At 35.0% G+C, this 71139-nt stretch overlaps 3 protein-coding genes across 3 annotated transcripts; all 3 read right to left on the bottom strand.

The window, feature by feature from the left end:
* Nucleotides 1-17503: 17503 nt before the first annotated feature.
* Nucleotides 17504-20355, bottom strand: LOC131955202 (histamine H1 receptor). The gene is made up of 3 exons (XM_059319223.1): nt 20055-20355; nt 19341-19467; nt 17504-18815 (listed from the first exon to the last, which is right to left on the bottom strand). The coding sequence occupies exons 1-3, from the start codon at nt 20347-20349 to the stop codon at nt 17633-17635; spliced, it is 1605 nt and encodes a 534-aa protein (XP_059175206.1). The 5' UTR covers nt 20350-20355; the 3' UTR covers nt 17504-17632.
* Nucleotides 20356-32383: 12028 nt separating this feature from the next.
* LOC131955201 (uncharacterized) lies at nt 32384-43577 on the bottom strand. Its single transcript, XM_059319222.1, has 4 exons — nt 42888-43577; nt 41271-41397; nt 39959-40900; nt 32384-33329 (listed from the first exon to the last, which is right to left on the bottom strand). Exons 1-4 carry the CDS (start codon nt 43165-43167, stop codon nt 32384-32386), a joined length of 2295 nt encoding a protein of 764 aa, XP_059175205.1. The 5' UTR covers nt 43168-43577.
* Nucleotides 43578-48555: 4978 nt separating this feature from the next.
* Nucleotides 48556-55687, bottom strand: LOC131955200 (cholecystokinin receptor-like). The gene is made up of 3 exons (XM_059319221.1): nt 55441-55687; nt 53830-53956; nt 48556-49753 (listed from the first exon to the last, which is right to left on the bottom strand). Exons 1-3 carry the CDS (start codon nt 55685-55687, stop codon nt 48808-48810), a joined length of 1320 nt encoding a protein of 439 aa, XP_059175204.1. The 3' UTR covers nt 48556-48807.
* Between the last annotated feature and the right edge of the window lie 15452 nt (nt 55688-71139).

Here is a 71139-nt window from a genome sequence, read left to right as displayed (position 1 = left end):
GGTTGATTCATTGATATATTTATTGATTAAGTGATTGAATGATTGATTTATTTTTATTAAGTAAGTATACACATTATTTTGCTTTTAAAAGCTCTGGGTTTAAACATTTTTAAAGCTTATCATCCCTTAACTATATTAATAGTAAATTTATTAATCAATAATAGTCATTTGTTAAATCTTACAAAAACATAGATTCATGAAGATGGAATAGGCGTTTAATATATATTCCTCATAGCTAAATGCTGTCTATTTTCATATGTATAAGAATAACTTTCGAATAACTGTCAATCCTTTCTCAACTCAAACACTTAGATGGGCTTTGCAAGCGCAAAAATGTAGGCCCCAGTGGTTTTAAAAATATCAACTAAAGGTAAAAAGATCTGAACCATGACCACTTAACAGCACAGTGACGCATGAACGGGCCTGGGGAATGTGTACCATATTAAATCGCATGGTGTTTTTTAGTGGACTGAACCAGTTGTATACCGCGGTGGGAACGTTCAAGTTCAGTGAACGTGAAAATTAACTTGTGCTAAGCACGCAATTACACCTTTGCAGGAACAATTAATCCATGTTGAAAACTAATATACAGTAAGATATTGTGCCTACATTAACATGCAATTGTACCGCACAACAGTCTTATTTCGGTCAAGGTTAAAAAAAAAACTTATTTTAAAACTATTCGCTCAGGAGTACTCTTGGATATGCATCGACGTAATAATTCGCTTGGTCATGGGCATCTGCATGGGCATGTTCGCACGCATCGACAAGGACACAAACACGTGCACGGCATGCGAATAGGCATAGGCATAGACATAGACATAGACATAGACATAGACATAGACATAGACATAGACATAGACATAGACATAGACATAGGCATAGACATAGGCGTAGGCGTAGGCGTAGCTGTAGGCGTAGGCGTAGACAGAGGCGTAGGCGTAGGCGTAGGCGTAGGCGTAGGCATAGGCATAGGCATAGGCATAGGCATAGGCATAGGCATAGGCATAGGCATAGGCATAGGCATAGGCATAGGCATAGGCATAGGCATAGGCATAGGCATAGGCATAGGCATAGGCATAGGCATAGGCATAGGCATAGGCATAGGCATAGGCATAGGCATAGGCATAGGCATAGGCATAGGCATAGGCATAGGCATAGGCATAGGCATAGGCATAGGCATAGGCATAGGCATAGGCATAGGCATAGGCATAGGCATAAGCATAGGCATAGGCATAGGCATAGGCATAATAATAAACCCATCTCTTTAATATTTCAGCCCTAAAAATAGCATGTAAAAGCAAAAGGATTTACTTTGACCTAGATATAGCCGGGTACTTTCCAATGTTCTAATTATAGTAACGTGGTTACAATGTTACGTTACAGTGTGTTGCTCCTAGGAGCCATAACGTAAAAGCAGTATTCAAGTTTACTTAATTTTGCTATCATTACGTATGAAGCGAGGCAAGTTTATTTTCGAACCGGAAGGGTTCATGGGATAGTTGAAGTAGAGTTCGCCTGTATAGGTGACCCTTAAATAAAATATTATTCTCATTTACTTGTATTTTTTACACCTACGGTAAGCGTTATGTATAGTACAATAGCTTGACAAATAAATAAATGTGGATGTGATTTTTTTCCAACTTAATTTTGTTTATTAAATTTGAAAATAACCAGGTTATATTCAATGTCACTCTCTAGCATGTACAACTGTAGTATGTTATTGTAGTAAACTAACTTAAGAAATGTGATATACAATATCGATGGTCTCGGTCGCAAACCGTCTCCGAAAATGTAAATTTTACAGGAGAGACAAAAACTGATTCTTTCATTGTTGATCGCTCTAATACAATTTTTTAAATGAAAATTGCGAAGAAACTCTCTACCGAGTATACTGTAGCGTTTTAAAATGAGTTTTGTTAAAATTTACAACATTATAGCAGGTTTTAAAGATAATCGGTTTAGCTCAGTCTAAAACTCTCGCTTCAAACCGTTCATCTGTGTGTGCGCAGACTTAGCTGTTTTGAACCGAGAATTTCGGTCTCAGCCGCGTTCGTTCGTTTTGTCCAATGAACGTGAGTTAGTTATGCTTATGTTTATAAGTTCTAATTAACGCTTCATAATATTTAGATTATAGTTTTGGGCTCATATTTTAAATATTTAAGTTTATTCTACCTTATGGGGGTAGTTTAATTTTAGTAGAGATGTTTTAGTATGGCTTTATCGCTTTCGACTGTTTATTCATTATGGCTGTATTTAGCACTAGACTTGTTAACTGTTGATGGACGCTGATGGACTGGCGTTTCCCCTGCTGCTGACCCCGTTGCCTAGCTGCTTTCTTCGGACCGTCGCGGACGAAGTGTTCTCTGGACCCACACCCGTAACAAGCTCCTCTGGAAGGCCGTTGTTTCCGGGCTAGGATAGCTGCTGCCACCTTCTCCGCAAGACGGTCGAGTTGCTCCTCAGTGAGCATCAGCGCTGTCTCCTGGCGAACAGCTGCCGTTAGTGAGTCTACCTGGATAGTCCTGGTAGCTGCTCCCGTGGCTACGACTGGGGACTCAGTTGTCCCGTCCAGCCTTTTAACAGATTCCAGGACGGACTCCATCTTTGGACTGGCTTCCCCTGCAAACCCGCCCGTGGGTAGAAAGCCGGTGAACTCGTCCAGATCGCTTTGTGCTGGAGCACACACCTTCACCGTCACTGGCCGCTGCGCACTTGCGTGTTCTAGCTCCGCCATCGTAGCCCTCAACTTGGCCAGCACCTGCGACAACTTCTCGAACGTCGGATCGCTGCTCTCCATTCCTACCTTTCAAAGTCAAGCCCCACGTTGGGCGCCAAATGTAACCCTCACTCAGTGGGGATGCTTTTACCCACTGAGGTGTTTTGGTTAAGACGGGCTGACCCTGAGATTTAGAACACGCTGACACCGACAGTTGCTGTCAAGTACTGGCTTTATTCACGGCATCGAGCCATGACGACGATGCAGAACACAGTAGTACGACGATTTCAAAACAGAGAGAAAAAAAATGAAGAAAGACACACAAAAAACTGTAGCCCTAAAACAAAATGTAAAGAAAAACAAATGTAAAGAAAAAGTTACATTCATGACAACACCACGTGTAGGGTACAATATACACTGGTACAATAAAATATGTTTCGGCCTGTACACAGTACTGCCAACAAGTACCAATAAGTAGTACAACAAATAAATACTTAAATTAACTAGTGTGCACATGCAGCACTAGCAGGAATACACAATTAAGTATTCTAACAATAAACATAATTTACATAACTACACTACCTTCATTAGGTCTACATCTTGGTACCGTCACCGTGTCCACAGACAGCAGCCTTGCGTGTGACTGACACGGCTAGGCACGAAACTACCCATGACATGGGACACAGGTAACATCGCTCACAAGAGCATAAAAACCAATGATTTTAAACTTCATTCTCCCCCCCCCCCTCTTTGGCTGGTAACCATATGTGTTACACTAGACCTAGAGTCTCGTAGCAAAGACTGAGTAGAGTCAGAGTAATGTCCCCTAGGCTTGGACAAACTATCAACAAAAGAAATAAAATCAATATATTTACCGCTACAAAACTTTTACATTCAGAAATGCATACAAATATATTTGTTCCCATCCGTATGACCAAAACAGCGTTGAAAGTTTTTACAATTGTTGCATTTCTGGAACGTTTGATAATTTTTAAATCTTGAAGCGGGGCCTACTAACAAATAGCCGCCATGTTTTTTGTTATCAATGGGAATCCCGTTCACAATAATTAATTGATTTAGAATCTAGTTCGAAAACGTGTATCTATCCCTGGCTAACCAGACATGAATTAACGCGAGAAAGAACGATAAACTTACAAGCCCAATACTCAGTGTAGAAAAAGTAAAAATACTGGAAGACAACATTGTGGCATTCTAAATCTGATAATATTCATTTTTTCAATAAAATATTAATCTTTTTTCAGACATTCCACTGTCCACGCTTTCCTGTGTATTCGAGCGTGAAGCCACCCCCCCACCCCTTCCATTTCCACCCATATCTACCCCCGCCACCCACCCACCATACACTTCACATACTTTTCCAAAAACGCAAATCAGTTTTTTCGGATACCACTGACTCTAATGAATTATTAATTAGAAGTACATTATTTTGTTTTCTTCGTTATGTTTTGAAATTTTATCTTGGTGCCACCCTCTTAAATGCTGTCAACTGGTGCATTTCTCCGTCTTACAAGTTAATTGAATATATTGATTTAACTGGATTGGTCGATTCCTTTGAATAGGATGAAGTTTTGCTTGAATTTGTTAAATTTTTGCTTTGAATTGGATGAATATATCGATTTTACTCTATTTCATCGTTTACTTGAACGAATTTATGTTTTAACTTTCATGAATTTCATGATTTGACTTGATTATTTTATCGTTTAAATTGGTTACATTTAAATGGGATGGATTTACTGTTTAAATTTAATTCGTGTAGAAAAATGTTTCGTTGAAACTATTATTGACGCAGTTCCATCCAACGCTTTTTTGCTAGGTTGTATCATATTTCCTTTTCTTGCGTTTATACCACGCTAAATATAAACTTGTTTACAATGTTAATAACAAGCACATCTATTCTAGTGTAGAGATTGTCTAAACTCCCACGGTTTAAGTGCTTGTGCTAGGAATTGCACGAATGAACGAATGAATGTATGAACGATTGAACGAATGAACGAGGTGAACGAATAAACAAATGAACGAATGAACAAATGAACGAATTAACGAATTCACGAATTGACGAATGGACGAATGAACGCATGCATGAATGAATAAATGAATGAATGAAGGAAGGAAGAAATAATTTAAATGACTGATTGATTGATTAATCGCTTAATTGAGTGATTGCTTTATTGATTGATTGGTTGGTTGATCAATCCAATGATTGATTGAATAATCAATTATTTGATTGATTGATTGAATGATTGATTGAATAATCAATGATTTGATTGATTGATTGATTGATTGATTGATTGATTGATTGATTGATTGATTGATTGATTGATTGATTGATTGATTGATTGATTGATTGATTGATTGATTGATTGATTGATTGATTGATTGATTGATTGATTGATTGATTGATTGATTGAGCATGTGATAAAGATTTGTCCCTAGTTCCTTTAGAAATTTTCCATTGGAAATTGTTTACTATTTAGTTTCATCACTAAGCTAACGTGGCTTAAAGTAAACTTTAAGGATAAGGACATTGGTGAATTTTTAATTAGTAGATGGTCGTATTTTAATACAAACGGACGTTAACAGTGCTAGGTAGCTTACTGGTAACTAGAGGGGCTGACGACAATTCTGATGCAGTAAACATTGTTGTGATATATGTTTAAACTAACGTAATCAGTAGATTGAAACCTCGAGGTATTTTTTAAACGCATGATATGTGTGTGTATTTGCAATTAGTATCTACTGGTAATACCGATAGTGTACACGATCTTACAGTTGCTTTAGGTAAAAATAAAACGAACCATAATCCACATGTTATTTTTAACTAAATTATATATTCTGTGCATTATAAAAGTTGCAAATGTCTTCACAGGTTCTCAATAAGTTTTGTGTATATTTTATCATCTGAATACTAAACGAAGATTCATATTGAAATGTAGGAATTGGACTCTATATGTGGTGATAGAAGATTCAAACCAACACTGGTTAAACACGCACTGACCTCACTGAAATGAATAATGTCAATATGTGGACTGGAAGAGGTTTATGTGTTTCTTCATACAAAGTTAGTTGCATTTTATTTTTGAATACACACACACACACACACACACACATATATATATATATATATATATATATATATATATATATATATATATATATATATATATATATATATATATATATACATTGCTTTATATATATATATATATATATATATATATATATATATATATATATATATATATGTGTGTGTGTGTGTGTGTGTGTGTGTGTGTGTGTGCGATTGCCTCTCTGTGTGTCTTTACCACACCTCTCATCACATCGACGTGAAACTTTAGGAAGTTGTTGAGAATATTCCTGGGGAGGTTTCTGCGAAAAAAAATATTTCAAATTCGCAGGAGTAAATCATTTACACTAACAACGGATGCATCTTCTTATGGTATAGGAGCCTGTTTAATGCAGGAAGAAGACGGACACTTACATCCTGTACTGTACATCAGTCGGAAACTCTTCGGCAGAAAAGAACTATGCCATAATAGAAAGGGAATGCTTGGCAATAGTTTGGGAAATAACCAAGTTATCAAAGTACCTATTAGGGGCACCGTTTACGTTAATGACTGACCATTCACCCCTGGTTGCTATGGAAAGGAAAAAATTAAGCAATGCTAAATTAACAAGATGCGCATTATTATTACAGGATTACAAGTTTAACATAGTCTATATCCCAGGTACGCAGAATCAGATAGCCGATATGTTATCTAGGTCATAATAAAGCACATATAGGTTCTGTTGATACACGAAGATACTGATACAGGTTATGCAAATGACTGGAGATACATATGGGTTCCGGTGAACTTAGTGGGTTGGATAAGAACTGTTCGGTATGGGATAATGAAGTACTAGATTACACTGTGAAACACGCTAATTCTATGGATTATAAGAAACATATTTGGAATGACTTGTTTGGAATGACTTTTAGATATATGATTATTATTTGATTAATACTAATGACTGGGTGTTGAGTGATATTGACCCATTAAGGGAATCTCGCTGATTAAATATGAAACAGTTTGGTTTGAAATAATATGCATAATTCCTAATTGGTTAATAATAATACGAATACGATAGACCACATATTCTATCTATGATTATAATTACAGTCATAATGTTGAAGTTAGTGTTTACATATTGTAATATACGTTGAGTTTATAATATAGTATCATACCAAAGATATTTTCATTGTGCGTTTGGTTTTTGGTTGCTGATAAATCTGATATACTTGTACGGTCATATTGTGAAGATTATGAGATTCTCTGTGTGCGGGAAAGCATTGAGTAATGTGATATTAGGACATGATGCTTAATTTTTAAAATTCCTCTTTCAGAACATTGTAACTTATGATGATATAAATATATATTATATTATTTGTATGTTATGATGGGAACAACCACAAATGTGCCAAATGGTGGTACTGTGGCTCAGTTCGGCATCACAAATAGTGTTAGTTTATAATAATGTGGTGTTTGGTTTTATATTTATTTTAGCAACTGTTGGGAGGAGATGGACAATGCCGATGTGATACCCAATACTTTGTCTTGATGGACAGGAATTCTAAGACCTACTATTAATTTAATAGGAATGTCAGTATGATTGGAATATTATAATCTGGCGTGAAAGTAAAGCTAAAAGCTTGAATGTATGAATTAATTAGGAGCATGCCTATATTGACGTACATAACACTTAGTTGATATTGTTAGATTAAACAATGTATTCGACTTTGCTACGTGAGTAGAAGCTAATACTATTAGCTTCAATGGGAGAGGGGGGTAATGTTATGATGCATGTTCTGAGTGTAGATCGGTGCGAGTGAATGTTGGTGAGAAAGGTATGTTGAAAGTAGTATATTAGGTCCCTTTTGGAGCGAATTTGGGATGCGCAAAGGTTATATAGCAAAATACTCCCCCAGCCTGGGACAATGACATATAGTAAAATACTCGGATCGGGATGCGCAAAGACATATAGTAAAATACTCCCACCACCTGGTGGTGGCGCAGGGTAGGGGGTGGGGGTGGTGTCGCAGCATGGGGTTTGTTTATTTGATTTCTTTGTATGTGTGTTTAATAGTAAACGGAGAGGGGTGGTTGAGGGGAGGGGTGAGTAATGATGGGTTTGAGGGTAGGGGTGTGCTAGTTGTACTTTGTGAATAACATCCATTAAAGATAACGATCAGCCACACCTGTTACGTATCGACCCGCCCGCGAAGTTTTCAGGGCTGCCCGTTTTAATGGGAATGTATTGATGAGCAGGTGGGTGAGGGTGGGTGAGCAGGATGGACAATGAGATATAGTAAAATACTCACCCACCCTAGGGTGGGTGAGCAGGATGGGGAGTAGGTCAGTAGGTCACCACCGGTGACCTTGTGACGTAATTAGTGACCTTGTGACGTAATCATTGACCTAGTTACGTAATAAGTGACCTAGTTACGTAATTTTAATGCGTTTTTTAATTAGTTTGAATTTAATTTTTAATTTTTAATTAATTTTTATTAACTAGTTACGTAATTTGATTTTAATTATTTTTATTTTGTTTATTTTTAATTTTATTTTATAATTAGTTTGAATTCAATTTAATTACTTTGTTTATATTGTGTAATTTTTTATTGACTAGTTACGTAATTGGATTTTAATTTTTTAAATTTTTAAATTTAAATTTTAAATTTTAATTGATTTTTTACCTAGTTACGTAATTTTAATGTGTTTTTTAATTAGTTTTAATGAGTTTTTAAAATTTTAATTAATTTTTATTAACGAGTTACGTAATTTAATTATTTGTTTACTTTTTTAATTGTTTAATTTGTTGTTTACTTGTTGTTTAATTTAATTACTTTGTTTATATTGTGTAATTTTTATTAACGAGTTACGTAATTTGATTATTTGTTTACTTTTTAATTATTTTTATTGACGAGTTACGTAATTTGATTATTTGTTTACTTTTTAATTAATTTTAGTTTGATTTAATTAGTTTGAATTTTATTTAAATTTTTAATTTTTTTTTTAAATTTTATTTTATAATTAGTAATTATTTTAATTTGATTATTAGTTTGAATTTAATTTTATTTCTTTGATTTTACATTTTTTAAATTTGTTTATTTCTTTTCTTTGTTGTTTAATTTGTTGGTTTGTTTATTTACTTGTATGTATGTTTAATAGTAAACGGATAGGGGTGTTGGTGGATGAGAGGGGGAGTAATGATGGGGTTTGAGGGTAGGGGTGCGTTAGCGTGTACTTTGTGAATAACATACATTAACAACACCTGTTACTCGCTAATGGCACCCGGCACGTATCGATTCACCAGCAAAGTTTTTCTTTTTGTGAGGGACCGTACACTGTCCGAGTTAATTTTGGTCACACCCACTGGACCATCATCAACTTGATAGCCCACCTAATTAAATTTTTTGACACCCGTCATTGATTTATGTGGGTTCGCGAAGCGATCCCACCGGGAGGTATGGTAATTAACGCGAAGCCAGCGTTAAGTGTGGGAACATCTGTTACCACGTTAATCGATTTTACCGAACGCTTTGTTAGCTCCGGGAAGTACATAGGTCATTATGCAACAGCTGTTGTGCGACAGCTGGTGGTGTAATTAGGTTGAGCAACCGGACATTACCTTGTTGGTTTTCTAGTACGCGTATGCTACACACACACACACACACACACACACACACACACACACACACACACACACACTAAATTAGAACAAAAGTCTTCTTATATTTTATTTGTTTATTAACGTTTTTCCAATTCATCAAAGGCTTTTAAAATTTCATCCTGTAAACTCAACAGGCGCTCAAAGCAGACGCGACTCATACTAACACCAGAATTTGTAGGAAAATTAAGATCGGTCCCATCTATAAGCTCTCTAAGATTTAAAGTGTTTTTGTTCATGAATTGACTAACAATCGCCCCGTGTGTTCACCCGCAAAGACGGTTTGACAAGACATCACGACTCTGTTCACCGCCGACAAGGACATCTCTGTACAACATGCGGGAATCTATTTACACGACTTGACAATTTAACAAGACATTGTAAAACAACACACACCAACCAAACATCACCGACCGACACCCCATCAGCAACCGATAGACAAACTCCACAACCACTATACGTGACCGACAGACAAACCATGCAACCCCTAGCAGCGATCCAAACAACTCGTACCATGACCAACACTATTCCATTAAAGCGACATACGATGTATGACGACATAGCAAACAACAAACGCGTAAAGACTAACAATGACAGTAACCTTAATTCACACACCGCTATTTTTCCTGTAGACGACCTACCCATGATACGTTATACATGTGACATATGTGAGCATGCATTCACCTGCAAACATGGTTTGAAACGACATCACGATACGGCACACAGACGACGAAGACATACATGTAGAGAATGTTTGCAAGAATTTACAAGAAAATATAATTTAACGAACCACTATAAAATACCACACAACATCAAAACATTACCAGACGACACATCAGCGACCGACACGAATATCCCATAGGATGACTTCTCACACACATCTCCTTACACCCAACACAGAAACTCACTTTCTTACTTTTATATTAAAAGACAAGTAGACACAATGTGACATCTCCCCTAGACTGTAGACCGATGGGGTTGTTTTTATTCAATAAAAATTTATTATATATGGCCTTTTGTGATTTTTTAATGTGTTATTGTTTTGTTACTTGTCCCTGAAAGTTATGTAACTCGGTATCCTGTATAAGAGGTATGACTGGAATCAAAATCACGGGAGAGAACGTGACGTACATCGCGATATTTGAAAACAGGGCGATGTTTAACCTCAACCAAAAAAGACAATGAACCTAGAAGGAAGACGAATATATATCTTAGTCTTGCAGCAGATTACCTTCCCATGTTCACTTTAGTATTACAGTTTTCATCAAACTTCTTTTTGACTTGAACTTCGTTAATTTTTAAGAAAGTTTACTTATACATAATACATTACGTCTAATGACAATTTTTTTTTTTTATTTTTACCACTCAATGTATTTTCTTTTTCTATATCTTACATTGTCATCTTAATTTTTGATCACCTTAGGTGGTGGTAAGGTGGTAAGGTGGTGGTAAGGTGGTGGTAAGGTGGTGGTAAATTTGCTTAAGATTATAAACTTCAAGTTTTAAAAAACAACAACGTTATAGTACGTCGTGTCAAATGACACACCGTTTAAAATGTCTACATTTAAAGTTCACCAAAATAATGACGTAAAATCTAAATATGATATGACGTTAGCATACATATCATTCAACCTAATCACTCTAAAGTACAAATCAATAATTTTTATTGATTAAGGGGCTGGGTGAGTTATTTTTATCACTATTCGCCCTTCCCCTTCCCTTTGTCCGCAACCCCGTTCCCCTTCTCCCATCCAACCTTGCGTCATCACACTAACCTCAATACCAACCGTTAGATAAACAGACCGTACTACTACTACTACCCGCACTATACCTATTCCATTTAAGAGACAAAGGCTGTATGACAATCCTACAGACAAATATTTATTCAACTAATATCACAACCCCCTAGAAACCACTCCAACAGACTGGGATACATAACTTGTAGACACCACTCCTCGTTGAATATCTCTTGCAACCTACCTACATCGACAACTTTGTCCGCCGCCCTCGCCCCCGTCCCTAGTATGAACTCGGTTACCAACAATTTCAAAACATGCATGTTCCGAGTTCAAAACCAACCTTCACCGACACTACTATGAACTCGGCCCCTAACACTTCCAAAACATACCTGTACTAACTTTGAAACCACCATCGGTGAAAACTTCACCGACCTTAGTATGGACTCTACACCTACCGATTCCAAAACATGCATGTTCCGAGTTCAAAACCAACCTTCACCGACACTAGTATGAACTCGGCTACCAACAATTCCAAAACATGCATGTTCCGAGTTCAAAACCAACCTTCACCGACACTAGTATGAACTCGGCTACCAACAATTCCCAAACATGCATGTAACAACTTTCCAACCTGCCTCAGTGCTAACAAAATTCCCCGACCCTAGTATGAACTCGACTGCCATCAATTCCTAAACATCCCTGTACCAACTTTGTAACCTACCTCGGTGAAAACTTCACCGACCTTAGTTTAACTCTACCTAACAATTCCAATGATGCATATAAGAACTTTGTAACCTGCCTCGGTGAAAACACCCCCGTCCCTAGTCTGAACTCGGTTACCAACAATTTCAAAACATGCATGTTCCGAGTTCAAAACCAACCTTCACCGACACTAGTATGAACTCGGCTACCAACAATTCCTAAACATGCATGTACCAACTTTGCAACCTGCCTCGGTGTTAACAAAAACTCCCCTGACCCTAGTATGAACTCGGTTACCAACAATTTCAAAACATACATGTTCCGAGATCAAAACCAACCTTCACCGACACTAGTATGAACTCGGCTACCATCAATTCCTAAACATGCATGTGCCAACTTTGCAACCTGCCTCAGTGTTAGCAAAACTCCCCGACCCTAGTATGGACTCTACACCTACCGATTCCAAAACATGCATGTTCCGAGTTCAAAACCAACCTCGGTGAAAACTTCACCGACCTTAGTTTAACTCTCCCTAACAATTCCAAAACATGTATGGTCTAGATTCGAACCCTGCCTCGGTGAAAACGTCACCGACTCGTGTATAAAATCTGTCCCAACCAACTCCAAACCTTCCCTGGGCACCCGAATAAAAATAACTCACCCAGCCCCTTAATCAATAAAAATTATTGATTTGTACTTTAGAGTGATTAGGTTGAATGATATGTATGCTAACGTCATATCATATTTAGATTTTACGTCATTATTTTGGTGAACTTTAAATGTAGACATTTTAAACGGTGTGTCATTTGACACGACGTACTATAACGTTGTTGTTTTTTAAAACTTGAAGTTTATAATCTTAAGCAAATTTACCACCACCTTACCACCACCTTACCACCACCTTACCACCTTACCACCACCTAAGGTGATCAAAAATTAAGATGACAATGTAAGATATAGAAAAAGAAAATACATTGAGTGGTAAAAATAAAAAAAAAAAAATTGTCATTAGACGTAATGTATTATGTATAAGTAAACTTTCTTAAAAATTAACGAAGTTCAAGTCAAAAAGAAGTTTGATGAAAACTGTAATACTAAAGTGAACATGGGAAGGTAATCTGCTGCAAGACTAAGATATATATTCGTCTTCCTTCTAGGTTCATTGTCTTTTTTGGTTGAGGTTAAACATCGCCCTGTTTTCAAATATCGCGATGTACGTCACGTTCTCTCCCGTGATTTTGATTCCAGTCATACCTCTTATACAGGATACCGAGTTACATAACTTTCAGGGACAAGTAACAAAACAATAACACATTAAAAAATCACAAAAGGCCATATATAATAAATTTTTATTGAATAAAAACAACCCCATCGGTCTACAGTCTAGGGGAGATGTCACATTGTGTCTACTTGTCTTTTAATATAAAAGTAAGAAAGTGAGTTTCTGTGTTGGGTGTAAGGAGATGTGTGTGAGAAGTCATCCTATGGGATATTCGTGTCGGTCGCTGATGTGTCGTCTGGTAATGTTTTGATGTTGTGTGGTATTTTATAGTGGTTCGTTAAATTATATTTTCTTGTAAATTCTTGCAAACATTCTCTACATGTATGTCTTCGTCGTCTGTGTGCCGTATCGTGATGTCGTTTCAAACCATGTTTGCAGGTGAATGCATGCTCACATATGTCACATGTATAACGTATCATGGGTAGGTCGTCTACAGGAAAAATAGCGGTGTGTGAATTAAGGTTACTGTCATTGTTAGTCTTTACGCGTTTGTTGTTTGCTATGTCGTCATACATCGTATGTCGCTTTAATGGAATAGTGTTGGTCATGGTACGAGTTGTTTGGATCGCTGCTAGGGGTTGCATGGTTTGTCTGTCGGTCACGTATAGTGGTTGTGGAGTTTGTCTATCGGTTGCTGATGGGGTGTCGGTCGGTGATGTTTGGTTGGTGTGTGTTGTTTTACAATGTCTTGTTAAATTGTCAAGTCGTGTAAATAGATTCCCGCATGTTGTACAGAGATGTCCTTGTCGGCGGTGAACAGAGTCGTGATGTCTTGTCAAACCGTCTTTGCGGGTGAACACACGGGGCGATTGTTAGTCAATTCATGAACAAAAACACTTTAAATCTTAGAGAGCTTATAGATGGGACCGATCTTAATTTTCCTACAAATTCTGGTGTTAGTATGAGTCGCGTCTGCTTTGAGCGCCTGTTGAGTTTACAGGATGAAATTTTAAAAGCCTTTGATGAATTGGAAAAACGTTAATAAACAAATAAAATATAAGAAGACTTTTGTTCTAATTTAGTGTGTGTGTGTGTGTGTGTGTGTGTGTGTGTGTGTGTGTGTGTGTGTGTGTGTGTGTGTGTAGCATACGCGTACTAGAAAACCAACAAGGTAATGTCCGGTTGCTCAACCTAATTACACCACCAGCTGTCGCACAACAGCTGTTGCATAATGACCTATGTACTTCCCGGAGCTAACAAAGCGTTCGGTAAAATCGATTAACGTGGTAACAGATGTTCCCACACTTAACGCTGGCTTCGCGTTAATTACCATACCTCCCGGTGGGATCGCTTCGCGAACCCACATAAATCAATGACGGGTGTCAAAAAATTTAATTAGGTGGGCTATCAAGTTGATGATGGTCCAGTGGGTGTGACCAAAATTAACTCGGACAGTGTACGGTCCCTCACAAAAAGAAAAACTTTGCTGGTGAATCGATACGTGCCGGGTGCCATTAGCGAGTAACAGGTGTTGTTAATGTATGTTATTCACAAAGTACACGCTAACGCACCCCTACCCTCAAACCCCATCATTACTCCCCCTCTCATCCACCAACACCCCTATCCGTTTACTATTAAACATACATACAAGTAAATAAACAAACCAACAAATTAAACAACAAAGAAAAGAAATAAACAAATTTAAAAAATGTAAAATCAAAGAAATAAAATTAAATTCAAACTAATAATCAAATTAAAATAATTACTAATTATAAAATAAAATTTTAAAAAAAATTAAAAATTTAAATAAAATTCAAACTAATTAAATCAAACTAAAATTAATTAAAAAGTAAACAAATAATCAAATTACGTAACTCGTCAATAAAAATAATTAAAAAGTAAACAAATAATCAAATTACGTAACTCGTTAATAAAAATTACACAATATAAACAAAGTAATTAAATTAAACAACAAGTAAACAACAAATTAAACAATTAAAAAAGTAAACAAATAATTAAATTACGTAACTCGTTAATAAAAATTAATTAAAATTTTAAAAACTCATTAAAACTAATTAAAAAACACATTAAAATTACGTAACTAGGTAAAAAATCAATTAAAATTTAAAATTTAAATTTAAAAATTTAAAAAATTAAAATCCAATTACGTAACTAGTCAATAAAAAATTACACAATATAAACAAAGTAATTAAATTGAATTCAAACTAATTATAAAATAAAATTAAAAATAAACAAAATAAAAATAATTAAAATCAAATTACGTAACTAGTTAATAAAAATTAATTAAAAATTAAAAATTAAATTCAAACTAATTAAAAAACGCATTAAAATTACGTAACTAGGTCACTGATTACGTAACTAGGTCAATGATTACGTCACAAGGTCACTAATTACGTCACAAGGTCACCGGTGGTGACCTACTGACCTACTCCCCATCCTGCTCACCCACCCTAGGGTGGGTGAGTATTTTACTATATCTCATTGTCCATCCTGCTCACCCACCCCACCCACCTGCTCATCAATACATTCCCATTAAAACGGGCAGCCCTGAAAACTTCGCGGGCGGGTCGATACGTAACAGGTGTGGCTGATCGTTATCTTTAATGGATGTTATTCACAAAGTACAACTAGCACACCCCTACCCTCAAACCCATCATTACTCACCCCTCCCCTCAACCACCCCTCTCCGTTTACTATTAAACACACATACAAAGAAATCAAATAAACAAACCCCATGCTGCGACACCACCCCCACCCCCTACCCTGCGCCACCACCAGGTGGTGGGAGTATTTTACTATATGTCTTTGCGCATCCCGATCCGAGTATTTTACTATATGTCATTGTCCCAGGCTGGGGGAGTATTTTGCTATATAACCTTTGCGCATCCCAAATTCGCTCCAAAAGGGACCTAATATACTACTGTTGAACGCATGGAATGATGACGAATATAGTGCGAAAGTGACAAATTTGGGTAGAGACTGGTTTCTAGGAGTTTGAGTGTGAGTTAGTCGAATCTCGATCGTCGGTGTGAAAGGACGTGTGCTGGTAGGCATGACTCAAGTTGAGAGATAGGTTCTAGGAAGATAGATATGTGGATACAATAATAAAAATTCGAACAAGAAGTATTTAGTTCATCTTATTTCTAAACGTCGTTGATTTGTCTGAACGTAAGACAACCTTAGTGGTTCTCAAGGTTTAGAACTCTCTCCCTGGTATTGGAGATGAGCTAAATGGTAGTTGGCTGAGTCAAGTGACTCAAACCCTCTCACTGCACGCCATAAGCGTAACAATATATATATATATATATATATATATATATATATATATATATATATATATATATATATATATATATATATATATTATAATTAAGTCCTGAAATAGTTTAGTATAGAAACTCTTTATTTGCATAGATTCTAGATCTAGATAGTGCTAGATCTAGATGTAGAGTATACATCTGGCTTATTAAGTCGTCTAAGTTTTTGTAGTTCTAGATCTGAAACCTAGATAGATAAATCCCATTTATTCTCGAATTAGATGATCATTGAAGCTATAAAACAAAGATTTATATCAAATAATTAAGGACTTACATAATTTAATAAAGAAACTCAACAATTTATTAGGTTTTTATAATTGATTTTATTTTTAAATAATTAATTTTGTTTTGATCTAGATTCTAGATTTTAGATCTAAGATTGACTCTCTTACCGTCCGACAGCTTATCTGAAGATCTAGAGAAAATTTATTGTATACTCAACTTAAAAGAATTTTTGTAAATTGATAATACTGTTGGAACCTAACAAAACTAGCAAACGGACCTAGCGTTAAAGATAAAGCCAATAGAAAATTAGCTTTATAATGCATTAACCTAACTTTTGAATAACTATTAAAATCTTTAACGGAGGCCGCCATTATTATTATAAAAAGTAAATAAATCATGTGACGTCACTATAAGTAAAATCATTATTCTGAACATTTATAATTAAAGTGATGAATCTAACTATGAATATAACAATAAATTAATTAACGTCTTTAAATTAATTTGTGATTAACAGTTTGGTCAAAAAGAACATTGTTCTCTACTTAAATACGTATTTTACAGCTCTACACATACTGCAGATTGTCTCCTGTAACCAAGCAGACAACCAAACAAAACAAAATAAAATACAAAAAAAAAAATACAAATATGTAAACGAACTTGATTTTTAGTCGTATTTAGATATATATACGACACATTTGAAAGAGATGAAGGCTAGAAACTATGAGAATAAAACTTTGCATGTTGTAAAAGTAATTTCAGAAACTTACAATTAACCGTTGTTTCGCTTTTTTTTTTTCAAAAGAACATGTATGTGTGATAAGATTGTGTTAATATTTAAACATTGACAGACCTCAGTACATATTTTTTTTAAAAAGTCCAGTTATTGATGGATGAACCCTAAATGTATTAACGTCAACCTATCGAAAAGCATAACGTGGTCATACTTGATATACGCTATGAGCTACCAGAACCTGAGCAGTTTGAAACATTCCCTCCGGAAATTGACGTCACAGAGGCTGTAGACGACCGGGTTTACTGCTGTGTTGAGAAGGTATGACCTCAACATGAACTCATACACAGACTTCAGCCGTGGACTCATGTTAAAAAATAACTTGGGCGCCGCTAACTTACAGTACATGACGGACAGGAAGGGGAGGAAACTCGTGATAAACGCTATGGTTATGATGGCTAGCATGACGGTAGTGCGGTTTGAACCTTTGATGGTGTTCGTGGACATTCGAGTTATCCGGTCTCTTCGGAATTTACTTTGAATTGTACTGAATAAATTGCTATTGTTTCGTTTTTTTGATTGCGTGTCTTTTTTTAAAAAATCTTCTCTGTTTTTGGATTCGGTACAATTATTTTTATTCTTTGTCGCAGAGGTTTCTAGATCTACTCCTGATTCTGTTAATGTTATTAGGTCTGTTTTGTCTGATCTAATAGATAGGCTCTCGGGAATTTCCCTGATACTGTTATCTATATTTAGACTACCAGATGATGATAGAGTCTTGATTATATCTTCATCAACATCTTTAAGTTCACTCGCTACATCAGATTCTGATAATAAACAATGTAATTCTTCCTTGTTTTGACGTGACTCGTTTTCATCAATTGATAAATTATGAACACCGTCCGTCAATTTCGAAGATGTGTTTTTATCGTGGTTTATTTCTAATTGAATGTCAGTATTTTGTCTTGAGATATCATTACTGTCAGCAGTGGCACCAGAACATTTGCTGTCTGAATCTGTACAAACTCTACACTCCGAACTCTCCTTCGTGGAATCGGATCCTTTCTCATGGGCTTTAGTCGCAGTCTTCATAGTAGAGCCTCTAAAAAACTTTCTCCTGTGTGCTTTACACCCGATCATTATGTACAAAACAACTAGCGGCGTACAGATTAGAACAAACAATGCAATGAACAAGTAGGCGTTCAGGCTAGGCAAGATGGTGCGGGCAAAAGCGTCATCTGTCCAGCACTGCTTTCCAAAGATTCCCGGAGTAGGCGTTTTGACGGTTTGTACACCGTTGATGACAGCGGTAGGCGTGGCCAAGAAGAGAGACACAAGGGCAATAACCACACAGGTAACTTTAGCTGAGGTTACTGTTACTTGTTTGGCATATGGTTTGCAAATTTTTCTGTACCTAAAACATAAATTCTCCAAGTTTAACGAAAACGCAAAAATATTTAAATAATTGTGTGCATTGATAAATGTGTATGTATGTGTTTATATATATATATATATATATATATATATATATATATATATATATATATATATATATATATATATATATATATATATGTATATATATATATATATATATATATATATATATATGTATATATATATATATATATATATATATATATATATATATATATATATATATATATATATATATATATATATATATATATATATATATATATATATATATGTGTGTGTGTGTGTATATATATATAAATATATATATATATATATGTGTGTGTGTGTATATATATATATATATAGTTATTATTTATTTATTTTCAAGTGTGTATATAATTCAAATACATATGTATGTATATTTATTGCAAAGTAATATATTTGTTTTGCTATATGTGTAAATATAGGCCTATATATTGGTATATGCATATATATTAAAACTGTATACAATTGTATATACCTTGTAACACAAATAGCCAACAGTGCTAGAGATGATCCTAGAGTGTTAAACGTGTACAGAAAACTTTTAGTCCTGCAGATTGAAGGTATGTCAATAATCCAGCACTTAAACAAGTTATGTATGTCCACTGGAATAAAATAAGGTGTATGACCATTAGTATGTCAATAATCGTATACTGACCTTATATATATATATTAGTAGAAACGTGGAAACTCACACAATTATTATATTATTACAGAAAATGTATCTGTGATATTAAACATTTTTGCTATTTATACGGTGTTAAAGTAGTGTTTCTTAACTCACATCAAATACCAGGGTTTTTTATGTTCTTGAGAAAATAAACATGTTAGTGTATCTTGAATAACTAAAGGTTTGTTAACTAACGTGAAAATCAAAAATAGTTATAAATAGCGTGCAATAATCTACATTTGATAACGTACCATGTATATATGAAAAAAAATTTAATATTTTACTCTTGTATACAAATTTACATATATACATTGTTGAAAAAATATCCTTGCTAACTTAATCGACTTAACAGGTTTGTTAATTAAAGTAGATCAACTAGATTTGATATTAAATCAGGAAAACACATGGCCAAAAAATACATTCTCGTCATATAGTTTACATTTCTTAACGCATTTGATATAACAAATTTATTTGTTTTTAAGTGAAGTAAAGACAGCGTGAGTTTAAACATTCTTAACTCACGTGGTATAACAAAGAGATTTGTTATCAAGTCAAAAATAGATAGCGTCAATATAAAAATTCTCGTGGGTTTTGACGTGAAACTCCTGGTGTAGACCAGCAGAACTAGGGAGTTCCCCACAGCTCCAACCACGGCTACAGCTGTGAGGAACACGATGGTGGGGGTCATGATGCGGAGGGAATGTTGCCGCAGCTGTTCCAGGTACCATCTCTTGTACTCCTCCGTGTAATTTGTCGTCGTGTTCAGCATAGAGATTGTGTCGTTAAACATGGGGGTTGTTGTCATTGTTCCCATCATGTTACGTATATGCTTAAAACGATAGAGGAAATGATTAGAACTAATACAATGATTAAAGGAACTGGAAAAATATTCGTGGTTTATGTTCATACGTTCACAGTTATTTTAACTTATGGAAATTACGTAAATAAAGAGTGAAGTGACTACTCGAATGCGAATAACATGTGACTATGATTACAATTGATGTAAGCCTAAGCGTGTCGCTAATACTATTGTACTATGTGATTGTCTATACCATTTAATATCCCTTATTTTAAAAATATTATCCTTAATACTGGCCCATAAAGAAAATCTAAGAAATCATATGAAAAAATATTGTCACATAGTATTACTTTTTAAAGAGACTTAAAATATTTACGTACCTTAGACAATTTAAAAAAAAATGTTTTCTTATAATAAAATCAATTTTTTTACCTTTATAAAAATTAATTTTGTAAAGCTTTTTGTCCAAATATTTGTATACAGTAAATCCTTTGTCAATTCGACAGCTGAATTAAAAAACGAACATCAGAGAATGTGAAATGAGTTTTTATGTAAAGTAGTTTCTAAATCCGGTAAGAAGAACCAACACATCTTTTTTTTGTTAAGTACCGGGTTGTAAGTGTCTAGTAGTAATCCTGTCACTGGTGGTTACTGTACTTATATTTTTAGTGCAGGAAGTTCACTGATAAATTTGTATAACTATCGTATGCGTCGAATACAACAGGAAAGTAGGTAAGCATACGTCGAAAACGCCAGCTGTCAATGACGCAGAAGCAGCGTGAATGTCTTAGACCCAACTTGTAGGAACCGAGTACGATGAATATGTGTGGTTGCGTTCATATGCTCAACAAGGGGTCCACATGAACGATGGTGATAGTGATTTTGGGCACAGTTTTAATAAGACAGAGTAGGTTAAATAAGATGTTAATTTTCTAATGAGGAGAAAAATTTAGCTCGCTTAACCGCTGATCCGGTAATTATTCAGTGGACGACCGGGATGTCCTTTCATCTGCCGCACCTTCCACTCTTCGCCAGCCCCCCCCCCCCCCCCCCCCCTCCCTCCCAGTATACCAACAAGTGTAAAATATAAGTCCGGTCGAGTGAAGTGTCAGAACTTCAACAACTAGGTCATGCGTCACCATCTGTTTTTCTCAAACATAAACAAACACCATATCTCTCTCTCTCTCTCTCTCTCTCTCTCTCCATATATATATATATATATATATATATATATATATATATATATATATATATATATATACTAGCTGCATCCCGTGCTCCGCCACGGTAAATCTTTTTTAAATGTACCAACAGAACAAAACTAAACACAACACAAACGAACGCAAAAAAAAACAAAAAAAAAAAAAAAAAAAAAAAAAACGAACAAACAAACACAACACTCATAACATAAACACAATTTAAATGCAATCATAAAGGCATATTGCTCACAGTCTAGCCCGTAGCGCCAAATCGCGCCCTTTCCGGTGATTTGCACCCCCCTCAAACTTTCGATTTGCACCCCTCCCCCCCCCCCCCCGCCGTAAAACTTTCGATTTCCACCACCACCCCCCTCGCAAATTTTTTCCAACCCACTTTGGCGCCCCCTAAGGTCGGCACCCGGGGACATATGCCCCCCCCCCCCCTTCGCTACGCCTCTCCTATAAAACCCGAAAGATAGAATAATAATTAGAAAACAGTATAAATAATAGGCAGTATCTATAATATATACAATATTTCACTTTATCCATTCACGCAATTTATTTCCAGCACTTTAAATTTTAAAAATTTACAATAGAGTTTCATAACTAAATCCATTGCGCACCTAATGAACGTGATGACGCGTCTATAATAGTGCTGAATAGTTGATTAAAAATTATAAGCAATAAAAAGTAGGGCCTACATTCAGTGAATAAAATAAATAAAAGATTGCCTTTTATCAATCCATGCTAATTATAATTTTCTAACAATAATTTCCTCTTACACATCCGAATAATTTGCATTCACATTTTGCTAATTATATTATTGCAACACTAATTCCTTCTATGACGAACGTATATTTGCATTTACATTTTTTATTAGCGTGAGTTTAATGTATTTTTAAATTACCTCCTTTGTCAAAATTAGAAAAGAGTTAAATTAATTTGATTTTTCTACCGTACTGTTATTATCTTATTAAAATGTATCCACTTTTTCTGGGAACCTAAACGAAAATGATATTTGACATTAATCTTTTTAATACGTTTTAGCAGTTTGCGTGTATTTAATATTTTCTTGACGTTATGCGAAAGAGTAAAAACCGTGGCAATTATAAAATAGCTCTATGCCGCTATATAAACAAACCCTACTCTAATACTTATAATAAGACACTGCGGTGCACTGAAAAGCACAGCATGGTGCGAATGTTTACTTTTATGGTTCCAAAATCTATAGCGATGACGGAAGGAAGGAAGGAAGGAAGGAAGGAAAGAAGGAAGGAAGGAAGGACTGACACACTACCAGCAGCGTTATATTATAGATATAATGCAAACATTGGTTACTCATTTCTGGCCTGATCGGGTTTTGAAAAAAAAAATGATTTTTTTTCAATTTAATAAATTACAACATGTCATGTGTGCGAATGCATTAGTCTGTTTTTACAAGCTTTTATTACAAGCTTTTATTTAACTCACTTCCTCTGTCTGTCGACAGTCTGTCGTCAGTCTAGATAGAAACGTAGGAGTGAAAATTCGGACAGTTCTACTTGACCGATACGATTCACAGTTGGCACGTGCGTCAAGACATGAAGACAATGCAATCTGAAACTAAATTTGACTTAATTGGATGCCTAATTAATTTTTTATGAATTAATAAAAATTTGGACCGAATTAGTAGGCATGTCTAGCCAACCACACCACACGCGTCATCACCTTCAATAGCTGCGCCATCACGTAATGGCTGCGTTCAAAAACCATTGCGCGCCTACTGAACGTGATGTTCAGTAGGCGCGCAATGGTTTTTAGTCATGTAACTCTATTGTAAATAAAACATGTAAAGTACTGAAAAAAAAATTCATAAAAAACGTTTTAATAACAAGCTTTTATGAAATGATGCACTAAAAAGTAGAAAATAAATTATAGACTACTATTTAATTAACTATAAAGAAGAACAGGACTTATTTTAATCGGGCAAAAATTATCAATACAGATTTATCAAAATTAAGAGGTTTTATGCGTAATCCAGTCTGAAAAACTGGGCTTTGCAATTCTGTCCGTATGTCTGTGTGTCTGTCTCTGTGTGTGTGTGTCCGTGTGTAAACACGATAACTTGAGTACCGTTACAGCTAGGTTGATGAAATTTCATATATAAGTATTTTATCAAAATCGTAGATCCGTATCAACTTTTGAGCGATTTCCAATAACCGGAAGTTGTACTTTTCCTACTTTGAATTTTTCAAAAGCATATAACTTGAGTACTATTTCAGATAGATAAATGACGTTTCACATGTAAGTAAAAGATTTAATTCTCTACCTTCTGTTAAATTTTGAGTAATTTCCGTTGACCGGAAGTAGTAATTTACGCTACTTCCGATTTCTCAAAAAACTAATGTAAATTTTTAAAGTACTAATAATATTGCGCACTATTATGCACTTTTTTATTTAGCGTTCACTCGGTGTGCGATTCTTTTGTCTACGAGATTTTATTCTATTTGTAATACTTTAAGTATTTAAAATGGATTAAAAATCATGTCTATAGCCCGAGTTCCCATCCCCAGTTATTTTATATAAAAATATTCGAGAAAGTTTAGGGGAGATCACTCCCGGTTTATTTAGATTTAGAACTAGTTTATTTATTATGTTTGCCTACCCTCTAGTGTTTAACCGGTCAAAAGAATATAAAACGTGAAAGCTTTGTAAGTTTAATTGTTTCTCGTGTTATGTTTATTTTGATGTTTTTTTGTATTTATATTATTTGTTGTTAATATATTTAGTTTGTATGCGATATCATTCTTTAGTATGTATTTTTAAAAAATGATAATTAAGAGAAGTAATTGCTTTTTAATTCTTTATTACAAATATATTAGAAGGAGCTTATGAGCACACCACTTTAGCTATTTAAAAAAGGGAAATAAGTCTTGGAAGTTTTTTTAACGTTTGCCTATCTTTCACACTACAGCTCAGGCATATATATTTTTTACGCAACATCATGTGTTAGGTACTGTGTAACATCACTAATGTTAATGTAGTAGATCTGTTTGTTATTTAGAAAAGATTTTGTCGTCAAGTATAGAATGCAAAAAAAAATAAAGAAAATTTAACAATAAAAAATTTAATATGGTCGGCTCTGGCATGCCCCCCCCCCCCCCCCGCATTGCGGGGTCTAGCGGCACTGTAGTTCCGCCCCTGATCTAAATGTTAACAATTCTTGCCCTTGGATCATAAATATCGGAACACTGGCTTACCTACACTACCGCATTAAAACCTTGAGTGTATGCTAATCAATCAACGAAATAACGAGGTAGAATGTGTTAGTGACGTAGAGGGGCGCTATTGGGAGCCCCCGATTACACTACCACAGAGGCCTCGCGTACGGCCTCTGGCTCCTTAAAAATAACATTGGCGTCATAATGCTCACATGATATCCCAGAGCGCCAAATAGCAGTCTGAATTGCGTCATTCGCTAAAGTGACACAAATCAACAGGATTTTTTCTTTAACACGTAGAAAAAATAAATATTTGACGTGTAATAAATATCAGTGTGACTAATGCAATCAGGATCTCAATTCCTGATTGTATCGTCAAAAATAGATGCTAATTGCATCATTCGCAAAGTGATGACACTGTACCAGAAGGATTTTCTTTCTTTACAAAGTTTTTTTAGAAGTGTGACTTTGATTTTTAGATTTCAATTGCCCTCCGAAACTTAATATTTTACAGAAATATTTTAATTATTTTGTGAACTGTATGCTTTGAAATTGTTTGGATTTTTTTATGGAGAAAAGGAAACATCCTAGTTAATAACCTAACCTTGGATAATTATCTGATTATTCAAATTTTTTTTTCTTTTTTTGGGGGCGTTAACTGAATGTTTGGTTCGCAGCCGAATCGCACTCTATCAGGGCGCCAGTGGACACGCCTGATTCAATTTAGTAAGCCAATGTAACGCCCCATCTTATCTATTGTCTACCGCACTGGTTAGAACGTACGTTTGCGCTATTGCACTCACGGGAAAGCCCAGAGCGCCAAATCGAACCCTGCGGTTGTGCCCATGTCAAATTGTTATCTTTTTTTTCAAAGAAACCTCCCCTGGAGTGTTCTAATCAGCTTCCCAAAGTTTCATAGCATTCGGATTAACGATGTCAGACCGGATTTGACTTTTATTTTTTATAAACCATACAAAAAACGTGGGTACGTTCACCATCAAATTTCCCGACCCATCTGCCCGACCCACGTTTTTTGTCATCAAATGTATGTAAATAGTTATTTTCTACTTTTTAGTCCACAAGAAAAACGTGGTTTTTTAAAAAGTTTTTTTTAAGTATTTTATTTTCTCCTTTTTAGTCCGTTGCTACACATGAAAAACGTGGTTTTTAAAAAAAGTTTTTTATATAGTTCATTTTCTACTTTATCTAATGACTTGATTAAGTATGAATTGACTAAGTGTTTATAAATACACGGACTAAAAATATTGAGCGACCAGGATTCGAACCTGGGTTGTCGCGGCCACAACGCGAAGTACTAACCACTATACGATCACGGCCAGCGCGCTCACAGCGATTGGGGCCGAAGTAACTGTTTCAATAGGCCTCCAGTCTTGTCGGTATCTTTAGAAATCATGTCCTCAAATTTATGGTCCTTGGGGCGTAATTAAATTAAGCTAATTACGGTCTCTAATTGCTAGTTTTTATGATTGCATCTGAAATTGTTAGGCGAAAGTAGCGTGTATGCCAAATTTCAGATCTCTAGAGCAATCAGAAGTGGGCTAATTTTCGATGTCAATTTTAACAACAAACAAACAAATCCACAAACGCGAAGCTGAGTTAAGAAAAACGTGTTAAAAACAAATCGCGCCCTGCCACTGCGAATTTGATTTTTTTTTCGCAGAAACCTCCCAAGAAAAATTCTCAACAACTTCTCAAAGTTTCACGGCGATGTGATGAGAGATGTAGTATTTCACAAAATACAGACTGACAAACAAACAAACAGACACACACATATAAAGTGCTATATATATATATATATATATATATATATATATATATATATATATAGAGAGAGAGAGAGAGAGAGAGAGAGAGAGAGAGAGAGAGAGAGAGAGAGAGATGAATCTAAAATGGTTGAAAAGGGTGAGGGATGGGGGGTCGACGAAAAAAGCTCTTAATGCTATCTCAGTGTAGCACACTATTTTGTTTACCCAATATGTTATCTGTTAGACAAATCAGATACTTTATTCTCTAAACTTTTAGCGCTGTCCCTAGATGTCAGATTAGAATTTTGACATCGTCAACATAGACTGTACATGGAACTTTCGTAGAAAAAGTACTTGTTACATAAAAAACAGTCGTCTTCTTCGTATACTTTATTCAGAATTGTACTACTGAAAGGGGATTTCTTCCCATATTTAGCACTCAGCGTCAACATGTTCTTTCTAAATTTTATTATTTAGCGTATTCCCACCTAAGAGTAATCTTCAAGGTAGCAGTTGTTTAATTTTTAATTCAAGATGGGCTACTGTCCGCAGCTAACGAGCTTTACCTGCCCCTATATTAACGCAGAACTCTTCGAGTTAGCGTTCCCGTAACCAGGAAGTTTAAAGAATAAAACCTATGCGTCATGCCTGTGGCGTTTGGGAAGATTATAGTTCTCGCTACTGGCAGTTTCCAAACTTTTTCTTAGCATTTTCGCGACACATTTTCTCGCTATCTCTCGCCATTACGCACTTTTCTGTGGACTTCAAATTTTGAGATGCGATATTTTCTGGAAACCGTAACATTTAATATGGGGCATTGCAAACCATGTTTAAAAACTTTTGACCAGATTTTCCTATAATCATTATTACGGGGGAGGGAGTGGAGAGGGGGGGGGGGTGGGACGAAAACTTGGGGGTGAACTTGTAAACTTAAAATGGGACCGACAATGGTTGTAATATTCATTTGCTTTTTAAATAATAAATGAACCAACATTCCAATAAAAAACCAAAGACAAATATTATAGATCAAGGTTTAATAACAATAAATTAAAATGAATATATACAATTAAATTATTTAAAATCATTTTTTACTTAAAGCCGCATCTGAAGCGGTTTAGTAATTTAGAAAAAAATGAAGGTTTACACTGTTTAGGTGCATTGAATACTAGAAAAAAAGATTTATTGTGTCTCGAACAAATGTGTTTTATTACTACAGCGTTTTAATGTCAAACGCGTTAGTGTAATTTTTTATTAGAGGTAAGATCTAACTACTTTAAAAAACTTGAAATGGTCTGGAATTTTAAGAGAATTTCCTGTGCTTTTAAGTCGTTGTTTTTTTTTTTTATAAACATTGACTAAAAGAATACTTCTATTAAAAAAAGAATAATTAAAACTATGTTTTGTAAGTTAATTTGAATATATTCAAAATATCAAACGAAGTAACTTCTAAACTAGGTTTACTATTATCAACTTTATTTCTAATTTAAGTCTAGCTTAATCACATTATGCTTTTGAGCATGATATATTAAAAGTAAACAAGTAATATAAAGTATTTTATAATTAATGTTGCCATAGAGAAAAGGTATTTATAAAGCAGTTTGGTAAAAACAACATAAATATTTAGACTATTTTACACCATCGTGTTTGAAAGTAGCTCAGGGTAAAAGAAATATCAAAAATTTTCATAGTTCATTTGAAACACAGGTTATAAAACTTTTCGTACTAGGTTATTAACAGACAACACTATGTTTCTAGCCATAGGCTTCAAAGTGTTATTTTTTCAATTTTGTTTCCAACCAGACATCTATAAACGAAGTTAGACGCCTATAGAGTCCTTTCATATAACGTCACGTCCTTTCGTGAATGTAAACATCCACAATCTCGGTGCACAGGTCTACATTCAAAATGGTGATCTGTACGGTGAAATGTTGTGATACTCGAAGTGGCAGATCTAAAGGGATTCCTTTATTTCGACTGCCAAGGTTTATATAAAACCAAGATGATAGAGATCGACAGTGAATTAACAAAACGTAGACGCCGTCAATTTTTAGCCAATAGTTATCGCAGCGGTGTGAGTGAAGCAGCGGGCAAATAAGATGCGAATCTGTTCTCGGCACTTTGTTTCAGGTAAGGACAGTAAAATAATAAACTTCATTTTAATTACCTATAAAAGATAACTATAATAAAACAAATATGCTCGACCTTCACAAATACTAATAGTAAAAGACAAAGTCAAAAGTAATAATAAGAATAATAAGATATAATAGTAGGCCTAATAATAGTGTTTTAATATCTAGATCTAGAATCTAGCTCTAAACATGGCGTTAACAAAATTCGGACCACAGATCTAGATTCTGGATTTAGGGTGTATGGCTCCGCTGGGTAGACAGAATCTAGAATCTACTTATTTACTTAAATTTAATTACAAAATTTAGATCTACATTCGATTCTAAATACACCCATAAAAAATCAATAGTAGTCATAATAGGCCTATTAAAGCATTTAATCGTCTCTAAGATCTAAAATCTCGCTCTATAATCTGATAATTTTTTTTAGCAAACGAAATTTTCTGAAAATGAAATAGATTGTATGACTAGACTTTGATCTAAAATCTACTACTTAAATAAATTGTAAAAAGTTTATACAAACATGTAGTTGATATTATTGTAGTAGAAGGCTTTAATAAATTACTAAGGCTTACCTACTGTGTGTCTTTTTATAGCAATATGTATCTGATACTGGACTGAGTTTAATTAAATTTAAATGCATACCTAGTAATTGGTCTACTAAGTTTATGTAGCCATGTAGTAGAATCTAGTTCAAAGCAGCCAACAACAAATAACCACATTATTAGTATTTGGTTAATGATTAGGCTAATTTATTTTTTAAAATCCACTGTTTATAAAAGAAACAAATCAAGCTAGAAACATTATAAGTGAGATGGTATAGAGTAATAACAATGGACCCAGGCTTCAATTGATACAATTGCAGGTCTACATAGGGCCTACATTCTAGTAGTTTACAGTAGGCACTTAGTGTGTAGCTAGTATACTAGTGTGTAGCTTTCCCCTGATAAGCCATGTGTGCTATAAATTACATAACATGACATCGAGGTGAGAAATGTTGTGGGGAGAGCAGTGGGACTTTCCCCTTTGTTCTTCCTGCTGGGCCCTGAGGGTCAAAATTATATAAGAGATCTCTGTGAGGCTGGGTATCACGGAGGTGAGAAATGTTTAGGGAAGGGCAGTGGTACTGGCTCCTCTTTGGTTTTACTGTGGGTTAGAAAAAGGAGGGGGCTGGCCATAATGAGGCCATCATGTTTCCCTAAGAACAATTTTCAACGCAGCAGTTGTTTGAATTTCAATCCATTTTGAGTTCATCCGCAGCTAACGAGCTATTTTTGTCCCTTGTTCTACGTGGGACTTTTCGAGTTATCAACCCCTGACCAGGAAGGTTGAAAAATAAAACCTACGTGTCAAGCCTGCGTCGTTTGGGAAGATTATAGTTCTCACTACTGGCAGCTTCCAACTTTTTTTCTTATCATTTCCCAAACAGATGTTCTCGCCATCTCTCACCATTACACACTTTCCTGTGATCTTAAACGTTTTGGTGTACTATATTTTCTGGAAATCGTAAAATTAAATAAAGGGCATTGCAAACCATTTTTTTTTTACTTTTGTCCAGGTTTTCCAATAGACATTATTACGTAAGGGGGGGGGGGGGGGGAGGGAGAGTGGGAGGGGGCATAAAACGAAAGGAGCACTTAACAACTTTGAAGTTTTCGAAAACCGGTTTTATTATTTATTTATTTTTTAAATAATAAACAAAAAAAAAACATTAAAAAATTAAAATTAATATATATAATTAAATATACTTAAAACCCTTTTTTTTTACTTAAAGCCGCATTTAAAGTGGTTTAGTAATTTAGCAAAAATGAAAGTTTACACTGTTTAGGTGCATTGAATACTAGAAAAAATATTTCTGTGTCTCGAACAAATGTGTTTTATCACTACAGTGTTTTAATGTCAAGCGCGTGAGTGTAATTTTTAATTAGAGGTAAGATGTAACTACTTAAGAAACTTGAAATGGTCTGGAATTTTAAGAAAATTTTCCATGCTTTGAGGTCGTTGCTTTTTTAATAAACATTGACTAATCCTTTTACTACAACAATACTGCTATAAGAAGAAAGAATAATAAAAACAATGTTTTGTAAGTTAATTTAATTATATTCAAAATATCAAACGTGTTAACTTCTAAACTAGGTTTACTATTATCAACTTTATTTCTAACTTAAGTCTAGCTTAATCACATTATGCTTTTGAGCATGATATAATAAACGTAAAAGAGTAATATAAAGTTTGTTTTATAATTCACGTTGCCATAGAGAAAAGTTATTTATAAAGCAGTTTAAAAAAAACCGTAAATATTCAGACTATTTTAAAGGGGAACCACCTAACCATCGTGTTTGAAAGTAGCTCAGGGTAAAAAAAAATATCAGAATATTTTCATAGTTGATTTGAAACACAGGTTATAAAACTTTTCGTACTAAGTTATCAACAAATAACAATATGTTTCTAGCTATAGGCTTTAAAGTGGTTTTCTTTTTCATTTTTTTTTCTAACCAGACATCCATAAACGAAGTTAGACGGCTATGGGAGGTTGTTGCAGACTTTTATTAGCATATACCATAATTTGTAAAGAGGAGGTTAAAAAATGTAACTATAAACAAAGTTGATGTGAATGATAATAATTTGTTAATATACGTAAATGTTGACACAGGTTAGTAAATATATTTTTAAAACAGAAAACAAGACGTTGTTATGAATGATCCCTAAACAATAGGTTATTAAATTGTATTAACAACCAGCTATCGACAAACACGATATGGTTATCCTTGCTTCAAGCAACGAGTTACCAGAATGGTTTTATTATTCATTTTCTATTTAAATAATAAATGAACCAACATTCCATTATTATAGATCAAGAAGGTTTAATAACAATAAATTAAAATTACAATATACAATATACAATTAAAATATATTTAAAACCCTTCTTCACTTAAAGTCGCATCAAAAGCGGTTTAGTAATTTAGCAAAAAATGCTTTGAGGTCGTTGTTATGAAAATAAGAATAAATAAAAATATGTTTTTATAAGTTAATTTGAATATATTCAAAATATGAAACAAAGTAACTCCTAAACTAGGTTTACTATTTTCAAATTTATTTCTAAATTAAGTCTAGCTTAATCACATTATGCTTTTGAGCATGATATAATAAAGTAAAAAAGTAATATAAAGTACTTTATAATTCATGTTGCCATAGAAAAAAGGTATTTATAACAGTTTAAAAAAAAAACAACATAAATATTTAGACTATTTCACACCATCGTGCTTGAAAGTAGCTAAGGGTAAAAAAAAATATCAGAATTAACACAGGTTATAAAACTTTTCGTACTAAGTTATCAACAAACAACACTATGTTTCTAGCCATAGGTTTTAAAAGATGTTTTTTTTGTTTCTTTTTTTTCCAACCAGACTTCCATAAACGAAGTTAAACGCCTACGGGAGGTTGTCGCAAAATGTTTATATCATATACGATAATTTAAAGGGGTTAAAAATGTAACTATAAAACAGTGCATTTCATAAAGTAATTCTAGAAACTAAATTTGAACCGTGTTTTGTCGTTTATTCTAAACAAAGTTTATGTCAATAAAAATGATAATTTGTTAATATACGTAACTGTAGACACAGGTTAGTAAATATATTTTTAAAACAGAAAAAGCTACGTTGTTATGGATGATCCCTAAACCACAGATTATTCAAATGTTTTAACACCCAGATGTCGACCAAACACTATATGGACTGGTTATCCTTGCTTCAAGCAATGAGCTACCAGAACTTGAGCAGTTTAAAACACTCCCTCCGGAAGTTGACGTCACACAGGTTGTAGATGACCGGATTGGCTGCCGTGTTGAGCAAGTATGACCTCAGCAACAAGTGACACAGTGACTCGGCCACAGGACTGAGACGATTGAAACTGTCAGGGGCGGCAAACTTGTAGAACAGCACCGCCAGAAAGGGGAGGAAACTCAGAATAAAGACCATGGTTATCGAAGCTAGCATCACCGTAGTGCGGTTGCTTTTTCTCACACTAATGGTAGAGTCTTGGGATTCACTGCGACCTCTCTTTAAAATTGAACTTTTCTTTCGCATTCTATATGAATTTTGTCTTTTATTAATTTGTTTATTCGGTGCCGAATGGATTCTGTAAGAAGAATTTGATGCGTACTTATCACATGAATTGGTAGTCTCGTCTAGTTTAGGTCGTGTATTAGTAAATACTTCGTCTTTTAGGTCCGTACACTTGCACGTATCCAAGCTGCTCGTTGCATTAGAGGTTTCGGTCTTAGCGTCCTGTGCGCACACACTTTCTTTGGTTACCTCCTCCGTTAATTTCGATACGTTTTCCCTGACTTCACTTGAACTGGTCATTGAGTAGCTCTTAGACGCTACGGAACTAATCCTGAGACTCTTATGGTGCCTGGCTTTGACACCTATAAGGATGTACAGGACAACTAAAGGGAAGCAGACTAAAATAAACAGCAGAATGAAAAACGCAGCGTTGACCATTGGCCATTTTGTTTTTAAGTAAGCGTCTTGGTAGCCGCACTGGAAACCATAGATACCGTCTTTGGACGTCTTCACTGTTTTGACGCCGTTCATGATAGCTGTGGGGACGGAGAATAAAAGGGACAGAACTGCGAGAACGATACACGCCACTTTGGCATTAGTTACTGTTACTTGTCTTCCAAAAGGTTGGCATATTTTTCTATACCTGAAAGACAATTATTTAAAAACTGTTTTTAAAATTCAGAAGATAAGGTACAGGGTCTAATTAATAAAAACAAATGATCGGGAAAATAATTTAGTATCTGAAGAAAAAATCTATTTCGAATTTTTAGAAATAACGTTTATATTTACATTGTTCATTCTGACAAAGACTACTGTTCTATAATTTCAAACTATATTTTATTTCATGGTAAATTTATAAGCTTGTTTTTAATACGTATGTATAAAATATGAACCTTCATAATTTAACCGGTATTTATTTCTGCACAAAAATATTTCATATGTAGGTGTATGTACTATGATCGTGTACATGTATGTAAGGTTGACGTGGGTCCAATGTGAGTTACCTGGTCACACATATGGCCAGTAGTGCCAGGGCCGAGGCTATGGTATTGCAGGTGTACAGGTAATGTCTTGCCCTACAGAGAGCGGGTCTGTTGAATGTCCAGTAGTCAAACATGTCGTAGATGTCCTCTGTGCAGACGATACAAAAGACATACACACGTTTCTTAATTCAACGAATGACACAACAATCTATTATGTATATATTTAACTAATTGTAAAAGTTGCTCATTTTATCATGGTGTTGCTTGAATAGCTGCTCTTGGTCAATACTATTGTGATGACGTCGTTTAAAAATTTTCGTTTTGCTATCTAGACTATCCGGACAGAGTGGTCTAGTGTAGAGAGAGAGAGAGAGAGACTGCTAACACGTAAGTCTAGAGTTCAAATCTGGGTTCAAGTCAGAAGGCGGTCCTTAAGTCTACCCAACTCTGATGTTAGGGAAAGTAAAGGCCGATGGGGCAAAGTGCTGACGACACTATCTCTTTATATGCCTTGTTTCACAGAAACAAGTGAACTCTACTTTACTTGCCCTATAGACCGTCAGGTTTGAAAATAGAACTTTACTTTTACTAAGAGTAGTATGTCTCATTACCTAATATGCACATGTAACTATTAACGTAAATCGACTGAAGTAAAAACTCTGGTTGTTAAATAAAACATGCACTGACCCTCCCATCATTACCTCAACTGCAGAAAATCCTACATGGAAAACAGAGGTCTCCAAATATACTAGAAACATGTATTACATTATTATTGCAACCAGCAAACACAGCATTAAATTATCAAAAGAATATTTGTCAATAAATCAAAATTAGAGCTACACCGTCGCATAGAACAATGTTACCCTCAGGCACCCCCCACTCCTACATCACACCCTTATTATACCTCCCACCTATCTATCAGTAACATCTAAAACGACGTATAAAACACTAGTCAGTTAATCAAACTTGAAACAAATCTTCCAAATATAAAATTGCCCCCCCCCCCCATACCTACCTGTCAGTAACATCTAAAACGACGTATAAACCACTAGTCAGTTAATCAAACTTGAACTAAAACTTCCAAATATAAAATTGCCCCCACCCCCCACCTTCTCCCAGTGACATAACTTGCACAACAAAAACGGTAGTCAGAAAATCGAAACTGGATAAATGCCCCCACCTTGATCCCTACCCCCGGGATATTATACCCAACGCAACACACTCCTAATTAACTAACCTGGCACGACAAAAACGTTGGTCAGCAAATCGAAACTGGACAATGTCAGGATAAAAATCCTATTCGGACTCGACGTTCGCTTCCTCCAGTACAAGATCAGCACCAGAGAATTCCCCACAGCGCCAAGAACGGCAATCCCTACCATAAACACAATGGCTGGTATCATGATGCTTATCGTTCCTAGATCTAGTTTCTTGAGGTAACTATTTATAAACTCTTCGGAGTAGTTAGAGCTAAGCAGAGACATATTACCGCTGTCTTTGATGGATGATGTTGTCATTTTGCTACAAGTCCTGCAATGTTACTGTACAAAGGTATTAATCTAAGAAATAGCACATACACACATCCAATCAAAGAAAATTTAAAATAGTTATATGTCAAATAGTTTATAACGGTCAGTCTCTTTCTGTGCTGAAATCAAAGTAGGCATACACTATCAAAACAGTCTACGATAATCAACCACTAATCATTATAACACGGATTAAAAAAAATGTAATGTAAACTAAACTAAGTTATCAAACAAAACAATTAATTTCGCGTGCACAAATCCAAGCAAAGGAAAACTACTATTAACTAAACCACTAGCTACTTAATTGTTCAGCAAGCTTCAAGTTTCTAATAAAATGACAAACGCAAAACCTCATCGGAAGGATTTCCGGTAAGAGAGACAGCAAGTGTGTGTGACATCCGTGAGGTCTTCATTTCACCGTCTAATCCATCCAGTCATGTTTGCTCTGAAACTATCACAGTAAGATACGAACGTATGATGTATAGACTAAAACAACATCCGTTTTACCCAATGTCGAAGTGCGCGAATATTAATGTTTAAAAAGATGTAATAACAAGTTTTATGATAATAATGCACTAAAAAGTGGAAAATCAGTTATTGTTATAATTATATGATAATGCACGTTTATTTAAACAATTATAAATAAAAACGTGGGTTACTTCATACATTTTAGTAAAAGTGTACATTAAAAAATAAAGTGAAAAAAAAATCGCGATTTGCCGGGAAGCCACCCCTGTGAAACCTCCCTAGAAATATTCTCAACAACTTCCCAAAGTTTCATGGCGATGTGATGAGAGGTATAGTAATGCATAAAAGACAGACAGACAAACAAACAAACTGACACACACACATACATAGCTTTATATAAATAAATAATATATATATATATATATATATATATATATATATATATATATATATATATATATATATATATATATATATATATATATATATATATATATTTATATATATATATATATATATATATATATATATATATATATATATATATATATATATATATATATATATATATATATATATATATATATATATATATAATCTGGCTAATGGCGTTTTGTAGGCAGGAGTTGGCAGTGTTGGTAGGTGCTGGTTGAGGTTTGTCGAGAGCTGCTGTAGGTTGGATTTCATTTTGTTGAAATAACTGCCGGGAGACTCGTGGTGCTCAACCGTACGCTACTGCCAGTTCACCGTAGACTATCCTTATAGTGTTTTAGTCATTGTTTGTTATAAATCAACTATCTCTAGTGCAGTGTATAGTTAAAAAAGAATGTAGACGCTACATGTGTGAACATTGAGCCTACCGGTTGATATGAAAGTTGTGGATCTCCTGGTGCAGTTTGGAGAATAGAATGTAGTAGTACTCGCGTGAAAGACAGCGAACAGAGCGATGCTGTTATAGCCGCCACAAGCTCCACTACAAACATCGTACACTACTTCCTGGTCACAGTCTTTCGGATATTTAATTCTTTGTATGACTTCCCTCGAGATTGTTCAACAACTTACCTAAGTTGATTGGCGATTGTAAAAAAGGTGTAGTAATGTATTGTAGACAAAATAGTACACAGCCATAACCTTAGTTACATATATATAGATATATCTATATATCTATATATATATATATATATATATATATATATATATATATATATATATATATATATATATATATATATATATATATATATATAGATATATATATATATATATATATATATTTATATATATATATATATATATATATATATATAATAACAATACCATCATATATATATATATATATATATATATATATATATATATATATATATATATATATATATATATATATATATATAGAGAGAGAGAGAGAGAGAGAGAGAGAGAGAGAGAGAGATGATTCTAAAAGGGTTGAAAAGGGCGGGGGGTTGACGGATATATCTTTCATGCTATCTCAGTGTAGCACATTATTTTGTTTACCCGATATGTTATCTGTAAGACGAATCAGATACTTTTTCTCTACATTTTTAGCGCTGTCCCTAGATGTCAGATTAGAATTGTGACATCGTCAACATAGACTGTACATGGAACTTTCGTAGAATAAGTACTTGTTACATAAACAACATTAGTCTTCTTCGTCTTCTGTATTCAGAATTAAAACTTATCGTAATACTGAAATGGGATTTATTCCAATTGTATAGGCCAGGGGTCTCCAAACTTTTTAGTCCGAGGGCAGCATTAACTATCAAATTTTAGTTCGGGGGCCAGTTTCTTACATGCATGTCTTTGATTTTTATGGGCAAAGTTCCTAAGCCATCACCAACTAACGATTTTTCTTGGACAAAAGGATCTACGCGGGCCGGATGAGAGGACTTCGCGGGCCGCATCCGGCCCGCGGGCCGTAGTTTGGAGACCCCTGGTATAGGTAGTAAACTACAACATGTTATACGATATTCAGTACGTTTATGTTCTTTCTAAATTTTATTATTTAGCGTATGTCCACCTAAGAACAATCTTCAACACATCAGTTGTTTGATTTTCAATCCACGATGGGTTATTATCCGCAGCTAACGAGCTTTGTCTGCCCCTATTTTAATATTTTTAACGCGAAATTCTTCGAGTTACCGTCCCGTAACCAGGAAGTTTAAAGAATAAAACCTACGTGTCACTGGGAAGATTAAAGCTCTCACTATTGGTAGCTTCCAAACTTTTTTCTTATCATTTTATTAACACATTTTCTCGCTATCTCTCGCCATTACGCACTTTTCTGTGCACTTACATTTTTGCAAATCTCGACGTCTTAGGACTCCCTGAGTCGGAAAAACATAGTTTTGCAATCTTGTCCGTATGTCTATGTGTGTCTGTCTGTGTGTGTGTGTGTGTGTAATCATGATAACTTGAGTACCGTTAAAGCTAGGTTGATGAAATTTCAAATATAAGTATTTTATCAAAATCGTAGATCCATATCAACTTTTGAGCGATTTCCGATAGACGGAAGTGGTACTTTTTCTACTTTGAATTTTTCAAAAGCCAATAACTCGAGTACTATTTCAGATAGATAAATGAAATTTCAAATGTAAGTAAAAGTTCTAATTCTCTGACTTCTTTTAAATTTTGAGTAACTTTCGTCTACCGGAAGTAGTGATTTACGCTTTTTCCGATTTCTCAAAAAAAATTCATGTGAATTTATAAAGTACTAATAATATCCCGCACTATTATGCAAATTTTTATTTTGCATTCATTTTTTGTGCAATACTTATTTTACGAGATCCTATTCTATTATAAAAAGTTTAAGTAATTAAAAATGGATTTAAAATAGTGTCTATGTCTCGAGTTGCCATCCCCCGAAGTGTTATATTAGAATATTCGAGAAAGTTTAGGGGAGATCACTCCAGGTTTATTTAGGGTGCGATATTTTCTGGAAACTGTAAAATTTAATATGGGGTATTGCAAACCTTTTTTTTTAACTTTTGACAAGGTTTTCCTATAATCATTATTACGGGGAAGAAGCGGATAGGGGGGGGGGGGGGGAACTTCAGGGTGAACCTGTAAACTTAAAATGGGACCGACAATGGTTTTATTTTTCATTTTCAATTTAAATAATAAATGACCCAACATTCCATGAAAAAACAAAAGACAAATATTATAGATCAAGAAGGTTTAATAGCAATAAATTAAAATTACAATTATAATGTACAATAAAAAAATATTTAAAACACTTTTTCAATTAAAGCCGCATCTAAAGTGGTTTAGTAATTTAGCAAAAATAAAACTTTACACTGTTTAGGTGCATTGAATACTAGAAAAATATTTCTGTGTCTCGAACAAATGTGTTGTATTACTATGCGTTTTAATGTCAAACGCGTGAGGGTATTTTTAATTATAGGTAAGAAGTAACTACATCTACTTAAGAAACTTGAAATGGTCTGGAATTTTAAGAAAATTTTTCATGCTTTGAGGTTGGTTTTTTTTTTATGAACGTTGACTAATTCTTTTTACTATAACAATACTGCTAACAGAAGAAAGAATAATAAAAAAAATATGTTTTATAAGTTAATTTTAATATATTTAAAATATCAAAAGAAGTAACTTCAAATTCTAGGTTTACTATTAATAAATTTATTTCTAACTTTAGTCTAGCTTAATCCCTTTGTGCTTTATTTTATAATGCATATTGCAAAAGGGAAAATGTATTTATAAAGCAGTTTGAAAAAAAAACATAAATATTTAGACTATTTAACAGGGTAACCACCTAATCATCGTGTTTGAAACTAGCTCAGGGTAAAAAAAAATATTAGAATATTTTCATAGTTCATTTGAAACACAGGTTATAAAACTTTTCGTACTAAGTTATCAACAAACAACAGTATGTTTATAACCATAGGCTTCAAAGTGTTTTTTTTTTCAATTTTTTTCTAACCAGACATTCATAAACGAAGTTAGACGCCGATGGGAGGTTGTCACAAACTTTTTTATATCACATACGATAATTTGGAAAAAAAGGGGTTAAAAATGTGACTATAAAACTATGCATTTCATTAAGTAATTCTAGAAACTAAATTTCAACCGTTCTTTGTCGTTTCTTCTAAACAAAGTTTATGTGAATGATAACTGTCGACACAGGTTAGTAAATATATTTTTAAAACAGAAAAGACTACGTTGTTTATGGATGATCCCTAAACCATAGGTTATTAAATTGTATTAACACCCAGCTGTCGACAAACACGACGTGGTTAACTTTGCTGCAAGCAATGAGTTACCAAAACTTGAGCAGTTTAAAACATTCCCTCCGGAAGTTGACGTCACACAGGTTGTAGATAACCGGATTTGCTGCCGTGTTGAGCAGGTATGACCTCAGCAACAAGTGACACAGTGACTCGACCTCAGGACTGAGACGATTGAAACTCTCAGGGGCGGCAAACTTGTAGAACAACACGGCCAGAAAGGGGAGAAAACTCAAGATAAAGACCATGGTTATTGAAGCTAGCATCACCGTTGTGCGGTTGCTCTTTCTCACACTAATGGTAGAGTCTTGGGATTGACTGCGACCTCTCTTGAAAATTGAACTTTTCTTTCGCATTCTATATGAATTTTGTCCTTTATTAATTTTTTTATTCGGTGCCGACTGGATTCTGTAAGAAGAATTTGGTGCGTACTTATCATTGGAATTGGTAGTCTCGTCTTGTTTAGGTCGTGTATAAGTAAATACTTCATCGTCTACGTCCGTACACTTGCACGTATCCAAGCTGCTCGTTGCAACAGAGGTATCGGTCTTAGCGTCCTCTGCGCACACACTTTCATTGGTTACTTCCTCCGTTAATTTTGATACGTTTTCCATGACTTCACTAGAACTGGTCCTTGAGTAGCTTCTGGACGCTACGGAACTAATCCTGAGACTCTTATGGTGCCTGGCTTTGACACCTATAAGGATGTACAGGACAACTAGAGGGATGCAGACTAAAATAAACAGTAGAATAAAAAACGCAGCGTTGACCATCGGCCATTTTGTTTTTAAGTAAGCGTCTTGGTAGCCGCACTGGTAACCATAGATACCGTCTTTGTACGTCTTCACTGTTTTGACGCCGTTCATGATAGCTGAGGGGACGGAGAATAAAAGAGACAGAACTGTCAGAACTAAACATGCAATTTTGGCATGAGTTACCGTTACTTGTATCCCAAAAGGTCTGCATATTTTTCTATACCTGAAAGACAATGATTAAAAACTGTTTTTAAAACACAGAAGGTAAGATAGTTGGTCTAATTAATAAAAAAATGATCGGGACAATAATTTAGTATTGAAAGAAAAATCTATTTCGAATTTAAAAAAAAAATTATAATTGTTTATATTTAAATAGTTCATTCTGACAAAGACTACTGTTCTATAAATTATATGTAAGTTATATTTTATTTCGTGGTAAATTTATAAGCTAGTTTTTTAATACTTGTGTACAAAATACGAACGCACATAATTCAACCGGTATTATTTCTGCAGAAAATTAATTAATATATACGTGGTATGTAAAATAATTGCGTAAACGTATGCCAGTAGGACTTTGGTCAAATTCGACTTACCTAGTAACACATATGGCCAGCAGTGCCAGGGCCGAGGCGATGGTATTGCAGGTGTACAGGTAATGTCTGACCTTACAGAGAGCGGGTCTGTTGAATGTCCAGTAGTCAAACATATCGTAGATGTCCTCTGTGCAGACGATACAAAAGACATAAACCGGTTTCTTAAACTTACGACACAACAAATTATTATTTATATATTTGGCTAATTGTAATAGTTGCTAATTTAATCATGTTGATGCTTGAATAGCCGCCCTTGGTCAATACTATTGTTATGACGGCATTCTAAAATTTTCGTTTTGCTACCAAGAGTATCGGGACAGTGGTCTAGTGTAGAGAGAGAGAGACTGCTAACACGTAAGTCTAGAGTTCAAATCCGGGTTCAAGTCAGAAGGCGGTCCTTAAGTCTACCCAACTCTGATGATAGGGAAAGTAAAGACCACTGGGGCATAGTGCTGATCACACTTTCTTTTTATATGCCGAGGTCACAGAATCAAGTGATCTCTAATTTACTTGCCTTATAGACCGTCAGGGTTGAAAATGGAACTTTATTTTTACCAAGAGTATCATGTTTCATTACCTAATACGAACATGTAAATATTAACGTACATCGACTGAATTAAAAAAACACGGGTTGTTAAACAAAATATGCAAACTGATTCTCCTTTCATTCCCGCTACTGCATAAAATCCTACATGGAAAACAACGGTCTCCAATAATCCTAGAGACATGTATCGCATTATAATTGCACCCGTCAAACACCGCATAAAACTATCAACAGAATATTGGTCACTAAATCAAAACTAGAGCTAAACCGTCACATAGAACTATGTTCATCTCACGCCCCCCCCCCCTCCCACCCCTACAAAACCCCCTATTGTATCCCTCACCTCCATGTCAGTAACATGTAAAACGACGTAGCCAATAGTCAGTTAATCAAACTTTGACTCAAACTTCCAAATATAAACATGCCGCACATCTTACCCCCACCCCCACCTTCTCTCAGTGACTTAATTTGCACAACGAAAACGTTGGTCAGCAAATCGAAATTAAATGACCCCCCCCCCCCCCCACACACACACCTTCTGCCCTACCCCCGAGATATTATCTCCCACCCAACGCACCTCTAATTAACTAACATGGCACAACAAAACAATATTTTGTCAGCATATCAAAACTGAATGTATACCACCACCTAGAGCCCTACCCCCGGGATATAATCCCCCACCCAATACACCCCTAATTAACTAATACGGCAGTACAAAAACGTTGGTCAGCAAATCGAAACTTTATAAATACCACCACCTTCCTCCCCACACCTAGTGCCCTACCCCGAGATGTTATCCACCACCCATCACACCCCTGACTAACTAACCTCGCACAACAAAATCGTTGGTCAGGAAATCGAAACTTGATAAAATACCCCTCCCCCACCAGAGCCCTACCCCCGGGATGTTACCCCTCCCCACCCATCACACGCCTAATTAACTAACATGACACAACAAAAACGTTGGTCAGCAAATCGAAACTTGATAAATTACCCATTCCCAAACTTAAAGGCCTACCCCCGGGATGTTACCCCCCCCTCCCCCACACCAAACACACCCCTAATTAACTAACCTGGCACAACAAAAACGTTGGTCAGCAAATCAAAACTGGACAATGTCAGGATAAAAATCCTATTCGGACTCGACGTCCGTTTCCTCCAGTACAAGAACAGCACCAGAGAATTCCCCACAGCGCCAAGAACGGCAATCCCTATCAGAAACACAATGGCTGGTATCATGATGTTTATCGTTCTTAGATCTAGTTCCTTGAGGTAACTATTTATAAACTCTTCGGAGTAGTTTGAGCTCAGCAGAGACATATTACCGCTGTCTTGGATGGATGATGTTGTCATTTTGCTACAATTCCTGCAATGTTATAGGACAAAGTTATTAAACAAAGAAATTGAACATACACACATCCAATCAAAGAAAAAACGTAAATCCTGCAATTTCACATAGTAATTTGTTTATAACAGCCAATATATTATTTTTCTGAATTCAAAGTTTACTTTTCATGAATAAAGTAACAGTTACTCTATCAAAACAGTCTATGTAAATCTAACGCTAATCAATATAACACGGTTTAAAGCAACTTAATGTAAACTAAACTAAGTCACGAAACAAAGATATTAATTTCGCATACACAAATCCCGCTAAATAGAAAACTGCTATTAGCTTAAACACTAGCTACTTAGTTGTTCATCCGGCTTCAAGTTTCAAATAGGATAACATAAATGCGAAACCTCATTAGAAGGATTTCCGGTGAGAGTAACAGCAAGTGCGTGCGACATCCGTATGCTAGCTTATTCTGCTTTAAGTGACGTCTTGGTTTCACTGTCTAATCTATCCAGCCATATTTTTTCTGAAATTATCACAGTAGGATACGAACTTGGGATGTATAAATAGACTAAAACGACATGCGTTTGTCAAATGGTGCGAGAATTCTTTTTTTTAAAGTTGTAATTACAAGTTTTAATATAATAATGCACTAAAATGTAGAAAATCTTTATGTTAATGCACGTTTATCTAAATAACTATAAATAAAAGCTTTTTACTAAAACGTTTTTTAATACTTTTAAAATTTTTATATAATAGAACATCACGAATAAATCAATTGCTCCTAAAAGCAGGGGTCTCAAAACTTTTCAGCCCGAGGGCCGCATTTACTGTAAAATAGCAGTTCAGGGGCGGCAACACACTCGAGGTCCAAGTTTGTTGTCAAATTGTTCTTCAAATTTTTCATTCTTGAAAATGTTTGTTCACACAGGTATGTTGTTCCGAAAATTGAAAGTTACCTTGATGCAAAATTGTTGACATTAGGAAAGTCTTTCATGGGTAAAACATTGTAAAAATCAACCGGTCATTCTTTTAACTTGTCCCTTAGGTGGTCATTTTCTTGCAACTCAATGACCCCCAGCTGGACTTCATCTAAAAACCTTTATCTGAAAACAATTTATTCAGAAAACCGCTGCTGAAACTGCGGCTGGAGGTATTTGATTCTCTCGCATGCAAATGACGTGGGAAACCCAGCTGTTGTTTCAGCCATGTAGATGTTGCAATGCATGAAAGTTCGTCGAGACAAGTTTGGATCTGAAGCCCTTTAGATAGGTGTACAGCCTATATTTCTTTCCTTATATTGTAATATGGTAAATCGTGCGATTCTATGTCTGTATCTCTCCTCTATTAACAGTCAGGTAACTGACGTTAGTCTAGGCCAATTAATAATCAGCAAATGTTTTTTTTAACTAATTGAATATATCATCTCCGGTAACAGTGCCTTATATACTATGTAAGGAAGCCAGCTCTTGTGTAATGTTCATGTCTTCATACCCACCTCAAATGAACATAAGCAGTTGAGAGGTGGAACAGCTGTCCAGCGATTCATCCATTGCAATTGAAAAATGGCGAAACTTGCTTGCATCTGTCGCTATTTAAGTCACAATGTTTTCACCAATGTCAGCAGCACGGCGGGCAATGGTATCTGCACCTAAAGCTACATTTTCATATTGTTTTGACTTTTCTGGACAAATCTCCTCAACCACCTCCAGCAAAAAATTTTGTTTTCGTGGACAAAAAAAAAAACTCCACGGTTTGGATGAAAAGGCCCTGCGGGCCGTAGCTTGGAGACCCCTGCCTTAAAGGAACACAAACAATGTGTTTAGAATAGCGAGGAAAATATACTTAATTAAGCGCCCAATTAAGTCAATTGCAGTGTCATCAGATCTTGACCCACGTACCAAGTTTGAAAAAAAATTGTCCGTTTGAAGTGGTCGAAATTTTGCTCGCTAAATTCGACCCATTACGTATAAAACACGACAAACATAGCATTAAACACGCGGAAGCAGTTTAAAAATAGCCTTTAAAAATGATATGTAGTATCAAAGATAACGAGTATAGTATATGCAGGGAATTTTAAAGAATATGATAAAAAAAAAACTTGCTTGCTGAGAGAAAGAATGTCAAAATATTTTGCAAATATTTTTAAAGTGAATGTCAAACGATGATGTAATATAGGCGTGTCTTGAAATGGAATGTCAAAATATGCTAAAATATATACGTGTCTTTTAAAGAAGTGTTAAAATATGCTGAAATAAACACCTGGCTTTAAAAGGGAATGCCAGATATGTTGAAATAAACATATGTCTTTAAAAAGAAAATGTGAAAATATGCTGTAAAAGTTGTGTGCAATGAGAAATAAACCGGGAGTGATCTCCCCTAAACTTTCTCGAATATTCCTGTATAAAAAACAACGGGATGGGAACTCGAGATATAGACATGGATTTTAATCCATTTTAAATACTTAAACTTTTTAAAATAGAATAAAATCTCGTAGAAAAAATAATTAAACACCAGTGAACGCCAAATAAAATGTGCATAATAGTGTGGAATATTACTAGTACTTTATAAATTTACATTACTTCTTTTGAGAAATCGGAAATAGCGTAAATTAGTACTTCCGGTCAACGGAAATTACACAAAATTTAAAAGATGGTAGAGAATTAGATCTTTTACTTAAGAGTGAAATTTTATTTATCTATCTGAAATATTACTCAAGTTATAGGATTTTGAAAAATTCAAAGTAAAAATGTACCACTTCCGGTTGTTAGAAAACGCTCAAAACTTGATACGGATCTACGATTTTGATAAAATACTCAAGTTATCGTGTTTACAGACAAACAGACATACACACAGACATACGGACAAAATTGCAAAATTATGTTTTTCGTATCAGTGAGGTGTAAAACGTCGAGATTTGCAAAAATCTCGATTTTTTTTTGCACGAAAACAAGACTTTCTCTATACTTCATATATACGAGAAAGTAAAAAGAACATAATGTGCTAAAATATGGAAAGGCTAAAGACCGAATGTAATAATTTTCTGACATATATGTTAAAAAAATACATTTTAGTGTTTTATAGTATTACGTTATTCTTCTTTTTTCCAAAACAATAAAGTATTAAGTGTCAACATGTTATAGGCCATATACAATCTTGGCTCTGATTTCAGCTTGTTGTGTTTTTCTTTCTGAATTCGCTTCTATAGCCTTTGTCTATTCAAGAAAAAACACACTCCAAGACAAGAAATGCTGGATTTGGAAGTTGTGTCTGTTAAACGAGTCCCTGTCCGTTGGTTTGAACTTAGGACTGTATGGTTTATTAGCAATGAGCTCAACCGACCCGACCATGTCGACCCCAATATCACCACGTCTTTAAAGTATATAGGATGGCGTGGCCAAGCGGTATAGAGCTAGACTACAACGGGAAAGCCTAAGGCGTCAAATCAAACCCTGCAGGTGCACCGGGTGACGAGCCTGGTTGGATAAAGTCAGCGATTATTGTTGCCCATCATGTCTTTAGTGTATAGCCTTTTTTTTTAAATGAACGTAGGTGCCATAGTGCTCGCAGGGGAGCCCGGGGCGCTTCGTGTCGTGCAATCGCGGAATTAATGTAACATGGCCGCTCTGGTGTCAGACCGCGTTCGACCTTTATTTTTTATATACCATACATAGAGAAAAATCGTACCCTACCGTGGCGCCGCCCTTGCGAAATTGAAAAAGATTTTTTTTTTCAGAACCCTTCCCTGCAGTGTTCTAATCAACTCCCCAAAGTTTCATGGCAATCGGATGAACAGTGTCAAACCGCAATCAAATTTTATTTTCATATACAGTATATAGATAAAAAGCAAATCGCGACTAACCGGGGCGCCAACCCTGCGAAACCTCCCCAGAAATATTCTAAACAACTTCCCAACGTTTCACCGCGATGTGATGAGAGGTGTAGTAATTCTTAAAAGACAGACAGACAAACAAACAAACAAACAAACAGACACACATACATAGCTATATATATATATATATATATATATATATATATATATATATATATATATATATATATATATATATATATATATATATATATATACAGAGAGAGAGAGAGAGAGAGAGAGAGACGGCGAGAGATGATTTTAAAATGGTTGAAAAGGGCGGGGGGTTGACGGAAATAGCTCTTATGCTATCTCTGTGTAGCACACTATTTTGTTTACCCTATATGTTATCTGTACGACGAATCAGATACTTTTTTCTCTAAATTTTTTAGCGCTGTCCCTAGATGTCAGATTAGAATTGTGACATCGTCAAAATAGACTGTACTTGAAACTTTCGTAGAAAAAGTACTTGTAACATAATCAACGTTCGTCTTCTTCGTATACTTTATTCAGAATTGTACAACTGAATGGGATTTCTTCCAATTGTATAAGCTGTAAGCTACAACATGATATACGATATTAAGCACGTTTGTGTTCTCTCTAAATTTGATTTCTTAGCGTATGTCCACCTAAGAACAATCTTCATGACATGTGTTGTTTGATTTTCAATCCAAGATGGGCTACTGTCCGCAGCTAACAAGATTTGTCTGCCCCTAGTTCAACGCGGGACTTTTCAAGTTTTTAGCGTCCTCTCACCAGGAAGTTTAAAGAATAAAACCTACGTGTCACGCCTGTGGCGTTTGGGAAGTTTAAAGATCTCACTTATGGTAACTTCAAAATTTCAGAGGCTCTTGAAAACTTAGAAGGGGGCGGACACTGGTTGATTTATTCATTTTCTATTTAAGTAATAAACAAACAAACAAAAACCAAACCAAATGTTATAGATCAGGAAGATTTATTAAAATAAATTATAATTAAAAAATATACAATTTGAATATATTAAAAACTTGTTTTTACTTAAAGCCGTATCAAAGGCGCTTTAGTAATTTAGCATAAATGAAAGTTTACATGGTTTAGGTTGATCAAACTATATTTTGTATTAAGTTTATTTCTAACTTAAGTCTAGCTTAATCCCTTTATGCTTTTTAGAATGATATAAAAAGGTGAAAGAGTAATAAAAAAAGTATTTTATAATTCATGCTGACATATAGAAAAGCTATTTATAAAGAAGTTTAAAAAAATAGACTTTTTACAGGGTAACCACCTAACCATCGTGCTTGAAAATAGCTCACGGTAAAAACATATATCAGAACGTATTTATAGTTGATTTGAGACACAAGTTATAAAACTCTTTCGTACTAAGTTATCAACAAACAACAATGTTTCTAGCCACATGCTTCAAATCGTTTTCAATTTTTGTCTTACTGGTCATCCATAAACGAAGTTAGACGCCAATGGGAGGTTGTCGCATACTTTTATTATAATTTTCGACTATTTGGAAAGAGGATGGAGGGGGGTGTTAGAAACTGTGACTATAAAGATTTGCATTTTATAAAAGTAATGCTAGAGACTGAATTTTAACCGTTCTTGCGTGTGTCTTCTAAACAAAGTAGATCTGCATAATTGGTTAATACACTTAAATGTTGAGACAGCTTAGTAAATATATTTTTTAAAACAGAAAAAGCTACGTTGTTTATGGATGATCCCTAAACCACAGGTTATTAAATTGTATTAACACCCAGCTGTCGACAAACACGATATGGTTATCCTTGCTGCTAGCAATGAGCTACCAGAACTTGAGCAGTTTGAAACATTCCCTCCGGAAGTTGACGTCACACAGGTTGTAGATGACCGGATTGGCCGCCGTGTTGAGCAGGTATGACCTCAGCAACAAGTGACACAGTGACTCGACCTCAGGACTGAGACGATTGAAACTTTCAGGGGCGGCAAACTTGTAGAACAATACGGCCAGAAAGGGGAGGAAACTCAAGATAAAGACTATGGTTATCGAAGCTAGCATCACCGTTGTGCGGTTGCTCTTTCTCACACTTATGGTAGAGACTTGCGATTCACTGCGACCTCTGTTTAAAATTGAACTTTTCTTTCGCATTCTATATGAATTTTGTTCTTTATTATTTTTTTTATTCGGAGCCGACTGGATTCTGAAAGACGAATTTTCTGCGTACTTATCACTTGACATGGTAGTCTCGTCTTGTTTAGGTCGTGTATAAGTAAATACTTCATCGTGTACGTCCGTAGTCTTGTACGTATCCAAGCTGCTCGTTGCAACGGAGATTTCGGCCTTAGCGTCCTCTGCGCACACACTTTCATTGTTTACTTCCTCCGTTAATTTTGATACGGTTTCCCTGACTTCACTAGAACTGGTCATTGAGTAGCTTCTAGACGCCACGGAACTGATCCTGAAACTCTTATGGTGCCTGGCTTTTACACCTATAAGGATGTACAGGACAACTAGAGGAGTGCAGACTAAAATAAACAGCAGAATAAAAAATGCAGCGTTGATCATCGGCCATTTTGTTTTTAAGTATACGTCTTGGTAGCCGCACTGGTAACCATAGATACCTTCGTGTGGTGTCTTCGATGTTTTGACGCCGTTCATGATTGCAGTGGGAACGGAGAATAAAAGGGACAGAAATGTGAGGACGATACACGCCACTACGGCATGAGTTACCGTTACTTGTCTTCCAAAAGGTCTGCATATTTTTCTATACCTGAAGAAAGACAATGATTAAAGTTTTCAAAACACAGAAGGTAAGGTAACGGGTCTAATTAATAAAAAAAAAAGATCGGGAAAATTTTTATAATTTAAATTTTAAAAATCTATCTCAAATAAAAACAAATTATAATTGTTTGTATTTTAATTGTACATTCTAGCAATGACTCTGTCCTTTAAATGTATGTTTTTTTCATGCTATATTTCTAATCAGTTTTTTTAATTCGTGTGTTTAGAGTTTGAAAGCCTATAATTTAACTGGTATGCGTCTTAGTACTTAACTAATCTAAATGATTATATATGTACTATGAATATGTACACGTATGTCAGTTTGACTGGGGTAAAATGTTACTTACCTGGTCACACATATGGCCAGTAGTGCCAGGGACGAGGCTATGGTATTGCAGGTGTACAGGTAATGTCTGGCCCTACAGAGATCGGGTCTGTTGAATGTCCAGTAGTCAAACATATCGTAGATGTCTTCTGTACCCACGACGAAAAAAAACAATTTCTATTACAACAAAATAAGCAACTATTTTAACAATTAACAAAATATACTAATAGCTATTTATTACATTGTTTGCTGGAGTGGCTGCCCCTGTTCAATATTATTGTAATGGCGGTAGTTTGAAAAACGTGCAAATATCACCTCGAATATCATGTCTTAATGATTTCAATATCTGACCTTTGACTGAACGAACTGTATTATAAAAAACCCTGGTCGTTAAATAAATTCTGCAAGGTAGTTCACTCTTCAATTCCCCCCCCCCCCCAAGTCCACTCACCCTACATGAAGAAATAATTGTCCCTCAATGATATTAGAAAAATGTATCCCATGTATACTTACATCACAACTACACAGCCTAACCTAGTAAAACTAAAATATTGTCAAGTAAATGATTACTGGACGAAAACCCTCACCTAGACATCTCTACTTGATTCACTGACACCAGAACACCCCTACTTCTCAACCCCTCCCTTCCCCCCGTCTCTATCTCTCTCTCTCTCCCTCAGAAAAAGAATCGCTGGTTAGTAAATCATATATGGATTAAGACCTCTATCCCGAACTATTTCAACCTGTTATCTCACTTCTTGCCCCCACCTTCCATGTGACTTACCTGGTACAACACAAAACGTTGGTCAGCAAATCGAAACTGGATAAATACCCCTCCCCCACCTAGAGCTCTACCTCCGGGATGTTACTCCCACCCACCCAACACACCCCTAATTAACTAACCTGGCACGACGAAAACGTTGGTCAGCAAATCGAAACTGGACAATGTCAGGATAAAAATCCTATTCGGACTCGACGTCCTTTTCCTCCAGTACAAGATCAGCACCAGAGAATTCCCCACAGCGCCAAGAACGGCAATCCCTACCATAAACACAATGGCTGGTATCATGATGCTTATCGTTCTTAGATCTAGTTCCTTGAGGTAACTATTTATAAACTCTTCCGTGTAGTTTGAGCTTAACAGAGACATATTACTGCTGTCTTCGTTGGATGATGTTGTCATTTTGCTACAAGTCCTGCAATGTCTAAAACTTTATAACGGCAAGTCTTTTCTTTGCTTCATTCAAAGTATACTTTTTATGAAAAAAGTAACATAGTTCCTCTATAAAACAGTCTTTGATAATCTACTGCTAATCAATATAGCACTGTTCAAAGCAATTTAAAGTAAATTGGACAAAGTTATTAAATAAAGAATCGAATTACACATACGAAAATTCCAAATAAAGAAAAAAAACATAAATCCTGCAGTTTCAAATAGTTATATGCCTAATAGTTTATAGAGGCCAGTCTTTTTCTTTGCTGAATTCAAAGTATACTTTTCATGAATAAAGTAATAAAGTTGCTCTATCAAAACAGTCTATAATCATATAACACGGTTTAAAGCAATTTAATGTAAACTAAACTAGGTCGCGAAACAAAGATATTAATTTCGCATACACAAATCCTATTAAAGAAAAAAGAAAACTACTAATAGTTTATCCACTAGCTACTTAGTTGTTCAGCCGGGTCCAAGTTTCAAATAAAATAAAATGAACGCAAAACCTCATCGGAAGGATTTCCGGTGAGAAGGATAGCAAGTGCGTGCGACATCCGCATAACATCTTTATCTGCTATGTGTGGCGTATTTGTTAAGTCTAATCTATGTAGCCATATTTCCTCCGAAACTGTAACAATAAGAAAAGAAAGTGGGATATAAAAAAAGTTAAAACATCATGTGATTAAATACGGACCCGCCTAAAAACAGAACTCTATTCTTCGTCTTCGTTCTTAAGTGTTATATAAGAGGGGATTTCCTCTAACACCATTAAGTATAGCTTCACATACTACATTGAGTTAGATTTCGGCCACCAACAATCAACGTTACAATGCATGGTTAGTTTTTATCAACAATATAGATAAAGGAGAAACAGGAGCCATGATCATGAAGGAGACAAGTTAGGCGTTTGACGCCATTGAGAAGTAGACGTAGATATGTTGGAAGGAGGAGACCGTATGTTAGAAGAAGGTTTGGTAAACGTAGTTTTCGTCGTCGAAGAATCGTTTTAAATCAAGTTGTTAACATTCGATTCGTTGCTGCTGAAGTCGGTGTGACTGCTAATGCTGATCAGGAAATTAAGTTTTCTGTCAATGCTGTTCCTCGTGAATTGGCTACTGATCCAATAACTAAACCAGCGTGGGCTAATTACATTTAAAGTGTTTGATCCGTTTAGAACACATTGTGTTGTTCAACAGGTCTACACCACTAACAATGTTTTGTATTTTAAACCAGGTGAAACTTTGGCTAGATTGTACTATACCTATGATCCTGATAATGCTAATAGGACATCAAATTACTATACTATATCAGCTTTAATAACAGCCGGATGATTTTTTTTCTCGAGGAAAAGTGGTCAGTTTTAAATTCAGACCTAAATTTTTGCAGAAGTATGCTAACGCATTATCTGTATTATGACGCAATACTTGGCTAGATACAGGAACAGCTACGGTACAAAGTCTAAATAATAAAAGTGAATTATAAAAAATATTCTATATGAAGAAAAGTATATTTTCAGTAAACAACAATATTTGTATTTTAATTGTTAATTCTGACGAAATCTACTGTTCTTAGTTCTATAAATAAAATGTATGTTTTATTTCATGTTAAATTTCTAAACTAGCTTTTCAATACATTTGTAAAGTATATGAAAGCACATAATTTAACTTGTATGTATTGATGTACTAAACTAACCAATTTGTATGTATATGTACTATGATTGTCTAAATGGTGCGCGAACCTTTGACCACAGGTGCTTTGACCATAGGGGGTTTGACCATAGGGGGTTTGACCACAGCGGGACTTTGACCATAGGGGCTTTGACCATAGGGGGTTTGACCACAGCGGAGCTTTGACCATAAGGGGTTTGACCACAGTGGGGCTTTGGCCATAGCGGTGCTTTGACCATAGGGGGTTTGATCATAGGGGGTTTGACCATAGGGGGTTTGACCACAGATGTTTTCTCAGCAGAGGGTCTTTGATCTCAGGTGGTTTGTCCAAAGCTGTCTATGTATGGCAAGGATTTATTTTAACAGTTGCAAAATTATATTTTAAATTGCGACAAAATGTAATAACATGTTAAATCATCATGTGTAAATACAAGTGTTGTATCATTTTTTATCCTTTATATATGCTATGTATTTTCAAGTACATCTACATTATGTATTTGTACAACGTGTTATATGTCGCATTATTTGTGTTCCATTTATATGAGGCCTAGCACCAGCCTTTATGTGGAGACTAAAATAAAGTTCTTGACTTTTTTGTAATACATGTTAATTTCTATTTACGTACTCTCAGGAAACATGTATAACATCGTATTAATTGTGTCATAAATTTAAATCAAACACCATTTAAAAATTTTTATTTTAAAATCTATATATAATGGTTAGCCCCCCTCTGTGGTCAAAGCACCGTTGTGGTCAAAACCCCTATGGTCAAATCCCCTATGGTCAAAGCACCTGTTGTCAAAGCACCTAGGACCGTCTAATTTATATCAGGTTGACTGGGGTCAAATGTTACTTACCTGGTCACACATATGGCCAGCAGTGCCAGTGACGAGGCGATGGTATTGCAGGTGTACAGGTAATGTCTGGCCCTACAGAGAGCGGGTCTGTTGAACGTCCAGTAGTCAAACATATCGTAGATGTCCTCTGTATGCACGAGAAAAAGACATAAGGCCTAAATCAATTTCTGAATCGGACGACAGAATAAGCAATTGTTATTTATATTAAACTAATTGTATTAGTTGGTTTTATCATGATTTTTCTTGAGTAACTGCTCCTGGTCGATGCTTTAGTGATATAGGTATTTTTAAAAAACTTGTTTTGCTACTAAGAGTATCATGTCTAATCGATTGGTTTAAATCCTAATATGCAAATATGTGGGACGGAGTGGTCTAGCGGTAGAGAGCTGAACTACTAACCGTAAGTCTCGAGTTCGAATCCGAGTTCAAGACAGTAGACCGTCCCTGCGTCCACCCAACTCAGATGGGTACCTAACTCACGTTAGGGAAAGTAAAGGCGGCTGAGGCATAGTGCTGACCACACTATCTCTTCATATGCTGATGTCACAGAAACAAGTGAACTCTACTACACTTGCCCCATAGACCGTCAGGTTTGAAAGGGAAACTTTACTTTTTTACTTTCTCGTATATACGAAGTATAGAGAAAGTCTTGTAATCGTGCAAAAAAAATCGAGATTTTTACAAATCTCGACGTTTTACATCTAACTGATACGGAAAAACATAATTTTGCAATCTTGTCCGTATGTCTGTGTGTCTGTCTGTGTGTCTGTCTGTCTGTGTGTGTGTAAACACGATTACTTGAGTACCGTTACAGCTAGATTGCTGAAATTTCATATATAAGTATTTTATCAAAATCGTAGATCCGTATCAACTTTTGAGCGATTTCCGATAACCGGAAGTGGTACTTTTTCTACTTTGAATTTTTCAAAAGCCTATAACTTGAGTACTATTTGAGATAGATAAATGAAATTTGATATGTAAGTAAAAGATCTAATTCTCTACCTTATGTCTAATTTTGAGTAATTTCCGTTGACCGGAAGTACCTATTTACGCTATTTCCGATTTCTCAAAAAACGCATGTAAATTTATAAAGTACTAATAATATTGCGCACTATTATGCACATCTTTATTTAGCGTTCACTTGATGTGCAATTCTTTTTTCTTCGAGATTATATTCTATTTTAAAAAGTTTGAGTATTTAAAATGGATTAAAAATTATGTCTAGAAGTCTATATCCCGAGTTGCCATCCCCCGTAGTGTTATAGTAGAATATTCGAGAAAGTTTAGGGGAGATCACTCCCGGTTAATTTTTACCTAATATGCAAATGTAACTATTTACGTTCATTGCCTAAGTTAACTGCATGATACAAAAACAACACTGGCCGTTAAAAAAATCTTCAATCTCACTATATCTTCCACCATTCTAAACTACTCGACTCATTCTCCATGAAAAAACCAAGGGTCCATCAAAAACAGTAGAAAAATCTCCTAGTTACTTACCTGATACAACAAAAAAAAGTTGGTCAGACAATCCTAATTGAATAACTACACCCATCTAGATCCCAACCCCCGGGATCTAAACCCTGACACATCACCCTGTAACTAACTAACCTGGCACGACAAAAACGTTGGTCAGCAAATCGAAACTGGACAATGTCAGGATAAAAATCCTATTCGGTCTCGACGTCCGTTTCCTCCAGTACAAGATCAGCACCAGAGAATTCCCCACAGCACCAAGAACGGCAATCCCTACCAGAAACACAATGGCTGGTATCATGATGTTTATTGTTTCTATGTTTAGTTCCTTGAGGTAACTATTTATAAACTCTTCGGAGTAGTTTGAGCTTAACAGAGACATATTACTGTCTTGGATGGATGATATTGTCACTTTGCTACAAGTCCTGCAATGTCAAACAATTATTTGTCTAATAGTTTGTAACATGCAGTCACACTTTTTCTTTGCTGTATTCAAAGTATACTTTGTATTAATAGACTAACAGGGGTGCTATTTAAAACATTATATGATAATATAAAGTAATCAATATAACACTGTTCAAAGCAATTATAATAAACTGAAAAAAAATAGCAAAAAAAGAATCTAATGCACATTCACAAATCTCAACAAAGAAAAAAATACTGTTAGCTAAACTATTAGTTACTTAGCTGCTCAGCCCAATCCAAGTTTCAATCTAAATCAAGGAAATCTAAATCACAAAATCTCATGAGAAGGAAGTATGTACAACATCCGTATGCTAGCTTTATCTGCTTTGTGTAACATCTTTGTTAACTGTCTTATCTATGCAGCCAGATGTCTATGAAACTCCCACAATAAGTAAAGAACATCGGATGTATGAACCCAATCACACGACATGTATTCAACCAATTATCAAAATTCGCAAAAAAAGTTAAAAATTAGTATAATAAAAGCGTTTTAATAGCATTTTTAATATAATAGTGCACTAAAAGTAAAAATGAAATGATTGTTTATACATATATAATAATGGACATTTATTTAAATAACTATAAATAAAAGCATGGTTCAAAATGTTTATACAATAAAACAACACGACAAATAACAATGGCGCACCAAAGGAACAAGTAAGATTACACATTGCATTGTCATCGGAACTTTGACCAAGTGTCAAGTTCAAAAGAAATTTATCCGTTTGAAGTGGTCGAAATTTCGCTCTGAAGTTTCGACCCATGACGGACGATACGCCACTGACAGACAAAAGCATTAATCATGAGGAAGCTATTTAAATATGTAGTATTAAAGATCGCGAGTACAATATATGGAGGGAATTTCAAAACATGATAAAACATACTTGTTGCTATAGAAAGAATGTCAGAATATGCTTTAACATAGGCTTTTTTTAAGGGAATGTTTTTAAATTGAATGTCAAACTAAGCTGAAATACATGCGTGACTTTAAAGGGAATGTAAACATTGTTTTTATTGTTAGCGTGTCTTTAACAGGAGCGTCTAAAAAAATTCATAAAAAACGTTTTGATAACAAGCTTTTATGTAATAATGCACTATAAATTATACACTACTATTTAAATTACTATAAAGAAACGAGTGGGGCACTTTTTTATCTATTATATACCTTTGGACACAATTTTTATTAATTCATAAAACTTAATCAGTCAACAAATTAAGTCAAATTTAATGTCATATTGCATTGTCTTCATGTCTGGACCACGTGTAAACGTTAAAACACATCTGTCAGTTAGAAGTGTCCGAAATTTCGCTCGGGCGTTTCGATCTAGACAGACTGACGACAGACTGACGACAGAACGAAAGAGACAGTGAGTTAAATAAAAGCTTGTACAATTTTTTTCATAAAAAACGTTTTAATAACAAGCTGTTATGTAATAATGCACTAAAAAGGAGAAAATAAATTATACACTACTATTTAAATTACTATAGAGAAAAGCGTGGGTCACTTTACATTAGTATATATTGGAAACCTTTACTAATATTTAGGAAGAGACCCACGCTTTTCTTTATAGTTATTTAAATATTAGTGTATAATTTATTTTTTCCATTTAAGTGCATTAGTACATAAAAGCTTGTTATTAAAACGTTTTTATGAAAAACATTTTCAGTACTTTACATGTTTTATTTACAGTAGAGTTACATGGCTAAAAACCCTTGCGCACCTATTGAACGTAATGACGCGTGTCTTTAAGTGCGGAATAGTTTGATGAGACAGCCTACTAATTTTGACACAATTTTAAAACGACTCATAAAAAATTAATCAGGCAACAAATTAAGTCAAATTTAATGTCATGTTGCATTGTCTGGACCCACGTGCCAACGTTGAAACAAATTTGTGAGTGAGCTAGAAGTGTCCGAAATTTCGCTCGGGCGTTTCTATCTAGAAAGACATACAGATTGACGAGGAAGTGAGTTAAATAAAAGCTTGTAAAAATGCTGAAATATACACCTAGCTTCAAAGGGAATTCAAATACGCTGAAATATACACGTGTCTTTAAAGGAAAAGTCGAAATATGCAGTAATAATGGTGTTTCGTTAGAAGTAAAAACATATTGTGCTAAAATATGGACACGGCTAAAGACCAAATACATTCAATTGTTTCATATTATTACGTTGTTCTTCTTTCATCCATAACATTGAAGTATTTCGTGTCAACATTTTGTGCGCCATATGGAACGCTGGGTCCAATTTCAGCCGGCTTTTCTTCAGGCAAGAATTGCTTGATTTTGGAGTTGTGTCTGTTAAACGAGTCGCTGTCCGTGGGTTTGAACTTGGGATTGTATGGTTTAGCAGCAATGAACTCAACCGACCCGATCACGCTGGCCACAATATCGCCTCGTCTTCAAAGTGTATACGACGGCGTGGCCAAGTGGTAGAGAGTAGACAGCTAACCCAAAAGTCTAAAGTCAATAGAATGTCCCAGAGTCCACCCAGCTCTGACTCACGTTAGGGAAAATAAAGGCGGCTGGGCATAGTTCTGACCCTTCGTATCTAGAGCTCACGGAAACAGATTGACTCTACTTCATCAGCCTCTTGGGCGATAAGATGATGATTCAAAGTGTAATTATTTTGTCTAATCATGACCGGAATACAGATGTGAAATGCCGAAACAAAGAAAACATATAAAAACCATGAAAACATCTTCACCTCAAAGAATACAAATCTACTTCTAAAATAGCCTTGCTCGAAAGCGATCACGCACGGACAAAGAAAACCTAATAAAGCAATCGTGCTTTCTGTTTCCTTCTCAGATACAAGATGTTTCCTGTATTCAAAATTCGTTAGCTTTGTGTTTAATCTTGTTTTTAGATCAGATGTTAATGTTTGCACTGTCTGACTTATGGAGACATCTTGAATCTATTTTTAGAGTAGGTTTATAATGCACTTTGCCATAAGGAGGATTTTTATTGTTTAGACAAAATCAAATTGGTCATGTCGAAATTACCAAATTAAAAGTTGTTAAATATATAGAAGACTAACGTTGATAGAGTATAAAAGCGTTTAAGTGAGTTTCAGTCTCATGAAAAAAGATGTTAAAATATTAATTTCATCGGCTGTATCGAACATACTAATGATTATATAAAACACAGTACACATTTATTTAATCTGTTTGCTTCGGAAAACTAATGATTTACAAGCAATGTTATGTGTGCTGTTTGTAGGTGTGTGGTGTTATGACAAGTGGTAAGTATTATTCACGCATGTTTTTATTGTCGAATCGTGTAATCCAATTCATATTTATTTATGTTAGAACTTTTGTAGATAAGTTCATTTACGATGACAGTGCAAGAGTATTTAGATTTAATTAGAAAATGGGTCATTAAAATTAATTAAATATTTAACTAACGAAAATCAATGGGGCAATAAGTAATTGAGAAATGAGTGTGGATGTTGGCCTAAAGGTGAGTACAATTTGTAGAAAGGAGCTGGGCGCTAATTAAGGGCAGTTAATACTCGTCATGTATCATATGTTTTATAACGATTATTCATACAATACCCGAGTTATTAACAATAAAACAAAGAAAACATTAATATTAAATATTTTTTATTCTAGAATTATTAAAAATAACAGATTAAAAAATTTCATTCATTATAATAAAAAAAAAATCGATGGTCCCCTGAGAAACATACTAACGAGCAGGTTTTAAATTTTTTTTATTAGTGAAATAATGTGTTGATTTCTAATTGGTATAGTATTCGAGCGGTTATTTATAACGGCTATGTAAGTGTTTTATTCTGCAATGTACTTTTCATTGATAACTATCTAGTAAATGTGATAATCTTAGAAAAGAGCAAATACGATTTAGCGTATTATCTACAGAACAATAACACAGAGAGTTTGAAAGTGGATGCAGTCTTTTTTGCACATCACTGATAGCCGTCAATATGTTAAGTGGTATTTCCAGGACACTGTACACAGTTCTGCGCATGTCTATATATAAGATACAAAGGGGGGCGTTACTTTCACAAAGCTATGTCGCATGACTGCCCAGTTTTCCCCCCCTTGTGTATTATATCTAACTATATGGACACGGCCTAATTAATTTAGATCTTTCTAGATGTGTATCATTCTCCGGAGCTTGCAAATCATCATCCCAGTTAAATAAGAAGTTAAGAAATATTTTTGACACCTTCATATCTTATTGAAAAAGTACAATTTAATAAACTTTTGAGTCTTGTTTTAATTGCTTCAACGTTCTTGAGTCCACCCATCTCTGATGGGTACCTAACTGACGTTAAGGAAAGGCGTGTGGGCATAGTAGTGAACTCACTATCCCTTCATACACCGAGGTCTCTGAAGCAGATAAACTCTACTTCACCTGCCTCGCGTGTCTTGGGCAACAACGATAAATGCTGAAGATGATTTAATGCTGCGGCTGAAGCTTTTGTATGAGAGAACGGTACATTAATATTTGTTGCGACTGTTTTTTTTGTGTGTTCCAGACAGAACATGATCCCAGACAATGTCCGGTACTTTTATTTGATCTCATCTTTACACTTTACACACACGTCCTATTCCCTGGCTGCTGGTAACCAGTCCCTTACAATTGTTCACTCCGGCTTTTATACCCGCATTCGACCTTGTGATAACCATATATAAACACCCCGGGGTTAACTCAACTCACAAACAAAATCTCCTCTAAGTTCTAGACTATTCTAACCTATTCTAACCAAACTTCCAAAAGACCTGTAACAATATCCTTCTTCTAGATCATGTTCCAAAGTTCTAAACAATTATTATGACAAATTATTACAGTGGATGAAAGACACAATCATTTTCATTTTGTAACTATTTCTAATTCTGAAATAAAATTGTTTATTTGATTTAAGCTTAGATGCCCAGATAAGAAGTTAAAATAAACGTATTAAAAATATTAAATGCGCAGAGTGAAATATGGCTGCTTTACGTGACCTATAATGGACTTAATTCTCTGCTAAGAATACATTCCTGTTCATATGCGATCTCAAGTATAAAAACATTATGCCAAAAAGAGCAAATTTTATGAGTTAAAACATAAAAAGGATTTATTAATTATCAATGTCTTAAAAAATTGATTCTAAAATTAATGCCTTAAATAGGCTACAATTCATAAAAACGTAAAACATAAATACATGTAGCAAATTTAAGAAAAAAAATCCAAAACAAATGTCAATAACTACATCCGTCTATTTTGAAATTTAAAATCTTTTGCCAATAAGAAAACAATGTTTATTAAATAATATTACTACTCGTGTCGGAATGACTACTACACCTCAAATCATTACCGAAATAAGTAGTTCCAAGCCCACTGTTCTGTTGTTACATTTCAATCTTTTTGTAACCAAATCCTTTGTAAATTCATAAATAACAGTCAACAAAATAAAATTATATATATATATATATATATATATATATATATATATATATATATATATATATATATATATATATATATATAGATATATATACATACATATATATATATATATATATATATATATATATATATATATATATATATATATATATATATATATATATACATATATATATATATATATATATATATATCTATATATATATATATATATATATATATATATATATATATATATATATATATAATTATATATATAATCATATATGGAAAGGAGTTGATTAGCCTACATAGAGTATTCACTCCAACAAACACTTTAATATAGTTGCGCACAATTGTCAAATGAAAAAAAAAAGATCTTTATCAGACTCCAATTTATTTTTAGCGCAAATTTTCATGGATTAATTTACATTAATAAAAAAAAAGTTACAATTTGTAAGATTATAATTCTAAGTATCATTAGTTATTCAATATCTGAACTTTGTAGGTCATTTGTTTGTTTTACAAATCTATGCATTAAAAAAAATTGCTTAAAATAAATGGAGCTTATCTCACATGAAAGTAAATGAACAATCGACCTTTGACCTTCCTGTTGAGCCCCGCCCATGCCATGAACACTGTGCTACTAGATCGGAAGATACAACAAAAGGTTAAACGACACTCGTGCCCCCCCTAACGGAATTGACTACTCATCTATCTGTAACACGACATGATGTTCTTTCATTTGAACGATATCGATTTAAATTTCCTGGTATGTCATGAGAATTATCTTAAGCGTTTCTAAGATTTAAAATCTGTGTTAGATGATGATTAACTAGAGCTTTTTGGTTCTTCGTCGTTGTTCTATCCTATCTATTCCACGCAGCTGTCGATTTCAATGTAGGAACAGATAACATCGTAAGTTTATCAGAATTAATTACTTTAAACTTTAATATAATAGATAAAATTAATGAAAGATTTTTGTAATAGATTTACACATAAGTTTTTCAGACTTTGCTAATAAAAGTTTAACCTAATAGACAAAACAAATTAGGGTGTTTATAGAATGCTAATCAAATTAATTAAAATTGGTTACGAAAAGCTTAACGAATTTACGTGTAAGTTTATAAAATTGTATTACTAAAATTTTAACTAGATAGACAAAAGTAATTAAGCTGTTTATAGAATGCTAAGCAAGTTAATTAAAATTGGTTAATTAAGAAAATTTTAAAAGATGTACTTGTAAGTTTATCAGAATGTATTAATTCAATTTTAACGCAATAGACAAAATTAATCTAAGATGTTCATATATTGCCGACTAAGTTAATTAAAATGTGTTTCGATAATTTAAAATATGATAATCAACATGTTCGGTTGAAATGTTAAAACATACTAATTAAATGTGTCGATAGAATGTTAATGAAAATATTATTTTTCAACCTCTAATTATGACATTAGGCAAGGATAATATATGAAATTGGGTATGGCACCATGAAAAAAATCAAGCCAAAAGTAGCTTTACTAATTGCATGGCATACATGAAACCGACTAAAGTTAGTGAACCTATAGTCACGATATATACAAATGATCACATTACCACAAAAGTAATTAAAAAGTACATAATTAACTAATATAATTCAACATATTGTGTGTTACACACGCATAATTACATCATTTACTGAGTTAATTTAAAAATCCAAAATACGATTGACTTGACAACTGGATTGACGCATAAACCTGGTAGGTTGTACGTCAAACTTAGAAAAGAACACCCCATTTCTCCATTTAAGTCACTACCCCTAAGTTCCTACCCCCCCCCCCCCCCACCACCCTTCCCGCACACAATACACTAACTCTTTTAATTTGTTCACCTCAGAAATTTGTTCTGAAAAATGCCCAACACGTCAATAATTCAACCAACCTATGAAACGACGACCCCCAATGCATCAAACTGTAACAGCACTCTCGAGACTTTGCAGCAGGAAACAACTCAGCTACCGGCGCTGGTCTACATGATAGTGATCGGAGTGGTCGGCCTTTGCGGCAACATCCTGATCTGTTACGTGTTCTGCTTCAAGTTCTCGCGGACGCCACTGGGGATTTTTATCATGACAATGGCCGGGTTTGACCTTCTGGCCGTGGTCGTGGTCGTACCGTGTAAGTCTGCACGTCGTGTTCATTGTTTGAGGATGGGGGGGGGGGAGGGGGGTTGTTTTAAGCAACAGATAAACAATGAACTTTGTTATTAAAAAGTAATTCGTTGTTTTGGTAGTGAAGTATAAAAGCATAAATTTGCTGTTAGGGGTTGAGTTAGCGTACGTGTGAGAGCTAGAGTATGGCTTGGCATAAGCGGTAGAGTGCTAAGCTGCTACCTCGAAAGTCTCGAGTTCGAATCCAGTTTCAATTCAGTCGAACGTCCTTGAGTCCACCCAGCTCTGATGGGTACCTAACTCATGTTAGGGAAAGTAAAGGTGGCTGGGCAAATTGTTGACCACACCTTCCCTTCATATGTCACGGTGAAGAGAAATATGAACTCTACATCATTTGCCTGATGGAACGCTGTCTAAAGATGACTCTTTAATTGTTACTATACGTATAGGATCTAGAGATACAAGTTAGGAATTACTTTCAATGGTAAAGGGAATGTAGTTAAGTAGTGAGACTAACGCAATGTGAAGCGTATATATATATATATATATATATATATATATATATATATATATATATATATATATATATATATATATATATATGTATATATATATATATATATATATATATATATATATATATATATATATATATATATATATATATCTGTATACATCTGTACATAGATGTATATTAATATGTAATATATATATATATATATGTATATATATATATATATATATATATATATATATATATATATGTATATATACATATATATTTATATATATATATGTATATATATATATATATATATATATATATATATATATATATATATATATATATATATATATATGGATAATATATGTTTGTATTTATATACACATTTGTGTGTTTTAATATATGTCCGTGTGTCATGCCGTAATTAAAGCCTCTATTTCCCTTCAGCCAACGTGTACGAACTGCTGAATAGCACCAGCCTATTGTTGTGTCGGGGTAGGATGTACATCGTGTTCTTCACCATCTACGGTTCGTCCTTCTCCCTCATAGGTATCGCCGTCACCAGGTACGCTGCATTCTACGTTGTGGGCTTTCAGTTACATTGAATTGACTGACACTTATTTTATTTTGCTATATTTTATTGTATTGCTGTTTCGTACCTTGTTACCATATATTTTGTTGTATTATGTTTTTTGACACTGAATATTTTAATATAAAAAATTAATTTCTCCAATGGAACCTCTCTGTCTTTGGTAGAGTAGGTGAAGTAGAGTTCGCCAGTTTTGTTGACTGCGTCATATGACGAGCTCTACTGACACAAACCCGATATTTGAACTAGGAGCTTTTGGGTTAGAAGTCGTTTGCTTAACCACTCAACCAATTTTTAAAAAAAATTTGAATTACGATATTTCATGAAATGCATGAATTTTCTGCCATCAAAATGCATCTTCTTTACTCTGTCGTTAACACGGTGTTAAAATTATTGCAGGTACAGGAAAATATGTCACCCGTTCGGGAAGCAAGTCACCATCCCTCATGCGAGGAAAGCGGTCTTGGCGTTCATACCTATGGCTTTGTGTTACTCCCTGCCTAACTGGTTCCTTTACGACCTACGGTCACGTGATTCAGAGTTCAATGACATGTGTGCGGTGATAACGTGTGGTATTCAGACACACACACCGTGGACGATAATAAACACCGTGCTTCATCACGTCTGCTTCTTCTTCACTTGCGCGTGCATCGTGACCTTGTACCTTTTAATCATGGTCAAGGTCAGGCGGTTGGAACGCTTCCGGAGCGTGAGGTTCGTTCACAAGTCGCCGTCTGTAAATTGTTCTGGTGACCGGATTAGAATTCAACGAATCAACGACGAATCTTCCACTTCCGATACTTTCCAATTGGAATCGATACCTCGCAGGGATTCTTCAAACCAAAACGGTGCTCCTGAGGATAAATCTAAAGAACTAGCTTTGAACGTTTCGCGGATACTTCGTATCACCGATACTGAAAAAATTACAAAAAGACGCTCTTTGATGCAGGAACTTAAGGCGAGATTAAAATTACGGACGCAAGTTGACGAGACGAAAGAAGAAGAAGTCACGAAGAAGCCGAATGATGATTATTTTGAACTGGAGATCGTGAACTCCAGTGATGAAGAGCAGGACTGTGAGGCGGACCACGATGGATGTGTTGTGGGCCGGGATAGTTGTGGACCGGACCACAAGGGGTGTGTTGTAGACCATGAGGATTGTTGTGTGGACCCTAAGGATTGTTGTGTGGACCCAGATAATTGCAATGAAGGTCCTATAAAGTCGTGTCAACAAAATTTAACATCTGGTACAGGAAGTTCTAAGCCAATTAAAAAACGAAGAGTTGTTTTTGCTAATACTCAAACTAAGCCAGACGCACTAGACAACAATAACTCTCCGGACACTCAACATTTTTCACACACACCCTCCACACAGTCAACGGACGATCAAGAAGACCCGGGAATTTATTCTCTCGCTAAACAAATCACCGCCACACCGGACGCAAATACCCATTCACCTAACAACGGTATCAACACACCTATACCTGAGTCTTGTCAAACTGAAATAGAAAACGAAAACTTGGACGGTAACGTCTACGAATGCGCGGACAGCCCATCTCTCGATAAAACTTTTGATGAAACCAGCACCAACATTGACAGTCACAACAATACTAAGCCTAAACCGAAATGTGGTGTAGGCCGGACGACTTGCATGCTGTTTATAATAAGTTTCGTCTACATATTCAGCATCCTCCCTTTCATCGTTTCCGTACTGCTGGAATCTGCTTCCGCTGTTACCATGGCGACAATGCACCATGTTGGATACGCGCTGTTCTACCACTTGCAGAGATCTTACCTGATCGGGCCTGCCGTTAATCCTATAATCTACATCCACTTTGACGCACGGGTTAGGAGAGAGTGTTTAAGAATATGCCGTTTACCGTTTAGGAGAAACAAATAATCAATCATAATAAAATAGAATTTGGAGAGCGTAGACTAACAGGATTAAGCTAGATCTCTGCAGTTTGATTTATAGTTGAACAGTCATGTTAGTATAATCTAATCATTGTTTTGTTTTGTTGCATTGTCTGATCGCCCCCACCCCTTTATTTACATACAACATCACATCCTCTAAAAACATCGTTACCTCAGCACGTTTTTTTTTAAATTCTTCCTAGCTTCACGTATCATTTGTAAGCTATAATATCAAAGACTTTTATAATGAATCAAGATGTTTTTTTTCTATGTTGTTTATTCATATATTTTTTTTGAAATACTTACATTTGTTTGTAAACTTTTCTTGATTTTCTAAGATGATATTTATTTTTTTTAGAAAACAATGGCATGTAAATAATTCTTATATTTGTAATAATTTTTGTTCGATATTTTAATTAGCCGTTTTAATTAAAGATGTAGTCGCCCTTTGTGTTTACGTTACATTATATAGACTCGTCTTCATTAGGCCTGTAAAAGGAAACTTGCTTTTACATACATGTTTACATTAGCATATGAAAGCTCACATATTATTGTGACCCTAGGGCGAAATCCTGAACATATCTTTCCCAACCCACACCTAAAGTCATATGTAATTTGGTGTATGAAAATGTAGTTCTATATGATGTGCTTTCTTGTTATAAGTCGAATAAAACTATAACCGTGTCACTTTGTTTTTAATTTGATGAGTCAACAATTAGGAATAGACCTACAAGCGTGTAACTACACACATACACACATGTACACACATTACATAGCCATGAAAACACAAACACTTGACATAGACCTGGGCAAATAAACATTTATATAGCCATGGGCACATAGGCAATTTATATAGCCTGGAGCTCATAAACACTTAACATAGACCTGAACACATAAACACTTGACATAGACCTTAGCACATAAACACTTGACATAGACCTTAGCACATAAACACTTAACATAGACCTAGGCATATAAACATGTAATGTAACAATGCTAACCAATATACCTTTATCTATACATACACATACATACACACACACTCGCCCACTAAATATAGCCATATGTAAATAAATATGACATGTGTCAACGTTAATGAATAGACCTACATCAACACACACACACTCACATGTACACACCTAACGTAGCCCTGTGCACATATACATTTGATGTGTCAAGGCGAACGAACAGACCTGCAGCCGTTCACCTATACACACCTCAACACTAAACTTATTCATGTCTACATCTACACTAAACACCCTGTACACATCAATACTAAACATCATGTAAACATCAACACTAAACACACTGTACACATAAACACTAAACACCCTGTCCTCATAAACACTAAACACACGTTACGCATAAACACGAAATACACTACACATCAACACTGAACACACTGTACACATAAACACTAAACATTAAACACCCTGTACACGTAAACACTAAACACCCTGTACTCATCAACACTTAACACCCTGTACACGTAAACCAGCCTGGCGGCCAGGTTGCCAAACAGGCTATTGTCCTTACAACCACACTAAACACCGTCTTATATGTCTAACCGAGATTAAAATCTTTAACGGTTTCATCAATTACATCCGGGTTTGGATTTCCCACGTAAATAAATACACGAATGTAGCATATTCAAGTGTTTCGTGTAGGATTTTTTATTGTAATAGTTTCCCCTTAGAAGAAACAATACGAAATGTCACAAACGCATCTTACGTTCTTTAAATTAAATAAATAAATGGTACAATAGAATCTGTTATGAAAATCGAGTTGCGTTTACGATACTAAAAACTTTATCTACCCTAACTACAAAATTAATAATACGCTTGTATACTAAAAACTTAATCTTACTCTAACTATAACTTTAATACTAAGCTTATTATCTAACACTTCGGTTTATGAAGCTGTATCACTTTAAAAATATGTTGATATGACTATATAAAAAAATAAGCAATTAATTTACGAGTTGAATTTTTTTTTTGTGATTATTGATCATTTCAGATTTTCAATTAACAAATATGTATGCAGAGCATGTTATTCTTCGTAATTGTAATGATGTGCGGGATTTCCTTCAATACAATTAAGTTTTATGTGTAAATCCATTCTGCATCATACGTCCCGTTAACTCCAAAACAGATTACTTGTCTTTTTGGGATTTGCTTCTAAACTATGAGGCAGTAGTTGTTTTTACTTTCTCGTATATACGAAGCATAGAGAAAGTCTTGTAATCGTGCAAAAAAAAATCGAGATTTTTTATAAATCTCGACGTTTTACACCTCACTGATACGGAAAAACATAATTTTGCAATCTTGTCCGTTTGTCTGTTTGTGTATGTGTGTATGTGTCTGTCTGTCTCTGTGTAAACACGATAACTTGAGTACCGTTACAACTAGGCTGATGAAATTTTATATATAAGTATTTTATCAAAATCGTAGATACATATCTACTTTTGAGCGATTTCCGATAACCGGAAGTGGTACTTTTTCTACTTTGAATTTTTCAAAAGCCTATAACTTAAGTACTTTTTTAGATAGATAAATGAAATTTAACATGTAAGTAAAATATTTAATTCTCTACCTTCAATCAAAGTTTGAGTAATTTCCGTTTACCGGAAGTACTAATTTACGCTATTTCCAATTTCTCAAAAAAACGCATGTAAATTTATAAAGTACAAATAATATTGCACACTATTATGCACATTTTGTTTTGGCGTTCGCTTGGTGCGCAATTCATTTTTCTACTAGATTCTATTCTTTTTTTAAAAGTTTAAGTAAACAAAAATCATGTCTATATTCCGAGTTGCCATCCCACGTAGTATTATGTTAGAATATTCGAGAAAGATTAGGGGTGATCACTCCAGCTTTATTTTATTTTGGAGTTTGCTCTCCTACTTGAGATTCTGTACCTAGATATTGAGCCACATTTGCCCACGAGTTCTAAGTAGGGACTAGTTGGTTTAGCAACCATGATCTTTACACATCCAATCACACTGGTGCCATGTATTTAGCAGCAGGTTCATGCATCAAAGTTTATAAGCTGCGAGTATTAAAAGTGTATTCAGTGGCGTAGCTAGGATTTTTGGGCCCCTATGCTAAAGTGTTAGTGGGCCCCTTAGAGGCGTAGCGACCCTTCCCGGCGACCGGGGACAAACTTTCGATTTGCACCCCCCCCCCGCCATCGAACTTTCGATTTGCACCCCCCTCCCCTCAGACTTTCGATTTGCCCCCCCCCCCTTCAAACTTTCGAAAAAGAGCCCCTATTTGCCTTGGGCCCCTATGCCTTGCTTACGCTAGCTTTACGGTAGCTACGCCACTGAGTGTATTATATTATAGGTTGCAAGTTTGAAAAGTGAATGTCTAGTAGCAAGCAAATAAGGTGACACAAAAAAATAAACAGCTTAATTCTTTATTTCTAACCCTTTCCACCTCCCCCCCCCCTTCCCACAACTATCACACGTCTAATCTAAAACAGGAAGCTTTACAAGTTTACTATGTCAGTTCAGTGGCGTAGAGAAGGGGGGGGGGGGGGCGGGGGGGGCGGACCGCACCGGGTGAATCCATTTAAGGGGGGGGGGGGTGACACCAAGGCAAAAAATAGCAAAAACGAAAGTTTGAGGGAGGATGCAAATCGAAAATTGAAAGTTTGTCCCTGGGAAGGGTCGCTACGCGTCTGGCGGGTGACACCATTAAGTGCCGCACCGGGTGACTCCATTAAGTGCCGCACCGGGTGACACCCGACCTTGCTACGCCACTGTGTCAGTTCATCTCAACTAATATTTAAGAATACAGTAACCTACACACTCAATGAAATCTTATGAAACTACACATTGTTTCCCAGCCTTTAAAATAGATGCGTTCTGCGACATACTCCATAATCGTGTGCAAGAACACACATTTGAACATAATACATTGTTTTTTTAACTTGAAAATCACATTCTTACACACTACTTAATATTATTGAGCAGCACATACATACGCACATATAAATACATGATCACATCACATACTTACACACTACTATAAACTTTGGAACAACACATACATACACTTATACACACTACATAATCGTGTAACAACAAACACACACAAGGGTGCTATATTTTTGGACAACACATACTTACGCATTACATAATCGTGAGGAATAACAGATACACACACAACCCTATATTTCAGGACAACACACATACTACATCATGGTGTGTAACAACCCACAAGCTTACACACTACATGACCTTAAACAACAATACACAGACTGACACGCTTCACGAACTCGACAGGTGCTGGGCAAAATTATTTTGGAACAAAAATCCTACGGGTGCAACCTCACAAACTATAAACACCTGCCTACTAGCGACATTGCGAAATCTTAAAATAAACCAACAGTTAAAAATAAACTTCTGTGCCTGCTTATAGAAACAACAAACATCCGTGGTATGAGAGATACGTGTATATAATATCCGCAAACGTGTGTTGATAGATTCATCTTTTATTTCGCAACTTCTCGGCTGCATTATGCTTAATTAAACAAATATTTCTTAACATCCTTACTCAAAGGTGTATATTTACAATTGTAAACAAAGAAAGGAATAACCGAATCAAATTTCCCACCATTTCCTAACCTCATATAGGCTACATTATGCGAAACAATTACATATTTCCTCACACCCTAACTCTAAGGTGCAGATTTAAAATTGTAAACAAAGAAAGGAATAACCGAATAAAATTCCCCAACATTTCCTAAACTCACGTAGGCTACATTTGTAGGTAAAGAAGAAGCCAACACTAGGTTCACCTGTCGCAA

The sequence above is a fragment of the Physella acuta genome, unplaced genomic scaffold (assembly GCF_028476545.2).
Source record: "Physella acuta isolate Inbredline_101_S28 unplaced genomic scaffold, ASM2847654v3 ptg001058l, whole genome shotgun sequence".
Lineage (NCBI taxonomy): Eukaryota > Metazoa > Mollusca > Gastropoda > Physidae > Physella > Physella acuta.
Note: the sequence above shows the minus strand (reverse complement) of the source record. Positions and strands in the feature narration are given on the sequence as shown.

Excerpts from the sequence above, each read along its gene's own strand:
- LOC131955202 (XM_059319223.1), bottom strand. The coding sequence starts at position 20,349 with ATGATGGGAACAATGACAACAACCCCCATGTTTAACGACACAATCTCT. Across the intron at positions 19,468-20,054 it reads AAATCTCTTTGTTATACCAC|TGGACATACATAACTTGTTT; the intron begins GTGAGTTAAGAA and ends ATTTTATTCCAG. Across the intron at positions 18,816-19,340 it reads TTGGCTATTTGTGTTACAAG|GTACAGAAAAATTTGCAAAC; the intron begins GTATATACAATT and ends TTTATGTTTTAG.
- LOC131955201 (XM_059319222.1), bottom strand. The coding sequence starts at position 43,167 with ATGACAACATCATCCATCCAAGACAGCGGTAATATGTCTCTGCTGAGC. Across the intron at positions 40,901-41,270 it reads CTGGCCATATGTGTTACTAG|GTATAGAAAAATATGCAGAC; the intron begins GTAAGTCGAATT and ends ATTGTCTTTCAG. Across the intron at positions 33,330-39,958 it reads TTTAAACTGCTCAAGTTTTG|GTATAGAAAAATATGCCAAC; the intron begins GTAACTCATTGC and ends ATTGTCTTTCAG.
- LOC131955200 (XM_059319221.1), bottom strand. The coding sequence starts at position 55,687 with ATGTCTCTGTTAAGCTCAAACTACTCCGAAGAGTTTATAAATAGTTAC. Across the intron at positions 53,957-55,440 it reads CAACGTTTTTGTCGTGCCAG|AGGACATCTACGATATGTTT; the intron begins GTTAGTTAGTTA and ends TCGTGCATACAG. Across the intron at positions 49,754-53,829 it reads CTGGCCATATGTGTGACCAG|GTATAGAAAAATATGCAGAC; the intron begins GTAAGTAACATT and ends GTCTTTCTTCAG.